Source organism: Bubalus bubalis, chromosome 11 (genome assembly GCF_019923935.1).
Source record: "Bubalus bubalis isolate 160015118507 breed Murrah chromosome 11, NDDB_SH_1, whole genome shotgun sequence".
NCBI classification, from domain to species: domain Eukaryota; kingdom Metazoa; phylum Chordata; class Mammalia; order Artiodactyla; family Bovidae; genus Bubalus; species Bubalus bubalis.
The window spans coordinates 54,424,250-54,496,338 of NC_059167.1; positions in this window are offsets into that span (position 1 = coordinate 54,424,250).

A 72,089-nucleotide genomic window follows, 5' to 3' on the forward strand; every position below is an offset into this window, starting at 1 on the left:
GAAACTGGGGAGACACAGGTGGAGATGCTGTCCTTACACTCAAGGAGGTCACAGGGAGACAGATGCCCAGTGAACAACGAGCTCCTCTTGTGGGCTAAATGAAAAATCAGAGGAATGTCCCCAAGTTAGCATGTTGCAGTGGACAAAAGACTGTACCTGCTCTGGGATGTCTGTTTAAGACTCTGAGGAGCAGCAATGTAATTGCAGGAGCTGGGAGTAGGTGGGAGCAGTAGGAGGTAGGTAGGGTTGCCAGATTTAGCAAATAAAAATAAAGAACACCAAGGTATATTTGAATTTCAAATAAACAACAAATACTTTTTTAGCATAAGTATGTCCCATGCAATATACTAAATTTGGGGGGTTATTTATCTGAAATTCAAATTTAACTGAGAACCTTGGATTTTAGCTGGCAACCTTAATGGCACAGGACTTGTCTTGAACTTTTAATTGCTTAGCATTTCACCAAAGACTGAGACAATGTCAAGGTAGAAAGGCTTCCTCAAGGGAGGTCTCATCCAAGGGCAGGGTTTTGAAGACTGAAAATTAGTACCTAGGTCTTAGTTATTTAAAATGTGGTCTATAGACCAGCAACAAAACATTACTTGGAAACTTTTGGAAATGCCAAATCCCAGGCATAATGCCAAATCCAGATTTTGGGAATCAGAATCTGCATTTTAACTAGATTCCTGGCAACACATTGACATCTGAGAATCTCTGGTCTAGGCAAGAAGGAGTAGAAGGTAAGAAAGTACGTAAAAAAATAAATGGCATGAGCAAATGCACAGACACTTAAAATAGCGTGGTGGTTTCCACATGGAAAATCAGCCATTTGTTTGATCCTCTACACGCAGCCTTAAGGCTATCTATCTATCTGGCTGTGATGGATCTTAGGTATATACTTGGAGTCTTTGTTACATCATGCAAGATCTTTCACTACAGCTTGTAGGCTCTGGAGTGCTGGGGCTCAGTAGTCATGACACCCAGGCTTAGTTGTTCAATGGCATGTGGGCTCCTAGTTCCCTGACGAGGGATCGAACCTGAATTCCTTTGCACTGGAAGGCAGATTCTTAACTACTGGATCACCAGAGAAGTCCTAGCCTTAATGCCATTTTGCACTTTATTTTTTGCAGAGATATTTTTCTTCCCCTCTCCATTATAGACAGCATGAGGGCCCATTATTCTTACTTAGCAGGTGATGAATAGTGAAATATTTATAGACATAAAACTTCATTACAACATTAAAATTAAGCTAAATTATTTTCACTCATGTTCAAAAAGTACATGAAAAGTTAGTATGCAGCGTGCACTGTCCTGTACCCTCTGCAGAGTGAATAATTTTACCGCCTATTAGGTGGTGTTTCTACATTTTACAAATGAGGAAGCTAAGATCTTAAGATGTTGAGTACTTATAAGTTTCAAAGGCAAGCTTTTAACTCAGGAACATCTGATTCCCCCAAACTATGCTTTTTCCCCATCACTTTCAGATAATTGTCAACAGGTGAATTAAAAAAAAAATTTTTTTTAATGGAAAATTAAGGTTAAACACATTCAGCTTTGGATATTTAGATATATCAGGAGGCAGGTTTTTCAGGCTTGGGTTTGGTATTTGGGAAGAGGGCAGCATTAACTTGTTCATTGCAACTATATATCCTGTGTGTATGTATATTGATGGCCTCATTACTAGCCTAACATTTTCCCTTCTGTTCATTTATCTTAATTTCACCTTTCCTTCAAGGCCCTCCTAAGACCCTTTCTCCCTCAAAAGGCCTTCCTCCACAATCGGAGTTCACAGGGAGCCCTAGCTCCAGCCCCTCCTCCCAGTTCTTTGTTCTTGATTGATTATGTCTGTGGATCTTAACTTTCCCCTCAGCAGTGGAATCTTTTTAAAAAATACAATAAATATTATGCACAAGCCCCATGTGAAAAAGGAAGTGGAGTTCTGAAATATCCTAGACCCTCCATATTCAGCTCCCCTCTCATCTCCCAAAGAATACTTGGGACACATGGGGAACATATTTTTGAAGGAAATGGATCTGTGTTACTTGCACTGTCTCCATTTGTTTTCCTTTCCACAACTATCTTCCTAAGTAAATAAAAGTCCCTTGAAGATAGAGGATACTGATTATTATGGGTACCACCTAACTCAAATCCCAAAATGCAGCTCATGTACTCCCGGGCAAAAGAGGGTAGAATATCTGAAGTCCAATCATGAAAAACCTAAATTATGATCATTTTATATTTTGTGTGTCCTCCCATAATTCATAGTATAGTTTCTTCCAAGTAAAATATGTTTAATCAATTCCATACATGCTGATTAATTGACTACTATATGGAGTTAAGTGTATCATTTTAATCTTGTTGGCTGAACTTATATTTATTTAAATTGTATAAATTGACTGTACTCTTTATAATAGCATGTTGTCAGTGAAAAATGTTTTTTAAAACTTAGAAATAGTAGGAATAAGAGCAACCTACATGCAGACAGCAAAATAGCTGCCATCCAATTTATAGGTTGTGGCGCTTCTGTAGAAATAAATATGTAGCTAGACATAGTGAATTATACACATCTAAATTCTGAGAGGGCCTTTTCATCTGAATATACTCCTTGCTTAAGGCTTTAAAAGTTTCTTCTGATACCTTGCTGCTGCTGCTAAGTTGCTTCAGTCGTGTCCGACTCTGTGCGACCCCATAGACGGCAGCCCACCAGGCTCCTCTGTCCCTGGGATTCTCCAGGCAAGAATACTGGAGTGGGTTGCCATTTCTGATACCTTAATGGTAAGTAATTAAATCCAATAAGATAGGTAATCACTGATCCCAGGGATGGGGGAGCCTGGTGGCTGCCGTCTATGGGGTCACACAGAATCGGACACGACTGAAGTGACTTAGCAGCAGCAGTAATGAAAACATTGCCGAAAATTCTGATGGACACATGAATTGTCATCTTAGTTTTAAATGGAAGGCTCTGTCACAAGGAAAATCGGAGTTTCTCCAAAGTTAGGTGGGACAACTAGAATGCTCATGCAGCCATTTGTCTATTTATTTATTCACCAAATATTTATTGATCAACTTAAGGCACCTTGCTAAACACAGGTGGTTATGCTGTAACGTAATACATGTATTCCTAAAAAACCCTCATATTCTGTTAAAAAAAAAGAACAGAACTTGGAAGTAAAATAAAGTTAGAACAGACTACTCGAGACCTAGGTAATTTGGGAACTTTCCTGGTGGTCCAGTGGTTAAGAATCTGCGTGCCAGTAAAGGGGACACGGGTTTGATCCCTGCTTCAGGAAGATCCCACATGTCACGGGGCAACTAATTTTGGGAGCAACTATGCCCGAGTGCCGCAACTAGTGAAGCCCACATGCCCTAGAGCCCATGTCCGCAGCAAGAGATGCCACTGCAATGAGAAGCCCGTGCACTGCAACTAGAGAATTGCCCCCACTCACTACAACCAGAGAAAGCCCGCAGGCAGCAATGAAGACCCAGCGCAGCCAAAAATGAACAAATAAACAACCTAAGCAATTTTGGAACCAGAGCATTAATAAACACAAGTAACAATAAATAAGGTGTTTTAAAAAATACAGCATAGTTAAAAAGACATGCTAGATTTATGAAAAACTAGAATAAATGCTTATTAAGTAAGTAGTTTTCTAAAGGCGATGTTATTAATACTTGGTAGAAGTGTGTGTGAGGTGTAAGGGAGGTGGGGCTGCTCAGTTATGGAGGTAGGGCCAAGGCTATGGAGGATCCTGCTACAGATACTCTCAATACAGTATGAAGACAGGGCCAAGAGGAAGAGTGAGGTGGGGTAGCCTAGCTTTCCCGCAAACAGACCTCGAGATAAGGATCTGTACGCAGGGAGTTTACTGAGAGGTGACCTCAGGAAGCACAACGTGGGAGGAGAGCAGTGAAACAGCGAAGGGAGGAAAATCACTTCCCTTTATTAAGTGGCCTCACTGAGGAGCCACTGCAGTGGGTAACTGGGCCTCAACCCCAAGTGAGACCCTGGTGGGTGGCAGATCACTCCTCGGGCACTAATTCCTTGGCACTTCTTGCCAAATACACAAGCCACACACTACCCTTCAGAGAGCAGAGACTACCCTCAGTGAGGGAGAGTCAGACCGTGACTGACCGGTCCTGCAATCTTTTGCAAGCGACCCTAGTAGATTTATGTAGGCTGGAAGGATCCTGGCAGGAAACCTACAGCGCCTCTAAGGGGACAAATGGGGATTCTACACCCTGAGGTGACTTGGCTTCGGGTTCAGCACGGTGTTCTTTTGTGGCTTGCTAGAGTCACTGTTTCAGTCTGCACTGGTGCTGTTTAACGGAACAAGACTAAAGAGTTAGACGAATTGCCTACAAACCAATGAGACTTCCACATGACACAGACACCATAACTGTGCATGAGCCCATGTGCATCACAGAGACCACGTGCTATACAAGAACAGATGGTACTGGATTACTGCCTTTGAGTAAGATTCTGAACAGTCCTTGATGGCAAGAAACTTTCAGTCTAGTGAGAGAGACAGGAGTTCACAGCTCAGTGAGATGCATACTGTGGCAGAAGATGTTTCAAAATGTTATGCATCTCCCGAGGGAGTCCCCCGTTCACTCCCGGGGGACCAGGGAAGAGACAGTTAAGTTCAGTCCTGATGGATAGCCAACAGGAAGATGGGAAGGACAGAGGAAGAGAAGCTTAGGTGAATTCACAAGTGAGGAGTCAGGGTGAACTTCCAATGTCTGTTGGGAAGCCTTGCCTCCCACTTCCATGAAGGTCACTAGAGATACCTGGATGTCCGGTTTCAGCTTAAGTAAATGGGAAACACTAGACTCAAGAAATTGAGATCCTCAGAGAAAAATGTTAAGCCCTAAGGTCAGTGCTCAGACCTATCCCCGTATCACACAGAACCTGCCTGGCTGCCTGGTGTTGGATAAATAATAAATACCAGTCCCTTCTGTCCCTGGGATCAGTGTCCTGCCTTGACCTTGCTTATCAGATCAGGTAAGAAAGCGAGGTACTCCTTACCACATGTGGTCATTACATTTCCCATGGCATTTTTGCAAGAGGCCGGGCTGCTCCCCTGGCTGCTGTCCAGGTAGGTAATTATCTTGCCTCCTGTTCTAACTCCCTGGTGGTTTCAGTTGTAGGAGAGAGCCTCCTTTACTCCCACGTGATTGGCTGCCAGTGCTGAAAGGTTTCATTCTGGAAATCTGTTACCTTCTGCCCCGGAGCTCGGCTGGCATTCAGGGGTGGGAGAGGGTGTTTGAGGACAACTTGGCCAGGTCTATACTTACTAAGAGAAGTGGAGAATTGAGACTGATTTCCTGGTAAAATGAGAACTAAATGTAATTTTTTTTCTTTTTTGCCATATGACTTCATTGTTTAAAAATATGAAAAACTGGATTGTGCTTGGAAAAGAACAAGTTCCCCATTCAAAACTACTGACATAAAACCTGTATTCTTTAACCTTACCACAAGAGCATGCTATTTTGGCAAACTGGCCAATAATTATGGTTGTCAATTCCTTTGAAGGTGACACACCTGCGGAATGGGTATTTGAGTAGAGATGTACAGGAAAATCTATTTATCAACTTACCTTTCTCTTTCTCCCTCTCTCTCATTATCTTTCTTTATCTATCATCTACCTATATTTATTTTTCTTCCTTCCTTTCTTTTTTGCTTTCTATCCATCCATCATCTGTCATCTGCCATCATTGCACACATAGCCTTTTATCTCCTTCTATATAGATCCTTCATAGATACCCATCAACCCACAGTTGATGGTGTTCGCAGTAGTTCAGTCAACAAACAGTTTCTGAGTACCCACAGTTGCACGGTCATATGACTCTAGAGATATGAAGAACTATAATGATAATACCTTCCCCTCTGCCCTCTGTACGCTTCCAAGCAATACAATATAATAAGACCAGCTCCAAAAAACATTATACCTGAGTTTAAATTCTGGCACTATTACCTCTGAGACTCTGAATAAGTCACACAATCTTTCTAAGCCATAATTTCTTCACCACTAAATGAGGGATAATAATATTGGGACCTAGCTTACAGGACAAATAACAGACTAAAATGAGATACTGAAATTAAAATGAGATACTGAAATTAAAATGCTCAGCATTGCATCTGGTACATAACAGGGTTCAATAAATGTTTGTAATAATTACTATAATAAAACCCACTAGGCATATCAGGAAGATCCCCTGGAGGAGGGCATAGCAACCCACTTCAGTATTCTTGTTTGGAGAATCCCATGGAAGAGGCAACTGGCAGGCTACAGTCTCTAGGGTCGCACAGAGTTGGACACAACTGAATGGACTTAGCATGCACACATGCACATATATACAAAAGCAAGACTGAATTGCCTGGTCCTGCCCTTTTGTTTTCCCCCAGCAGCTCTGAGATGAACTGATGGTCTGCAGCCATGATATGTTTGTTAAGAACATTGGCTTTGTGGTCAGATGAACCTGAATCTCAGGTTGGAATCCCAGCTTTGTTACTTATTAGCTCACTGACCCTGGATATGTTAAATAACCTCTCTGAGCCCTGGTTTCCTCATGGTAAAACAGGATAGTCATAGGATAAAATTCAGGAACTATTTATAGTCACAATTCATAGGTTGTATACCTACCACATTAAAAAAAAAGTGAAAGTGTTAAGTCACTCAGTCATGTCTGACTCTCTGCGACCCCATGGACTGTAATCCGCAAGGCTCCTCTGCCCATGGAATTCTCCAGGCAAGAATATTGGAATGGGTGGCCATTCCCTTCTCCGGGGGTTCTTCCCAACCCAGGGATTGAATCCAGGTTTCTTGCATTCCAGGCAGATTTTTTACCGTCTGAATCACAAGAGTATACCTACCAGATATAGAGCACCAAATAAACGGTAGTCCTTAGTATCAGAGATAAACAATTGAGAGCATTTGATGATTTGACCATAGGAGTCAAAATGCAGCTGCTTTTATTATCTTTATCAACCAAAAAATGATCTGTTATTGAATATTTGCCTAAAGCTCAGTTGAAAGAATACTGTCCCTGGAGGTCTCATGAAGGGTGGCCCTCCCTCCACATCTGGAAACCAGTCTGGGTCATCTTGTAGAAACAGGTTCCTACTGACTGTAACTTTCACGTTATGCTACTCACTTACATTGGAGAACAAGGCAGCTATCATTTCCATGAAACTCACAATTGAGTTTAAGCAAGAACATGGAAATCAAGGTCACTCTTTCAAACAGTATTCCTATTTGATGACTCACAGGAGGAAAATCCCTTATGTTTCAGTTCTTTGAAAAGTTGGAAGTTTTTATATTACCTTCAGTGACTTCATTGAAATGTAGAGTATGCCTAACTGATATTAACCTTGACTTTCTTACTAGAGTCTCTGTTTTCTCTGTATCTCTGTTTTCTCCTTCAGTTTATTATGTTTTTGCATTACACATATGCAAGCTGTTGCAAATGCTTTGCAGAACAAGGTGGAGAATAAATAAATAATGAAATGAAATATTCTTGCAATGCTAACATTATGTTCTGCAGCGTTTGGATTATTGTCCAAATGGAGTCAACCCATGACCATAAAGAATCTTAAATTTGCAATGCTTCTTCTCTGTACTGTAGGCTCTTAGCAGAGCATTTTGACGTAAAGAATCTTCCATTCAGTTCAGTTCAGTTGCTCAGTTGTGTCTGACTCTTTGGGACCCCATGAACTGCAGCTTGCCAGGCCTCCCTGTCTATCACCAACTCCTGGAGTCCACCCAAATCCATGTCCATTGAGTCGGTGATGCCATCCAACCATCTCATCCTCTGTCGTCCCCTTCTCCTCCTGCCCTCAATCTTTCCCAGTATCAGGGTCTTTTCAAATGAGTCAGCTCTTTGCATCAGGTGGCCAAGGTATTGGAGTTTCAGCTTTAAGATCAGTCCTTCCAATGAACACCCAGGACTGATCTCCTTTAGGATGGACTGGTTGGATCTCCTTACAGTCCAAGGGACTCTCAAGAGTATTCTCCAACACCACATTACCTAAGGACAGTTACTTAACTAAGACTCAGGTTTTTAAAATTATAAAATACAAACAGTTGTGTAAATCTAATGACGATAATAAAAGTTACTAACTTCTGAACAACCATGACATGTCAGACACTTGGCAGAAAACTTCACAAATGTCCTATAGTTAAATATTTTCCAGACATATTTGATCTCATAATAACTTTATGATACAGTCACTGACCCAATTTACACATGAGGACACTGACATGCAAAGAAATTATCTGCCCATGAGGACACAGCTAAGTGACAGATTATTAGTTGAACCCAGAGGAACTCGTACTATGGCACCCAGAACCACATTCATATTGTTGTTGCTGATTTAGTTTCAGCAATATGACATTTTCTGCTATAATTAATTCAGCAAAAAGACATACATGCTGTGAACCTGATTTTGGTTATGAAGTTTCACTTTACTTATAATTTTTTTTGAGGACTGGCCCCACGTCCAAGGAGCCGTGGCTGCGTGGGCGCAGGAGGGCCTAGAGGAGCTATCCCACATTGGAGGTCAGGAAGGGCGGTGGTGAGGAGATACCCCTCGTCCAAGGTAAGGAGCAATGGCTGCACTTTGCTGGAGCAGCCGTGAAGAGATACCCCATGACCAAGGTAAGAGAAACCCAAGTAAGACGGTAGGTGTTGCAAGAGGGCATCAGAGGGCAAACACACTGAAACCATACTCACAGAAAACTAGTCAATCTAATCACACTAGGACCATCGCCTTGTCTAACTCAATGAAACTAAGCCATGCCCGTGGGGCAACCCAAGATGGGCGGGTCATGGTGGAGAGATCTGACAGAATGTGATCCACTGGAAAAGGGAATGGCAAATCACTTCAGTATTCTTGCCTTGAGAACCCTATGAACAGTATGAAAAGGCAAAATGACAGGATACTTAAAGAGGAACTCCCCAGGTCAGTAGGTGCCCAATATGCTACTGGAGATCAGTGGTGAAATAACTCCAGAAAGAATGAAGGGATGGAGCCAAAGCAAAAACAATACCCAGCAGCGGATGTGACTGGTGATAAAAGCAAGGTCCGATGCTGTAAACAGCAATATTGCATAGGAACCTGGAATGTCAGGTCCATGAATCAAGGCAAATTGGAAGGGGTCAAACAAGAGATGGCAAGAGTGAATGTCGACATTCTAGGAATCAGTGAACTAAAATGGACTGGAACGGGTGAATTTAACTCGGATGACCATTATATCTACTATTGTGGGCAGGAATCCCTCAGAAGAAATGGAGTAGCCATCATGGTCAACAAAAGAGTCCGAAATGCAGTACTTGGATGCAATCTCAAAAACAAAAGAATGATCTCTGTTCGTCTCTAAGGCAAACCATTCAATATCACAGTAATCCAAGTCTATGCCCCAACCAGTAATGCTGAAGAAGCTGAAGTTGAATGGTTCTATGAAGACCTACAAAACCTTTTAGAACTAACACCCAAAAAAGATGTCCTTTTCATTATAGGGGACTGGCATGCAAAAGTAGGAAGTCAAGAAACACCTGGAGGAATAGGCAAATTTGGCCTTGGAATACAGAATAAGCAGGGCAAAGACTAATAGAGTTTTGCCAAGAAAATGCACTGGTCATAACAAACACCCTCTTCCAACAACACAAGAGAAGACTCTACACATGGACACCACCAGATGGTCAACACCAAAATCAGATTGATTATATTCTTTGCAGCCAAAGATGGAGAAGCTCTATACAGTCAGCAAAAACAAGACCAGGAGCTGACTGTGGCTCAGACCATGAACTCCTTATTGCCAAATTCAGACTTAAATTGAAGAAAGTAGGGAAAACCACTAGACCACTCAGGTATGACCTAAATCAAATCCCTTATGATTCTACAGTGGAAGTGAGAAATAGATTTAAGGGCCTAGATCTGATAGATAGAGTGCCTGATGAACTATGGAATGAGGTTCGTGACATTGTACAGGAGACAAGGATCAAGACCATCCTCATGGAAAAGAAATGCATAAAAGCAAAATGGCTGTCTGGGGAGGCTTTACAAATAGCTGTGAAAAGAAGAGAAGTGAAAAGCAAAGGAGAAAAGGAAAGATATAAACATCTGAATGCAGAGTTCCAAAGAATAGCAAGAAGAGATAAGAAAGCCTTCTTCAGCAATCAATGCAAAGAAATAGAGGAAAACAACAGAATGGGAAAGACTAGAGATCTCTTCAAGAAAATCAGAGATACCAAAGGGACATTTCATGCAAAGATGGGCTCGATAAAGGACAGAAATGGTATGGACCTAACAGAAGCAGAGCATATTAAGAAGAGATGGCAAGAATACACAGAAGAACTGTACAAAAAAGATCTTCATGACCAAGATAATCACGATGGTGTGATCACTGACCTAGAGCCAGACATCCTGGAATGTGAAGTCAAGTGGGCCTTAGAAAGCATCACTATGAACAAAGCTAGTGGAGGTGATAGAATTCCAGTTGAGCTATTCCAAGTCCTGAAAGATGATGCTGTGAAAGTGCTGCACTCAATGTGCCAGCAAATTGGGAAAACTCAGAAGTGGCCACAGGATGGAAAAGGTCAGATTTCATTCCAATCCCAAAGAAAGGCAATGCCAAAGAATGCTCAAACTACCGCACAATTGCACTCACCTCACACGCTAGTAAAGTAATGCTCAAAGTTCTCCAAGCCAGGCTTCAGCAATATGTGAACCGTGAACTTCCTGATGTTCAAGCTGGTTTTAGAAAAGGCAGAAGAACCAGAGATTAAATTACCAACATCTGCTGGATCATGGAAAAAGCAAGAGAGTTCCAGAAAAACATCTATTTCTGCTTTATTGACTATGCCAAAGCCTTTGACTGTGTGGATCACAACAAACTGTGGAAAATTCTGAAAGAGATGGGAATATCAGACCACCTGATCTGCCTCTTGAGAAACCTGTATGCAGGTCAGGAAGCAACAGTTAAACTGGACATGGAACAACAGACTGGTTCCAAAGAGGAAAAGGAGTACGTCAAGGCTGTATATTGTCACCCTGTTTATTTAACTTATATGCAGAGTACATCATGAGAAACGCTGGACTGGAAGAAGCACAAGCTAGAATCAAGATTGCTGGGAGAAATATCAATAACCTCAGATATGCAGATGACATCACCCTTATGGCAGAAAGTGAAGAGGAACTCAAAAGCCTCTTGATGAAAGTGAAAGTGGAGAGTGAAAAAGTTGGCCTAAAGCTCAACATTCAGAAAACGAAGATTATGGCATCCGGTCCCATCACTTCATGGGAAATGGATGGGGAAACAGTGGAAACAGTGTCAGACTTTATTTTTCTGGGCTCCAAAATCACTACAGATGATGACTGCAGCCATCAAATTAAAAGACTCTTACTCCTTGGAAGGAAAGTTATGACCAACCTAGATAGCATATTCAAAAGCGGAGACGTTACTTTGCCAACAAAGGTTCGTCTAGTCAAGGCTATGGTTTTTCCAGTGGTCATGTATGGATGTGAGAGTTGGACTGTGAAGAAGGCTGAGTGCCGAAGAATTGATGCTTTTGAACTGTGGTGTTGGAGAAGACTCTTGAGAGTCCCTTGGACTGCAAGGAGATCCAACCAGTCCATTCTGAAGGAGATCAGCCCTGGGATTTCTTTGGAAGGAATGATGCTAAAGCTGAAACTCCAGTACTTTGGTCACCTCATGCGAAGAGTTGACTCATTGGAAAAGACTCTAATGCTGGGAGGGATTGGGGACAGGAGGAGAAGGGGACGACAGAGGATGAGATGGCTGGATGGCATCATTGACTCGATGGACGTGAGTCTGAGTGAACTCCGGGAGTTGGTGATGGACGGGGAGGCCTGGCGTGCTGCGATTCATGGGGTTGCAAAGAGTCGAACACGACTGAGCGACTGATCTGATCTGATCTGATAATTTTTTTTATATAATATAAAATTAGAACGGACTTGTACCTCATTTTATGGTTGTATATTTTACATATTTTCATAAAACTAATTTAACAGTAAGGATATGAAAGACTTTTCTTTCCCACTGGAAGGGTTGATATATTTTTCGGGTTGGGGATATATTGATTCCCAATATGGAAGTTGTTTTAATCTTGTATCTGTTTAACTTAAATTGCCAAGATTTAAAAATCATTGAGAGGAAAAAGAGAACCCAGTGAGATGACCAAGAAAGATAAGATTTGGATTAGCTTTCAAAGAGAGGTGGAAGGCAAATGTTAGTGACAGCTGATAGAATACCACCACCATCATGCAGGTGATTCTAGATTGACTTGGCTCACCTGGAATAGCTAAAGGATGTCCTTCATTCCACACTGTTCCAAGTGGGGCCCATCAAAAGCTGAGGGCTTTGCAAGAGGAGCTCCAGGCACACAAGAGGGAATGAATAGAACACGTTGAAACTCTACATAAGCTAGGTTGTCAGAGCAAGGGTCTGCAGTGGGAGTAGATATGGGAGAGAGAAACCAGAATCAGAGCTGAGCCAGAACAACACAGTGGATAGCTCTGAATGCAGAGTTTAGACTTTAAGCAACGGGGAGGCATTGCTTATCACTGAGTAGGAGACTGGTATGAAATAGATGGTATTTTAATACCAAGTCATAGGATGACTAGAAGAAGGGAAAACTTGCTGGACTGAAAAGAGTATTGGCTAAGTTTACCAGGGTGGAGGTTAAACAGGTGGAGTTAAGGATGGAGGTGAGTAACCCTCCTTCACTCCCCAGGTAATGAGGATTCTGACATTTCCATCTAGAAGTAACTTATCGGCACTGGTAAACACAGATGAATTATGCCTAGAGCCTCAGCTTCCCTGATGGTTCCCCACACTTTGGTCAGACCCATAAATATTATGGAGAGATCGTAAGATTGCCCCCTTGTCTTGCTGGCAAAGCTTGTGCCTACAATATCCCACTGGGACCAAAAACCACATTGAGATTCCATAAGAATGTTTCTAACAATGCGGGCAGCGGCTCTTTCAGAAAGACTCTGCCCAGGGTAGCTGCTGCAATCAACTTTTTCACTTCGGGTTTCTGTCGTAAAGAACTTGTCTGAAGGCCTCATGCAGAGATCAATTTATATCATCTAAATAGGTGAAACGTAAAGAGCGCCTCACTTACTCCTGGAGTTGGTAGCGGTCACCACGTTTACCTTTCCTTTGTTTCTGGTTTCTGGGGGCAAATGAACTAAAATTCATATGTTACAATTAAAAACCATTAACAGCAAACACTAGAAAGAACAAGCAATTAGTTAATGTATTATTTAAGGCCTTATTACACTTCAGCTATCAAGGACAATCATTCATTCTGAGAAGGATTTTTTTTTTAATCCATTATTAAAAGCTTAAGTGTCTACCAATAACTGAAAATATGTTTGGATTTGCCTGAATTCAACTCTTGGGAGCAATACCCTGACAATATATCCTGACCTAATACCGCAAATGTATTAACTTTCAAACACAATTAAAAAACTAATCTATAAATTTCACTATGGATTCTTTGCTGTATATGGATCCATCCATAATTTCTAAGCATTTGTTCTTTTCAGGGCGTAATACTTGAAGCTGTAGGGGAGTTGAAATGGACATATTAACCGTCAGGAATCTCAACTCTTCTCCTCTGTGGCATATAACTAGAATTGATAATGGCAAAAATAGTAGTAATTACCTTTTGATAGATATTTCTAAAAACATTTAAGAACTTTCACTTATGTCATCAGTCTTTTAGTCTTCCATTTAATATTTCATGAAATTCTTGAAATAGGATGTTTTCTTGAAAGCACATTCTTTTCAAACATTTCTAGATTTTCTGTGAAAACTGACCAAGAATACTATCTAACAAAGCAAGGCCATAAAGCAAGCCCCAATAAATACCAAAGAAATGATACCACAGAGATCACAGTTCTGAACAAAGTGCAAATAACCTGGAAATCAATAGGAAAAAGAAAAATAAACAATCCCAAATATTTGGAAAATTAAAACTCCACTTCTAAAGAATTCATAGGTCAAGGAATAAGTCACAGTGGTTAATTAAACATATTTAGACCCAAATACTAATGGAGTGATACACACACACACACACACACACATATATACACACAAACTTGTGGGGGGTAGTGACAATGGTAATATATATGAGAACATCACACCTCAAATTCTCCTATTAGAAAATAGTAAAAAAAAAAAAAAAAATAGCTGAAAACGAATGAGCCAAGCACTTACTGAAAAAATTAGAAAATAGAGTGAAATAAAATTTTGTGTAAAGTGACTACTATTTGTGTCTATGATGGCAAAATTGTACAACAATAACTCTACTATCAGTAATAACTATTCAAGAATAATTATACTGGTAAAAACTAAAAACAACTCTCTGAATTCATCAGAGATCAGCCAAGATAGACATGATGTAAGAGTCTAAGATCTTAAAGAGAAGATAAGCTCACTGAGGGCATAATCACGTTATCTTCTATTTGTTTCCCTAAGGGAATTTGCTGCTTTGTGGAACAAGGAAGAGAAGTAAAAGGAAGCAGTATAAGATTTCTGATGGTTTCACTGAGCTGGACAGTTTGGATGACCTAAATGGCCAGGACTTAAGAAGTCCAGATCTCAAAGTGGGAACGACACAGAAGTCAGGTTAAAATTCTACTGGTACTTTTATTTAGGGTTGTTTTCAACTCCTAAGTCATATGTGCTTTGGGCAAGGTGCCAAGGGTCCAAGGAGAGAGCAGCAGCTTCTGTGAGACCAAAGAACTTGAGTTAAGGCTTTGTTTGGAAAGAAAGAGGTTGGAGCTATGACTTACAGAAGTGGAGAAGTCCTGGTTAACACGCTTGACTTGCCATTGAGACACCTGAAGGGAATGTTCTAGGAGTCAGAGCTGGGCTCTATGTGCAAAAGCAAATTGAAAAATAGAGACCCTTATCTCCAACAAAGCCTGAAGCCCAGCCTCAATTCGTTAAAGTGATCTGCCCAGCCTCAATTCGTTAAAGTGTACTCTGTCCACTTGCCAGAAAAAAATTAAATCCTCTATATAGAAAGAGAACATAGTCTAGAGCCTCTACATTTTTTGTTGTTATAGACAATGTCCAACATTCAATAAAAATTACCACAGAAGTCTAGAAAGAGGGTCAAATGACCAAAAACAAAGTCAAAAATATAACAGTAGAAATTTCCCCACAAGTGACCACAGTATGATTGTATGCTCAAAAAAAAAAGGGAAAATAGAGCATTTCATTAGAAAATGAATCGAAGAATCTGTTAAAAAAAAAAGGAATATAAACATTTTAGACATAAAAGGATAACAACTAATAAAAGGAATAGATTGGTTTAGTAGTGGATGAGACAGTAGAAGAAATGATTTGTGAATTTTCAGATAAGGCAGTAAAACAAAACTCACAGAAGTTTAATATATAAACATCAACTGTATTCCTACATCTGTACTATCCATAGAATATAGTTAGAGTATGTCATTGATGGTAAAACAAAGCATCTAGCAGTAAATCCAACAAAAGAGGTACGAGGCATTTATGGACAAATTTATAAAGATTTAAATAATTGGGGTGGGTTTCCACGTTTATGGATTACCACAGGGCTTCCCAAACTTTAATGTGCACAGGATCTTGTTCAAATGCAGATTTTGATTCAGCAGATCTGGAGTGAGGATCAAGATTCTAAACTTCTAACAGGTTCCTAGGTAGTATCCATGCTGCTTTTCTACAAACCACACTTTGAGTATCAACAATTTAGAAGATGCCGTATTGTAATTTATACTAATGTAGATACTTAAATAGTATGATTAGTGTAAAATGCACAATTTACACTAATATTTCAATGTGATTCCAATAAAAATGGATGATTCTTTGACAGAACTGGGTGAGCTGGCCCTAACATTTATATGGAAAGCAATGTGCCATAAATACCTAAGGCAACTCTGAAGAAGAAGGTTGAATGGGGTTTGTGAAAGTCACTCAGTCATGTCTGACTCTTTGCAACCCCATGGACTATACAGTCCATGGAATTCTCCAGGCTACAATACTGTAGTGGGCAGCCTTTCCCTTCTCCAGGGGATCTTTCCAACCCAGGAATCAAACCCTGGTCTCCCACATTGCAGGCTGGATTCTTTACCAACTGAGCCACAAGGGCAGAGCAAGATTCCGGTTCAGACCCAGGAATTGAACCTGGGTCTCCTGCATTGCAGTCAGATTCTTTACCAACTGACCTATCAGGCAAGCCCTGAATGGGGTTTACTCTATCAAAATAGCAAATATTTTTATAAGGCTATGATAAATAAAATGGTATAGAATTGTCACAGAGAAGACAGATACACCAATGGAAGAGAATAAAAGGCAAGAAGCAGACCCGTATATAAAGCAAATTTGATCTATGATAGAGGTAGAACTGGACAGTGGTTAGAAAAAATGAAAATTTAATTGAAGTTACTGGCACAATTATTTATTTGTATGCACAAATGAAATTGAGTCTTATCTAACACCATACTTGAAATAAATTCCAGGTGGGTTTAAATGCTGAATTTCATCGCAAAACTTTAAAATTAAACACAAAGTAGGAAAATATTTTATGATTCAAGTGTGGAAAGATTTTTAATTAGGCAAAATAAGTACAACTATATTAAATTGGGAACTAGGGGTGAAGGTGGAGAAGGTGATGGCACCCTACTCCAACACTCTTGCCTGGAAAATCCCATGGGCAGAGGAGCCTGGTAGGCTGCAGTCCCTGGGGTCGAGAAGAGTCGGACACGACTGAGCGACTTCGCTTTCACTTTTCACTTTCACGCATTGGAGAAGGAAATGGCAACCCACTCCAGTGTTCTTGCCTGGAGAATCCCAGGGATGGGGAAGCCTGGTGGGCTGCTGTCTATGGGGTCGCACAGAGTCGGACACGACTGAAGCAACTTAGCGGGAGCAGCAGGGGTGAAGGACCTGCCCACCAATAACGGAGATTTAAGAGACACAGGTTTGATCCCTGGGTCAGGAAGATAAGGTCCTCTGGAGTAGGTAATGGCAACCCACTCCTGTATTCTTGCCTGGAAAATTCCATGGACAGAGGAGCCTGGTGGGTTACAGTCCATGGAGTTGCAAAGAGTTGAATGCGACTTAACACACACAACATACATGTTTAACTAATAGATTGAGAGCTCTGACTATATTAAAATGAAAACTTCTGTAAATCAAAATTCACCATTAAAAAAGTGAGAGATAAGTGAGACTGGCAGGAGATATTTCCAGTGTATGCCACTGGAAATCTGCATCCTGCTAATTTGAAAGCATCCCAAATCTAGAAGAAAAAGAATTTGAAAGAACTGGAATAAGAGGGAGAAACTAAATGGCAGATGGACAAGTGTGAAAAGATGGGCTCTCTTGCTGGGGACTACAGAAATAAAACACAAGTTAAAATTACCAGGGGATATGGTTTCAAACACACAAGAGTAGGAAATATTCATATATTGATAATTCTAGGAATTGGTTAAGATGAAGAACCAGGTGAAATGACATTTATAAGTGTAGGAGGGTAAATTATGTGCAACTTCAGGCAGCAGTTTGACAAAATCTCTTAAGTGGACCATACAGATTCTCTACTACCCAGCAATCCCTTTCCTGAGGATGTTCTCTGGAAAAATTCTTGCATATGTGTACAAGTTGGTTTTCACAGGAAAGTTGATAGCAGCATTATTGGTAACTGCAAAATATAGGAAAAACCTAAATATGCAAGTAGAATGAATTTAATTAAATTATAGTCTACCCATGCCATGGAATATAAGACTGAACTGAAAATAAATAAACTAGAGAGTTATTTATCATTAAAACAATGAGATAAAAATTTTAATTGAAGGTGAAAGTAGCAAAAGGATACTGTGTGATACTATTTTATGAAGTTAAAAATATGTAAATCAACCCTATATATTATTTGGAGGAATATATAGTCAAGTAAGGGACTGAAAATCACCAAGTTCAGCACAGTGTTTATCTCTGGAGGTAGGCAGGGAGAGGAAATTGCCACTGAAAGAAAATACATGGAGGCCTCAGAAGTATTTGTAATATTTTATTTCTGAAGCTGAATAAAGGCTATATAACTACCGATTATAGTATTCTTTATACCTTTTTGTATGCCTGAAATATTTTACTATAAAACAGTTTTTAAGTGTTCCAGACTTGATAAATCAGGAAGGTATTGTTAAAGGCAAATGCTTAAGCGCTGGCTGAGATCACCTTGACAATCCAGGGCACTACTGAGAAGCTACTGTGGGAAACAACTGTTGAAAAGAAGCTAACCGTAAAAAGATATGAAGCACATCAGGAAGCCGTCTCTCATAAGAGACAGGCAACAGACACACTAAATGAGAGACTTTTCAGTTGAGATACTAAAGAAAGCAGAGCGGTTTCCAAAGAACTTCAAAATAATTAAGTTAAAAAATGATCAAAGAGATAAATGAGTCAACTGAACTCATGTTAGAAGAAGACATGAAAACAGAATAAGTAGACTTGAAAATAAGCATACATTCTAGAAATAAAAAAGTTGCCATCATAGATGTAAAACCCAATAGAACATGTCAGAGTAGACCAAAGCAAAAATTAATAAGTTGGAAGATGAATTTAAGAATGTGACTTGGAAACCTCAAAAGATGTATTATTTAAAAAAAAAAAAGGCAATGAGAGATTTGAAGAATAGAATAAGAAGCTCTATTATGTGTTGCTAGCAGTGAAAAACCTACCTGCCAATGCAGCAGACATAAGAGATATGGGTTTGATCCCTGGAGGAGGGCATGCAGTCCACCCCAATATTCTTTCCTGGGGGATCCTATGAACAGAGGAGTCTGGTGGGCTACAGTTCATAGGATCGCAAAGAGTCAGACATGACTGAAGCAACTTAGCACAGCACACACAGCAGCACACATTATGTGTCTAAGAGACCCAGATGGGGGGAAAAGGAAAGGAGTAAATGCAAATATATTGGTGGAGAATTTTTTAGTGAGACGTGAGTTTTCAGATTGAAAAGTCACACACAAAATTCCAAATGGAAGAAAACTGGGGTGGGGGGCGGGGTGGGTCAGGAAAAACAGAGAGGTAGAGACAAATTGCAGTGCATCAAATATAAAGAAGACAAATTTAAAAACCACCAGAGGAGATAAGACAGGTAATCTATTAGGAAAAACAATCAAATTGACATTGGACTTCTCATCAGTCAAAAAATAATCTGGAAGAAAAAAGAAAATGCCTCCCAAATGTCAAGGGAAAAATATAACAGCCAATCCAGAATCTTATACTTAATTATCACTCAAGAGTGAAGATGAAATAAAGATATTTTAGAAATACAAAGAGAGTTCATCACTTATTGAAAGAACTTTCTGATGAGGGAAATAGAATCTAGAAGGGAGAAATGGAACCTAACTGATGATGGTGAGAAAAATATTAGTAAGCAATTTCATAAAAAAAAAATGACACTGGGCAGTGAAAAGAAATAACAACTAATATGAGTTTAAAAGTAAGGCCTTATAAAACATGAAATCATTATTTTCTTAAGGATAAAGTAGTTGAAAAATAATTAGAATATTCTATTTTCCTCACTTTTGTTTGGGGAAATAAAGATGATTATGACTTGGTTAGAAAAGCACAAAGTCAGAGTACCCTTAAAAATTTAAAGGCAATCACATAAAGAATAAAACTTATAGCTTGTAAACTAGAAAATGGTGAAAAGTAATTGAGAAACTCACAGTTCAATAGAAGACAGGGAATTAGGAAAGAAGGAGGGGGGAAGAAGGGTAAGAGAAGCAGCAGCAGCAACCGAAAAAAACCTAGTAAAGAGAAAATCAAATAAGGCCATAGGAATTAATCTAAATATGTTAATGATGACAATATACTATTTGTGAAGACCTGTTTTATTTATCAACTTGACTAGGTTACAGTCCCCAGTTACTCAAACACTAATCAGATGATGCTATGATGGTATTTTGTAGATGTGATTAAAGTCCATAAGCAGTTGATTTTAAGTAAAGGGATTATCCTAGATCATCTAAATCAATCTGCTGAAAGGTCTTGAGAGCAGAGCTAAGGCTTCTCTAAAGAAAAGGAAATTCAGTCTGTGGACAGTAGCTTCAGTTCATGCCAGAAAATTCCAGCCTGTCCTTTCTGACAGCCTGCCCTACAATTTCAGACTTGCCTAAACAGCTCTAATAATCTAATATTGATCTAATTCCTTGTAATAAATTTCCTAATATAGATCTCTTACTGGTTCTGTCTTTCCACTTAAAGGCTGACTGATATGTTATGTAAGTGAATTAAACACATGTCCACATGCACAGATTCTCAAACTGTATTGATAACAAATACAAATGCTCTTTATGAGAAACATACCTAAAAACATACAGAAAGTTGAAAGTGAAGGGATCAAGAGAATGTATACAGCTGAAAAATGAGCACCAAAAGAAAGTAGTGACAGGGATAAAGAAGAGTATTGTGATAACAAGAGTATCTCTGATGGTCAGTAGGACCAACAGGAGAGTCTCCCATGAAGCATCTGGTGCTTCCAACAAGGTCCCAGCCCTATGGATCCCTAGTAAACTTGGTGATTCCTTTTAACTTCCCAGAAGAGCCAGACAACTTCCTAATTTAAACCAAGACAGCTTTTTAACTTTTAATTTTGAAATAATTACAGATTCAGAGCAAGTTGCAAAGACTGTATAGAGAGGAATAGCATATCCATTACCCAGTTTCCCCCAGGGGGTCACACCTTAATGTAACTATAGCACAACACTGAAGCCAGGAAACTGATAGTGGAATGTGTACGTACAGCTCTGTCATTTCATCACAGGTGTAGATTCTTGTATTCAACACCCCCAGTTAAGATACAGAACATCACCACAAAGATCTCCCTTGTACTTCCTTTTACAGTCAACCCCCTGCCCCTCACTGTCTCTAATGCCTGACAACCACTCATTTGTGCTCCGTCTCAATAATTCTGGCATGTTTCCAAAGAAGATATACAAATGGCCAACAGTCACATGAAAAGATGCTCAACATTACTAATAATAAGAGAAATGCAAATCAAAACCACAATGAGACAGCACTTCACACTTGTCAGAATGGCTATCATCAAAAAGTCTACAATAACAAATGTTGGTGAGGATGCAGAGAAAAGGGGACTTTTGTACACTGTTGGTGGGAATGTAAATCAGTATAGCCATCATGGAAAGTAGTATGGAGTTTCTTCATTAAAACTAAAAATAGAACTACCATATAACAGCAATTCCACTCCTGAGTATGTATTCAAATAAAATGAAAACACTAATTTGAAAAGATACCGGCACCCCAATGTTCATAGAAGCATTATTTACAATAGCCAAGATATGGAAATAGATGAAGCAGAAGTAGGTACTACTCTGGAATTCCCTTGCTTATTCTATGATCCAGAGAATGTTGGCAATTTGATCTTTGGTTCCTCTGCCTTTTACAAATCCAGCTTGTACATCTGGAATTCTTTGTTCACATACTGCTGAAGCCTAGCTTGAAGGATTTTGAGCATGGGAAATGAGTGCAATTGTATGATAGTTTGAACATTCTTTGCATACAACTACTTCTGTTTCATTGACAACACTAAAGCCTTTGTGTGGATCACAACAATCTGTGGGAAATTCTTTAGAGATGGGGATACCAGACCACCTTACCTGCCTCCTGATAAACCTGTATGCGCGTCAAGAGGCAATAGTTAGAACCGGAGGTGGAACAATGGACTGCTTCAAAACTGGAAAGGAGTATGTCAAGGCTATATATTGTCACTCTGCTTATTTAACTTCTATAAAGATTACATCATGTGAAATGCTGGGCTGGATGAATCACAAGTTGAATCAAGATTGCTGAAAAAATATCAACAACCTCAGCTATACAGATGATACCACAAAATGGTAGAAAGGGAAGAGGAACTAAAGAGCCTTTCAATGAGGGTGAAAGAGGAGAGTGAAAAGGCTGGCTTAAAAGTCAGCTTTCAAAAACAAAGATCATGGCATATGGTCCAATCACTTCATGGTAAATAGATGGTGATGAAGTGGAAACAGTGACAGATTTCATTTTCTTGGGCTCCAAAATCACTGTGGACAGTGACTGCAGCCATGAAACTTAAAAACACTTGCTTCTTGGAAGGAAAGCTCTGACAAACCTAGACAGTGTATTAGAAAGTAGAGATACTACTTTGCTGACAAAGGTCCATACAGTCAGAGTATGGTTTTTCCAGTAGTCATGTATGGACATAAGAAATGGACCATAAAGAAGGCTGAGTGTCAAAGAAATGATGCTTTTAAATTGTGGTGCTGGAAAAGACTCTTGAGAGTCCTTTGGACAGCAAGGAGATACAACCAGTCAATCCTAAAGGAAATGAATCCTGAATATTCATTGGAAGGACTGATGCTAAAGCTGAAGCTGCAATACTTTGGCCATCTGATATGAAGAGCTGACTCATCGGAAAAGACCCTGATGCTGGGAAAGATTGAGGGCAGGAGCAGAAGGGCAGTCAGAGAATGAGATGGTTGGATGGCACCATTGACACAATATAGGTGAATTTGAGCAAGCTCTGGGAGATGGTGGAGGACAGGGAAGCCTGTTGTTCTGGAGTACTTGAGGTCACAAAGAGTCGGAGACGACTGAGAGGCTGAACAACAACAACCAACCAGATATGAAATCAGTCTAAATGTCCATCAACAGATGAATGAAGAAAGAATATGTGTTTTGTGTGTGTGTGTGTGTGTGTGTACATACACAACAGAATATAAGCCATAAAAAAGAATGAAATTCTGTCATTTGCAACAACTTAGATGGACCTAGAGGGTATTATGCTTAGTGAAACAAGTCAGACAGAGAAAGACAAATATTGTATGCTATTACTTATTCATGGAATCTAGAAAATAAAACAAATAAATGAATATAACAAAAAAGAAACAACTCACAAATATAGAGAACAAACTAGTTTTTATCAATGGGAAGATGGAAAGGGGAGGAACAAGATAGGGTTAGAAGATTAAGAGGTATAAACTACTGTGTATAAAATAATAAATAAGCTACAAGGATATATTGTACAGTACAGGGAACATAGCCAATATTTTAAAATAACTTTAAATGAAGTACAATCGATACACATATAGTATCATTAACAAGATAATAATTTTGTCATTTTGAAAATGTTACATAACTGGAATAATACAAAATGTTACCTTTTGAGATCTGGCTTTTTTACTTAGCATAATGCCCTCAAGATCCATCCAGCAAGTTGCATGTAATATTAATTTGCTTCTTTTTACTGCTGAATAATACTCCATAAGCCTGTGCATACTTTTAAGTTCTAAAAAAAAAACAAAACTGGGAATTTTGTTAAATAAAATGATCAATTAAAAAAATATTTTTAAAAACGTAGCAGCTCTTAAGATTATAGGATTTTAAAGTTTTGTCTTAAAATAGGTTACCAGTTTCACTTCTGGGGCTTACACATTCTCACATGATTTGGGGGGAAGAGCTCATTTATGTTCTTACCAAATCATTAATTGAATGGGCATAATCATTCATTTATGACAGAAATATTTATTAAGTACCAGTTATGTCTTACTGTGCTCGCTGCTGGCAAGCATAAAAAGAGGAATGAGATATTGATCTTATCCTTAACACAGAACCCAGCACATAGCAGGCCCTCAAGTGCTATTAACCGAATGAATAAATCCTGCTTTTAAAAGGAATTTACAATTTGGTGGCAGAGATAATGTGTAGATACAAATAAATGTGAGTTAGAGAACGGCATATTCATCATCGAGAAGGTAGTGCACTGGGACCGTTGATAGGAGAAACATTATCTTCCGAGGACAAGAGAAGGCTCCAAGAGATTGGTAACATATGTTTGGCATTGAAAAATGATAGGAATTGGGATAAAAATAAATGGGGGGGAATAATAACAGTAGTTGACAATTATTTCTATCTTCCTGAGTACTAGGTACTCTGCTAAACATTCTATATACTTAAGTTATTCTCACAGTGTCTGTGATATTATATTATCCCCTTGTTACAAACAAGAGGCATAGAGAGGTGCCTTGCCCAGGGTAACAGCTTGTAATGGGCTGAACTTGAAAAACTAGGCAGTGAAACTCATGAACTCTTGTACTAATAGAGTGAAGAGTGGAGCAGAAAGAGGCATGGGCGCAGAAAACAGGGAAATGTGACTGGAGTCTAGAGGGAGCAGAAAACAGGGAAAATGTGGCTGGATTCTAGAGTGTGTAACTAGGAGCAGGAAGAGAAGCCCACAAATCAAGGCCCTGCAGAGCCTTGAATTCCATGTTTAATAATTTGGACATAGCTTAGAATGTTTTTGAAGGTTTTGAACACAGGAATGACTTGATTAGAGCTGTTTTGTTCATTTACTCAGTTTGGGTCTTTATTCAAAAACATAGCGTTAAGAAAGAGCACATAGATATCAGATGTGGGAAAATTAGTAACATCGGTCCAGGTTGGCGCTTAGAGAGCACCTGTGAGAATGGAGATGATGGGCAGTTGAGAGATGCTGTGCGGATGGACAGCTTAGGACCTGGCAACTGGCTGGAATGAACAGAATTGGATGGGGAACAGGGAGCATTCAAGGTATCTTAGGGACTTGTCATCTGTATATCTGGGCAGATATGTTGAGTTCAATAGGAACTGGAAGGTGAGGAATAAGTTTCAAGGGAAAAAATTATGTCAGCTTCAGATAATTTGAGTAAAGGTTTTCAAGGACGCCTCCAGGTGTCACGGAAAGGACTGAAAGCCTAGAAAGAGTCTGAAGAGGCTGCACATTAGCCATTAAAGTGGATGACCTAACTTTGGGCAAGATTTTTTAAATACCTAGTTTTTAAAGAATATCTACTCAGTAAAAAGATCTCACATTAAATGAACCAGCACATCTTTGATTATGAAGCTCAGAAGCACTGAACTAGGATTTTCCTCAGTGCTTTTCTAAAAATGAATTTACATTTAGATTATACATAAAATGGTATAGAAATGTTTGGACTCAAGGCTTAAAGGAATGGCTGTGAGAATTTTACACTGGGTTGTAGGAAAAAGAACACAACTGAAATTCATTCTAAGCTTGTCAAGATTTCAATTTACAAACAGGAGACTGAACTATTTTTATTAGCAGCTCTTGACCATTTAAACCACCAGCTGATGCTTTCTTGAGCAAAGTTTTGAAATTTTCAGTATTTTACATTTAATTTTCCTATCTAGCATTACTTGGCTAAAATTTTAGACTTGGAAAGCAAGAGTGGCTAAAATTGCAGAAGACGTAATAATTTTAAAAAGCAGAAATAGTAATAACAGAAGCCATTTCTAAAATTAATAACCTTTTGGGTTTACTTTGAAGCCTTTTAAAAATTGTGTGTGTATCTCTAACGTTTTGGCAATTCTTGGGACAGGCAGCTTGGATTGAAGTCTACTTTTTATTTTCCTGTTTTCCAAGCCAGTTCCTTTTAGAAATGTATGTGTTAGTTGAGGTATTATAAGTAGAGAAAACCAAAATGACTCCCTTCCCTATCCCTAAGCAGTCAGTAAATGTTTCACCTCTTTGCTCAGAACACGCCTCTAAGTACACTCTAGAAGAGGGACTCAACTCCATATTCAAGCAAGCCCTTGAATTTGTATGTTAGAATTGGAGTGAAGGGCATGCATTTTCCTGGAAGTTGGTTTTACAGATCTTCATCATGATCTCAAAGTGGTTCATGAAGATTCTAGAAGCTAAAGCTGTCTCTCAGGATTCTTCTCAGATCAGGGACTGTAGAACCAAAGCGTGCCCTCTCTTGCCCAATACTGCAGCATGGTGGGCTATATTGGAAATTCAAGGGTGGAATTCAGGAGATTTTTTTTTTTTTTTTGATGTTCCTGCTCCACTCTAGACTTTTACAGACTTCACACAAGTCACTTATCCTCTTTAGGTCTCAGTGTGTTCGTCACTCAAAAGGAACAGAATGTCCATCTGACCTGGAAAGAGTCAATCAACTCTCATGAGAATAAAACAGTGTGGGGAATACACTTTGAATAATGCAAAACACTGTAACAAGGTCAGATATTCCTCAGTGACCTTGTGCTGAACTACTGGTTCCTTCCTTTTTCTAGCTTCTCGGCCTCTTTCCTTTCCTAGAGGCCACTGGGTCCCTCAAGTCTGCATTCTCTGCTGTTTTCTCCATTATTCAGGTGCTGCTTCCTACAGCAGAGATGGAGAAGAGAAAGGATGTCGCAGAAGCCAGGGGTCACTTTAAGAAGTTGCTTCTAAGAGGGAGACATTAGTGCTTTGCTTTTGTAGAGTGCTTTACAGTTTTTCTGAGCTTTCCAAGTTAATTGCCATCCTGCTTCATGACCACAGGCCCAGGGGAAGTTTTTACCATGTCCACTTTATTTGATCTGGAAACTGAGGCACAGAGACGTCAGGAGTCCCAGGTCACTGGCATTGGCTAGAGTGGTGGCAAGGCCGGAACGGGGTCTTCCAACACTGGGTTCCAGAATTTTGCCAGAATTCTCTTGGGTCTCATTTCAGATGGGAGATAGAATTGACGAGAGTATTATTTAGTCATACAGTGAGAAGGTATTCACCAGCAAAGGAAGGAAATATTCCTTTTCCTTGTACAAGGATCCCAGAAAAACTGCCTGTCTTCTATCGTGCTTATTTTCAAATGAGGTCTGACCTTGTAGCTAAGACTTTCTTCCGCAGCTGACTCTGCTCACCCTCCTTCTACTTGATTCATTTGGGCCCCATTGGCCCTGTTTGGGGAAAGGCCCATCTGGGAGCACTCAATACATTCCCCTGTCAGGGAGAGGAAAAGAGCTACACTTGCAGAATAAGGAAACTTCCAGGAGGGCTCTGGCCAGAAGTCAACTTGCAGTCTGAGAGCAGCACTTGATCCAACACTGGCATACATGCCTGTTGCTCATTACTTCACAAATACTGCTGCATATCTTTTTACTCTTGCCCATTGCCATGAATCCTCTGAATCAGCACGCTGCTCAAATTTTCAACCATTCAACATGCAGGCACCTCACATACAATTATTGAGCACCTACCCTGTGCCAAGAGCTCTGGGAAATAAGAAAATGAAAGTTGACGGGCCTGCTCCAAAGCCTGTCAGCCTGCAGGAGACAACAATGATAAAGTGATGCACAGAGCTTCTGAAGAATGCTGTGCTCTGTAGAGAGGAGAGACTGAGTTGCTTGCCCTAAAATATTAGCTGCTATGAAAAGATGATACATCACTGGAGAAGTACCAATTAAAACAATAATGAAATACTCGTTTATTAGAATGAACAAAATCCAGAACATTGATAACACCAAATGCCAACAAGGATGTGGAGCAACAGGAACTCTCATTGCTGGTGGGAAGATGGAATGGTACAGCCCTGTGAAGGACAGTTTAACCGCTTCTTATAATGCTAAACATACTTTTACCAAATGTTCTAGCAATTGTGAGTGCTAAGTCATTTCATTTGTATCCGACTCTTTGTGATCCTATGGACTGTACCTGCCAGGCTCCTCTGTCCATGGGATTCTCCAGGCAAGAATACTAGAATGGGTTGCCATGCCCTTCTCCAGGGGATCTTTCCAACCCACAGATGGAACCCATGTCTCCTGCACTGGCACGCAGATTCTTTACCCCTAATGCCACCTGGGAAGCTCTTTAGCAATTGTGGTCTTTGGTATTTATCCAAAGGAGTTGAAAACTTCAGTTCAGTTCAGTTCAGCTCAGTCATTCAGTCGTGTCTGACTCTTTGCAACCCCATGAATTGCAGCATGCCAGGCCTCCCTGTCCATCACCAACTCTTGAAGTTCACTCAAACTCATGTTCATTGAGTCAGTGATGCCATCCAGCCATCTCATCCTCTGTCGTCCCCTTCTCCTCCTGCCCCCAATCCCTTCCACCATCAGGGTCTTTTTCAGTGAGTCAACTCTTCGCATCAAGTGGCCAAAGTGTAGGAGTTTCAGCCTCAGCATCAGTCCTTCCAATGAACACCCAGGACTGATCTCCTTTAGGATGGACTGGTTGGACCTCCTTGCAGGCCAAGGGACTCTCAAGAGTCTTCTCCAACACCACAGTTCAAAAGCATCAATTCTTCGGTGCTCGGCTTTCTTCACAGTCCAACTCTTACATCCATACATGACCACTGGAAAAACCATAGCCTCGACTAGATGGACCTTTGTTGGCAAAGTAATATCTCTGCTTTTTAATATGCTATCTAGGTTGGTCATAACTTTCCTTCCAAGGAATAAGCGTCTTTTAATTTCATGGCTACCATCACCATCTGCAGTGATTTTGGAGCCCAGAAAAATAAAGTCTGACACTGATTCCACTGTTTCCCCATCTATTTCCCATGAAGTGATGGGACCAGATGCCATAATCTTCGTTTTCTGAATGTTGAGCTTTAAGCCAACTTTTTCACTCTCCTCTTTCACTTTCATCAAGAGGCTTTTTAGTTCCTCTTCACTTTCTGCTATAAGACTGGTGTTGTCTGCATATCTGAGGTTACTGATATTTCTTCCGGCAATCTTGATTCTAGTTTGTGCTTCTTCCAGCCCAGTGTTTCTCATGATGTACTCTGCATATAAGTTAAATAAGCAGGGTGACAATATACAGTCTTGATATACTCCTTTTCTTATTTGGAACCAGTCTGTTGTTCCATGTCCAGTTCTAACTGTTGCTTCCTGATCTGCATATAGGTTTCTCACAAGGCAGGTCAGGTGGTCTGGTATGCCCATCTCTTTCAGAATTTTCCACAGTTTATTGTGATCCACACATTCAAAGGCTTTGGCATAGTCAATAAAGCAGAAATAGATGTTTTTCTGAAACTCTCTTGCTTTTTCTTTGATCCAGCAGATACTGGCAATTTGATCACTGGTTCCTCTGCCTTTTCTAAAACCAGCTTGAACATTTGGAAGTTCACGGTCCATGTATTGCTGAAGCCTGGCTTGGAGAATTTTGAGCATTACTTTACTAGCGTGTGAAATGAGTGCAATTGTGTGGTAGTTTGAGCACTCTTTGGCATTGCCTTTTTTTGGGATTGGAATGAAAACAGACCTTTTCCAGTTCTGTGGCCCTTTCTGAATTTTCCAAATTTGCTGGCATATTGAGCGCAGCACTTTCACAGCATCATCTTTCAGGCTTTGAAATAGTTTAACTGGAATTCCATCACCTCCACTAGCTTTGTTCTTAGTGGTGCTTTCTAAGGCCCACTTGACTTCACATTCCAGGATGTCTGGCTCTAGGTGAGTGATCACACCATTGTGATTATCTGGGTTGTGAAGCTCTCTTTTGTACAGTTCTCCTGTGTATTCTTGCCACCTCTTCTTAATATCTTCTGCTTATGTTAGGTCCATACCATTTCTATCCTTTATTGAGCCCATCTTTGCATGAAATATTCCTTTGGTATCTCTAATGTTCTTGAAGAGATTTCTAGTCTTTCCCATTCTGTTGTTTTCCTCTATTTCTTTGCATTGATTGCTGAGAAAGGCTTTCTTATCTCTCCTTACTATTCTTTGGAACTCTGCATTCAGATGCTTATATCTTTCCTTTTCTCCTTTGCTTTTCACTTCTCTTCTTTTCACAGCTATTTGTAAGGCCTCCTCAGACAGCCATTTTGCTTTTTTGCATTTCTTTTCCATGGGGATGGTCTTGATCCCTGTCTCCTGTACGATATCACGAACCTCTGTCCATAGTTCATCGGGCACTCTGTCTATCAGATCTAGTCCCTTAAATCTATTTCTCACTTCCACTGTATAATCATAAGGATTTGATTTAGGTCATACCTGAATGGTCTAGTGGTTTTCCCTACTTTCTTCAATTTAAGTCTGAATTTGGCAATAAGGAGTTCATGATCTGAGCCACAGTCAGCTCCCAGTCTTGTTTTTGCTGACTGTATAGAGCTTCTCCATCTTTGGCTGCAAAGAATATAATCAATCTGATTTCGGTGTTGACCATCTGCTGATGTCCATGTGTAAAATCTTCCCTTGGGTTGTTGGAAAAGGGTGTTTGCTATGACCAGTGCGTTCTCTTGGGAAAACTCTATTAGCCTTTGCCCTGCTTCATTCCGTCTTCCAAGGCCAAATTTGCCTGTTACTTCAGGTGTTTCTTGACTTCCTACTTTTGCATTTCAGTCCCCTATAATGAAAAGGACATCTTTTTTGGGTGTTAGTTCTAAAAGGTCTTGTAGGTCTTCATAGAATGGTTCAACTTCAGCTTCTTCAGTGTTACTGGTTGGGGCATAGGCTTGGATTACTGTGATATTGAATGGTTTGCCTTAGAGACGAACAGAGATCATTCTTTTGTTTTTGAGATTGCATCCAAGTACTGCATTTCGGACTCTTTTGTTGACCACAATGGCTACTCCATTTCTTCTAAGGGATTCCTGCCCACAGTAGTAGATATAATGGTCATGTGAGTTAAATTCACCCATTCCAGTCCATTTTAGTTCGCTGATTCCTAGAATGTCGATGTTCACTCTTGCCATCTCCTGTTTGACCACTTCCAATTTGTCCTGACTCATGGATCTGACATTCCAGGTTCCTATGCAATATTGCTCTTTACAGCATAGGACCTTGCTTCTATCACTAGTCACATCCACAACTGGGTATTGTTTTTGCTTTGGCTCCATCCCTTCATTCTTTCTGGAGTTATTTCTCCTCTGATCTCCAGTAGCATATTGGGCTCCTACTGACCTGGGGAGTTCCTCTGTTAGTATCCTGTCATTTTGCCTTTTCATACTGTTCATAGGGTTCTCAAGGCAAGAATACTGAAGTGGTTTGCCATTCCCTTTTCCAGTGGACCACATTCTGTCAGCCCTCTCCACCATGACCTGCCCGTCTTGGGTGGCCCCACGGGCATGGCTTAGTTTCATTGAGTTAGACAAGGCTGTGGCCCATGTGATGTGATTGGCTAGTTTTCTGAGTATGTTTCAGTGTGTCTGCCCTCTGATACCCTCTTGCAACACCTACCATCTTACCTGGGTTTCTCTTACCTTGGGCGTGGGGTATCTCTTCACGGCTGCTCCAGCAAAGCGCAGCCGCTGCTCCTTACCTTGGACGAGGGGTATCTCCTCAGGGCCGCCTCTCCTGACCTTGAACATGGAGTAGCTCCTCTCGGCCCTCCTGTGCCCGCACAGCCACCACTCCTTTGACATGGGGTTGCTCCTCTGGGCCGCTGCCCCTGACCTTGGGCGAGGGGCAGCTCCTCTCAGCCAGGGTTCTGCGTGGTCTGTCGTAGCTGGCGTGTTTCTTAAGTTGAAAACTTATGTCTGCACAAAAACATGCACATGGAAGGATGTTTATAGCAGTTTTATTTATAAATATCAAGGCTTAGAAGCAGTCAAGATGTCCTTCAGTTGGTGATAAATAAGTGTGGTATATCTAGACAATGGAATATTATTCCAAGCTAAAAAGAAATGAGCTATCAATTCACAGAAAGCCATAGAGGAAACAAATGCATATTACTAAGTGAAAGAAGCTGATCTAAAAAGGCTACATATATCAACTATAGGACATTCTGGAAACAGCAAAACTATGGAGATGGTAAAAAGATCCATGCTTTCCAAGGGTTAGTGAGATGAGGGATGAATAGGCTAACCACAGAGGATTTTTACGGCAGTGAAACCACTCTATGTGATGCCATAATCAGTTCAGTTCAGTTGCTCAGTTGTGTCCAACTCTTTGCGACCCCGTGGACCGCAGCATGCCAGGCCTCCCTGTCCATCACCAAATCTTGGAATTTACTCAGACTCATGCCCATTAAACCATCTCATCCTCTGTCATCACCTTTTCTTCCTGCCTTCAATCTTTCCCAGCATCAGGGTCTTTTCCAATGAGTCAGTTCTTTGCATCAAGTGGCCAAAGTTTTGGAGTTTTAGCTTCAGCATCAGTCCTTCCAATGAATATTCCTTTAGGATTGACTGGTTTGATCTCCTTGCAGTCTAAGGGACTCTCAAGAATCTTCTCCAACATCTCTGTTCAAAAGCATCAATTCTTTGGTGCTCAGCTTTCTTTATAGGTCAACTCTCACATCCATACACGACTACCAGAAAAACCATAGCTTTGACTAGATGGACCTTTGTCGGCAAAGTAATTTCTCTGCTTTTAATAGATACATATCATTATACATTTGTCAAAACCTATAGAATGTGCAACAAGAATGAACCCAGGTGCAAAATATAGACTTTGGGTGATATTGATGTATTAATATAGGTTCATTGATTGTAGCAAATGTACCAGTCTAGTGGGGGATGTTGAAAATAGGAGAGGCTACATATGTGTGGGGGTAGGGCGTATATGGGAAATCTCTGTGTCATCCTCTCAATTTTTCTGTGAACCTAAAACTGCACTAAAAAAATAAAGCCTAATTAAAAAAAAAATCTCCATGAGAACTGGGGTCTTGTCTACCTTGTTCACTGCTGAATTCTCAGCTCCTATCCTCGCGTGATGTTCAGTGACTAATTCTTGATGAATGACTGGAGGAAGGAGAATGTTTACCAGAGAATATGAGAATTGAATAAGCCTGGCCATAAGCTGGGATCTCCACCTTGGGTCTCTGAGGTGATGGCTCTTTCCCACTATGCCAGACCGCCTTCTACACCCAAGTCATGTGTACAGTGCGTCTCGGTCTGCATTTCACCACTGGCACAAGCTCCAGAGGGCTATATGAAACGCTGTACAACTTTTGTTAGGCTGTTGACCCACCAGACATGTAACATATGTTTAGCACAAATTCAATGAGTGTCTCTTGTGAGTACAGAGCCTTCCCAAGTCTGGGGGAGCAGGGACTGTTCTGGAGCAATAGCAGGAGGTTGGTATTTAGAGGAGGGTCAAAATTGACACAAGTAGGTCCAAATCATTGGTCTGAACGGCTGACAGAGGTATTAACAGCTAACAGAGCTAACAGCTATTTTAACACCCTAAAATAGTTAGTTTTAGCCTGATGAGGGCTGAGGCCTTGAGCAAGCGAGAGTTGATGGGTAAGGAGACAGGCCAATGCCAGAGCACTGAACCAGAGCCCGTGGGCAGGAATGGAAGAGGCAGACAGGTGAATAGAGGGGCACTTGTGTGACATAGGGAGGCATCTGCATAGGTGGGAAGTAGCAAGAGAGCCTATTCTTACCTGGTTGTGAAAACGGGTTGGATGGTAGATTCGTTTCCCTTGGTTGCAGTAACAAATGACCACAAATTGGTGCTTAAAACAAGGAATCCCTTAGCCCTTGAACAGCATCTTTCCTTGCTGCTCCCTAGTTTCTGGTGGCTCCTAGCAATCCTTGGAATTCCTTGGTTTGTAGCTGGATTACTCCACTCTGTCATCTCCTGATCTTCCCTGTGTATCTTCACGTGAACTTCTTTGTATAACGACACCAGCTACTGACTGGATTTAGCACCTACTCTGGGTGGCTCAGAGGTTAAAGCATCTGCCCGCAATGCGGGAGACCTGGGTTTAATCCCTGGGTCAGAAAGATCCCCTGGAGAAGGCAATGGCACCCCACTCAAGTATTTTTGCCTGGAGAATCCCATGGATGGAGGAGCCTTGTGGGCTATAGTCCACAGGGTCACTGAGAGTTGGACACGACTGAGTGACTTCACTTTTCACTTTTCTAATCCAGTATGACCTCATTGTAACTGATTACATATGCAAAGACCCATTTCCAAATAAGATCACATCCTGAGGCTCCAGGTGTGCATGAAATATTAAGGGACACTATCAATCCAGTACGCTCTTTCTATTGTTGTTGTTTTTCAGTCACTCAGTTGTATCTGAGACTCCATGGATTGCAGCACACCAGGCTTCCCTGTCCTTCACCATCTCCTGGAGTTTGCTCAAACTCATGTCCATTGAGAAGGGTGAAACCATCCAACCATCTCACTATAGATGGTGTAATTTAAAAAGCACCATCTTCTGCACACAGGGACAGATTCTCCTGACTCAAGGACAAGCTGACCACCTCAAGGTGATGGGAGCTCTTTCTTGACCACTGAAAGTTTCCCAAGTGATGTCTAGCTAGCCTACTTCCTCTGATATCACTCTGAGATGCCCAACAGGGATCTTTATCATCTCCTGCTTATTTGTTACCTTCTTATCGTGGGCAATGGGAACATTGCTAACCTCCCTCAAACAGTTTGCTTCTGCAGACAATGCACCGCTTTCCCGTTTCTATTTTAAAGCTGCGCACGCATCTGTAAGAAGACGGGGGTGTTATGTAATACCTACCATTTTTGTCAGAACCTCATCTCACCCCATTGCCTGATACAGGAAGAAGTTACTGGTGTGAAATTTGCTGTTTTTTTTTTTTTTTTTAGGTGAAGAGTATATTCAGATGGATTTCATACCTCACATTCATAAGCAGGTCCATTTTTAAAAGAGTATAGGTACTGTGCTAATGAAAGATGAAACCCACATCTGTCTCCTGTAGAGCACATTGGCAATGACTGTACAAATAGAGCTGAATCCTCTGCCTTTGCTTCTATGTAAGTATTTTACAGAGGGGCCCCATAGGGAAGCATGCAGATTGACTGACAGAAAACATCTGAAAGAAAGCAAGATGACCAAGAACATTTTCCCCTTTCACTGGTTATGATGTTAAAGTGTTAGTACATTTGGAACTTGTCATCTGGACTATTTCAGTTTATAAATGAGATCTGTAACAGTCATGGGCAATATTGGGAAGGAAAAAATTACTTCAGGGAAAATATATTTGTTTGTTAGAAATCAGGGCTTTTGTGAGAGGTGAGGTGAGCCAGCCTGGAGAATGCCAGCACTGGGGAATCCATCAGAGCTGCAAACTAGGCAAGGTCAAGTGTCAGGGTGTGCAAGCCTGGGAAGGGCTTGGGAGCACATCCAGGGAGATATATCCATGTGGCTCTGAATATGGGGGCCAGTCTGGGAGGATGAAAAGTAACATTAGGCAAACGTTTAGGGTGAGGCCACTATAGTTCAGAGTCTCACCCAAATAAAATGAATAGGAAGTTGACTGGAGTCCAGAAAAAGGAGGGGTTGATATTCAGAATATCTGGCGTGATTTACTGGGATCCTGGTTATAGGAAAACTGGGGATCAAAGGAAAGACATCCAGTCCAGCTAAGCTTGGCAGACATTCCAACCTGGACTTGGGAAGGGGCTAGAGAAGGGTCTTGGTGACCACTTTATAAACAGAACCATCTGTAGAAAGTTGAATGATGCCCCCACAAAATTCACGCCCACCAGAACCTCAAAACATGAGATAGTACATGACTCTACTTAGAAATGAGGTCTTTGCAGATGTAATTAGTTAAGATGAGTCATTCAGGATCAAGATAGACCCCACATGCAATGACCAGTATCCTTACAAGAAGGTCATGTGAGGAACATCAGACAGACCATGTGATCATAGAAGCAGAGGTTGGTATGACACAGCCACAAACCAGGGATGGCTTTGTGTCAGGGATGGCTGGACACCTCCAGAAGCTAGGGACTGGCAAAGAGGGAATCTTCCCTGGAGCTCCTGAGGAAAATGGTGTACAAGGAATCCCTTAGCCCTTGAACATCACCCTTTACTGCCATTTCTTTCCAGTCCAGGGTCTGTACGTCCCATGCCTGTCGGGTCTGTTAGCATCTTCAGTATGAGGCGTGGGCACAGGTGGTGGTACTTGCTGTCTTTTGTTACTTAAATTTTGTCACATTAAAAAGAGAATTGGACTTAACATTTAAAAGCCTTGGACTATGTTTTATTACTCATTCACATATGCATTTATCCATCCAACAAATATTTACTGGGAACATAACGTGGATCAGGCCCTGAGTGAGGCCTGGGGCAGCAAAGATGATCCCAGAATCTCTCATGTTGAGGGACATGTTCAGGCAATCACACACCCATGAAATAATGCTTTGAGGGCCATAACAAAGGATTATGAAAGCCCTGAGGAGGCACAACAAAATCCACCCAGGGAGATGGGGGAGGGCAGAGAAGGGTCTTGGAGGTGGTACCCAGGGAAAGCAGGAGGGAGCTAGACAAAGGGGGGAGGAGGGGAGAGAAGAGACACAGAAACAATCCTTGAGGTGACATATGTAGCATTCACAGAGACCTACAGTCAGACTGTGTGGCTGGGAATGAAACATGCAAAGCAGGGAGGAGTGAAAATAAGGGTAGAGGCAGATGTACATGGGGAACAGATGGTAGAGTCTTGAATACATGTGACAGAGTTTGGACTTTATCTGTGGGTAATGAGAAGCCACTTAGGGTTTTGAGCAGCGAGCTGAGAGGTCAGAGTTGTGATGTATGGACTGGAATGAAGCTGGAGGCAGAGACTGGCAAAGGAGGTGCTGTGATAGTTGCAGTGAGAGATGCTGCTGCTGTGAATCAGGGCAGTGGGAGGAGGGGGCCATAGTGTGCTTCAAGAAATAGGTAGGAAGCCAACCCAGAATTCCAACCTCGTGAGCTTGGATACATGCCTTCAGTTTTCAGAGCCTTAATCTCCTCATCAGTAGAATGGGGATAATGATATTCCAGTCCACAGAGCTGCCCAAGGATTAATTTAAGCCACCAGTTTGCAAAGGCTTGGCAGCTTTTCTTACAGTCTTCAGGGTGCGGCCATTAGTAGATTTCCCGTAACTTTTGTGGGATGACGCACCAGGTGTCTCAGTGGTGACGGAGTCAGGGAAATAGGTAAACGCTGAATAGTTTCCTACACTGATTTAGAAATTTAAAATATGGTTTTTAAAACCCAGGTTTATAAGTACTTCTGTGTTCTTTCTAAAATATATAATTATGTTCTCTGCTCACATAATTTTATCCATTATAAAAACCGAACATATCACTGTCACTTTCATTGCAGATACTGGCAGAACTTGCTTTACCTAGCAGATGTGTTCCTGAAAATTTTACTTGTAAATTGATTTTAAAACAAGTCAAATCATACTTTACTCACACTAGGGAGACAAGGCATTTCAAAGAACCCTCTGGTTGGGACTTCTTTGGTAAATTAGCAATTATATATTTCTTATTTTTTGAAGAAGGATTGCATGTGAACTTCCAAAAATCTAAAGTGGGTGGCAGTGGCCAATCTATAAGGATATTTATGTATATAAACATATATTCTAATAAACAAGAAATGCAGAGTATTGTCTGTTCAAATATGCCTAGCTGTCTCTCAGCCTGTTGCTGTGTGGTTGTACTTTTTAGCACCCACCCATTGCAATTTAAGACATTCTACCACCAAACATATCAAGCTAACATCTACATTCATCTTCTCCATGCTTGACATAGATTTAGTCTCAACACGTCCATGACTGACACGAGATCAATCCACTTGCACAATGTAATCTTCGATGAGACAATAAATTACAAACTTTCTATTTAGCATCCCGTCAGCATCTAATTGCATTTTGATTTGTTTCTTGATGTGCGGGTGGAGTGCTGAGAGTTGGACATGGCAAGTCGAATGAGTCATATTTCCCTAATTATAACTTGTAATTGTAAAACATAACAGCATTAATATGATAAGTGATGCAAATCGATACCGAAAATGTTCGAGCAGGGAAGATTTACGGCAATGCGGGTTTATAATAATAATCCATTTTGAAGGAAGGATTATTAATAATAAATCATTATGAAGCATCTACTATGTTCTTGGAACTGAATTTGTTTATATATATATATAAACAAATAACACACACACATATATATATATATATATATGTTATGTGTGTGTGCTAAGTCACTTTAGTCATATCCAACTCTCTGAGACCCTATGGTCTGGGACCTACCCAGCTCCTCTGTCCATGGGATTCTCCAGGCAAGAATACTGGAGTGGGTTGCCATGACCTTCTCCAATAAATTTTAATTTCTCCCCTGACTCTGGCAGATTGACTTATTTATAATTTTGAAGATGACAATATGGAGTGCCACCAATATTAAGGAACTTGTTCTGAGTTACCCATTTAGGGCCTAGTAGATGGAGAGAAATGTGAACCCCAAACAAACATGATGCCTCAGGTCCTCTCAGTCTAGGAAACCTGGTTTCAAGCTCTGTGTGGACCACTAACTCATCTTTGTAGCCAGGTCTGCCATCTATCACAACGGGGTTCAGCTTCTTTACCTCTGAGGCCCCTTCTGCTTCCTGTTATTTTTAGTGAAGTTTTAAGAAGGCCTTGGGCTACTTTTAAACAGCCTGGCATTCCACCTCACCTCCCCATAGTCAATGAAATCCAACTTGAAATCCAAGAATAGCTAAACCTCTACTTCGTCCCAAGAGCCATTTCATTTACTGAAATCCTTACCACACTACCATCCAATTACTATGTAAAACACCTTGGGATACCATTAATACAAAAGGTTATATATTCTAAAACCCAAATGTCATTTTGTATTAGACATTTTCTTAAGGGCTACTTATCTCAGGATGAATTCCAAGAATGAGTGCTTAATAATTATTTTGCATTTAAACAACCTACTTATGAATTCCAGGGATACATTGTGTCACAGTACGGCTTCTGCAGGATACAGCAATTATTATAAACGCTGGTGGATTATCTGCCACAGTATTGCAGCCTGACAAAGTGACACATCTGTATTAGATCACTGGTAGGTCATCAGGCGAAATCCTTCCTCTCCCTGCTTATCCTCACCCCCCAGCAAAGAGGGTGGTATGTCAAGTTTCTCAATCTAGTGAGAAATAGTATAAAAACCACAAGGACCTATATGTATATATATATATAGAACCCACTGGTAACAGACATTTTATCGTTTGGTAAATTGCAATGCAAACACATCCTTCTTCAAAGGTGCTGGGAAGGTAATTTTTAGAAATCAAGGTATTTTTACAAAGACTCCTTGAATTTGACTTAAAAGCCACTCAGTCACAGACATTTTAAGTTTAGGTATATTTAGTTTATAAAGTTTGTCCTCAAAAGAATGGGTCATAATTTGGGAAAATAGAGATCAAAATGTGTGGATTTGTTCCTGCATGCACATGTGTGAGTGTGCCTGTGTATGTGTGTGTATGAGTGAGAAGATATGTGTGTGTATGTGTGTGTGTGTAGGGCTGGGGTAGGGAGAAAAGTTCAGTTAACCTCTTCTGAACTCAAATAGCCAAGCTCCATGCAGCTTTTGTAAGTAACCACTTGGTGAACATTTAACAGGCTCATTAAATCATAATTTAAAAGATTGTTTTTTGTCCCAAACAAATAAAACTCTGTTAAACTCTAATAAGACTCTTTGGAACAGCTGTTTTGTGCTACAGAATGTGTAACGACCTTATAATTGTATTAGACATGGCATGGAAATGTTTATGTTTCTTTCCTAGTCTGAAATGTGCTAATAACAGAAGCCAAAGAAAAGGGATTCATTATGAATTCCAAGGGCTCAAGGGCCGTGTTTCCGGAGATGGGAGGGTCCTTAATCAAACTGCAGTGTGGATGCCATGCTGCGTTGGACCAGACTGAGGCAGGCAAATTGGTTTCCATTCAGCTGGAGTTCCTTCTTTGCCTTCCATGGCACCCTGCCCTTCATCTCAAACATTTCAGCACCTGCCTGAACCCTCGGACCTTGGGAAAACCTGCCCTGTTATGATAGATTCTTGGGTTGCAAGTGGCTGAAAATTCCAGGTCCACGCCACTATCTCCACTCTCAACACAGTGCTTGAATTTCCTCTATCAGGGGACTTGCATAATTTCTGTTTTTTGCTCCAGATCTGCTCACCAATGCTCACCCTCCAAATGCAGTCTCCTCTGAAGGCACCTGGTCTGTATGAATTCAAGACACTGGCTTACCGGCCTTCTGATTCTCATTGGGTTTGGCTAATGGGAACCGTGCAGTAAGGAGGGCCTAATTTGGTAAGTATATCCCTGGTTCCTTCCCTTGGGGGTAACCATGGGTTACGTCATCTGTCTCTCTACCAAAGAGCTCAGCTCCTGTCCAGAGGCCTTGCCTTCAGAGCTCTCTGCCTGCAGGCTCTGATATTTGCTACCTTCCCTGTTGGGCTGCTGTCTATGGGGTCGCACAGAGTTGGACACGACTGACACGACTTAGCAGCAGTAGCAGCAGTAGTTGGAGAAGGCAGTGGCAACCCACTCCAGTACTCTTGCCTGGAGAATCCCATGGACAGAGGAGCCTGGTGGGCTGCAGTCCATGGGGTCGCTAAGAGTTAGACACTACTGAGCGACTTCACTTTCACTTTTCACTTTCATGCACTGGAGAAGGCAATGGCAACCCACTCCAGTACTCTTGCCTGGAGAATCCCAGGGACGGAGGAGCCTGGTGGGCTGCTGTCTATGGGGTCGCACAGAGTAGGACACGACTGACGCGACTTAGCAGCAGCTCATTCTTTTGGGGCTTCCTAGGTGGTGCTAGTGGTAAAGAACCTGCTGGCCAATGTGGGAGACAAAAGAGATGCAGGTTCGATCACTGGCTTGAGAAAATCCCCTGGAGCAGGACATGGAAACCCACTCCAGTATCCTTGCCTGGAGAATCCCATGAACAGAGGAACCTGGCAGGCTACAGTCCACAGGGTAGCAAATGGACACAGCTGAAGCAATTAGTGCATGCGCACACACACACGCACACACACACACACACACACTCATTCTCTTAAGCCTAGAACTGGTAACACATTTTAGCTGTTAATAGCCCTGGGATGCTTCTTACACTGATGTGCTGCTCAACCAGCTCTCCAAAAACTAAAATAAATATATAGTGATGTGACTGTTCCATCATCGCAGATGTCAAACTACCAACAGGAAGCTGGTCAATGTGGACAGAGCTGGGAAGTAACATGCACTGTCCGCAGCTGCTCTGAGCTGCCGGCCACTACCACCTGCCCGCACCTTGTAAATAACCTCTGTGTTCAACTCTGCGCTGATTACCCACTTTGTGTCATCTGCTTGCTCCCAGGAGTCCGACCGACACCAAAATAGTGGGTCTTCTAGTGGTGAGGAACCATTTCCACAAATGCAGAGTTTCTCTTGGGTCAACTCCAATAGTTAGAAATTCTTCCACAAGTGGCAGGAGTATCCTCTTTCCTGGGTCCCCAACTTGCACCCAGTCTGTTTCCAAAACACAGATATTGGAGCTCATCTATGTCCCATTAGGGTTCCTTAAAGTAACCTAGGGTGTTGTGGGGAGGAGTCACACTGTCATTGAACCAGTGGTGGGAGAAGCCCATCCTAGAACACAAGGGCAGCTGCCCAGGGTGCCCTCCCCCTACCCGGGTCTCGGATGGTCCCTCTCAGCCAGTCACTGCTCCAGGGGGCTCCTTCCCAACAGCTTTCCCCCATCCTCTGGCTCCAGCACTTACTTCCTTTAGGATAAACTCTCTCCCTCAGTTTTTCAGCTAATCTGCTTCAACCATTGAACCCAATGGTTCGCCAGGCAGAGCTTCATGTCCTGGGATGACTCGGACAATAAGGATAAGAAAAAACTGTATTTCCCCTGGGCCTGGACTGTTGTTGCTCATAATAACTGCCAACATTTATTGAGCACTTACTGTGTTAGGCACTAACTTTCCTACAACCTTGTATCAAGCAAGTCCCTGCCAGAAAACAGGTGGCCTATTCAAAGGGTGAAGAGAGTTAAGTAAAAGAGCTATTTACTCTTGCAGATATGTCATCTGGATTAAGGGAACCACCTAAGCACGGCACAGAACCCACAGGCTACAGAAAATGGGCATCACTGCTGCCCATCACAACAGTCGCAAAGGGCCAGGGAGGTAATGGTGTGTTTAGAATCTAGGCGTGAGGGCTGTGGCTGTCAGCTTCTGTAACCACTTCCCCAATTAGGATCTCATTAAGTGCGGGCAGAGTGGAAGCATCAGAAGGCAGTACACACCCCTGACCCTTCTCTTCCCACTTTCTGTTGGCTGGACTCCAGTGGAATTCAGAGGGGCCCTGAGCTGGGTGATAGAGTCCATAAACTTCAGCCTCCTGGATACCGAGCACAGCAGAGAAGGATGGAAATGGATCTGAGGTGGGAGCTAAACAACCAGTTCAACCCCGAGTATTACTATTGCTCCTAGTTAACAGGAGAAGCATCCAGGACTTTAGCGGCAGAATCCATACCTTCAATACCATGCTATGCTAATTTCCAAAAAGTCACAGTAGAGGGAGAAAGCAAAAAAAAAAAGCTTTTATTTCCTCCAGTTTAGCTTCCTTTTACTCATACAGTCCCCCAGAGATACCATAGCCATGAAAATCAGAATAAAAGTTAACTTCTCAGAAGGAAAGCCACCCAAGAGTTCTAAGGCAAAATAGCTCTTCCTGCTGCTGCTGCTGCTAAGTAGCTTCAGTCGTGTCTGACTCTGTGCGACCCCATTGACAGAAGCCCACCAAGCTCCCCCGTCCCTGGGATTCTCCAGGCAAGAACACCAGAGTGGGTTGCCATTTCCTTCTCCAATGCATGAAAGTGAAAAGTGAAAGTGAAGTCGCTCAGTTGTGTCCGACTCTTAGCGACCCCATGGACTACAGCCTACCAGGCTCCTCCATCCATGGGATTTTCCAGGCAAGAGTACTGGAGTGGGGTGCCATTGGTTGTGATAAAATCAATGGGTCTATAGGCAGTTTCCACTTGTTCATTTTATCTTGCTCTTTGTGGCTACAGAAACCAAGCCTAGGCCCTCTTCCACCTGGCAGCTTCCTGGGTGCACAAGGGCAGCCACCTTGTCTCTTCCTGGTCTCATCTGTCACTGCTCTCACCTCCCTGTGCTGAAACTTGGACTGCCTTCACTGGATGGACCTTTCTCCTCTGCATGAGGTCCCACAAGCACCTCTCTTTCACTGAAACATAGTTGACTTACACTGTTTTTTAATTTCTGCTGTGCAGCAAGGTGATTCAGCTATACACATATATTCTTTTTTCATATTTTTTCCATTATGGTTTATGACAGGATATTGAACAGAGTCCTTTGCCCTATGCACCTCTCTTAATAAGGCTAACAGCAATTGTCTAGAAGAAGTCCTCCATTTGTATATTCAGAGGTAGAAGATGGAATAGTTTTAGAGAAATTTTGGAGCCATGTCCCAATAAAAGGCTCTATATTGAAAATCCTTCTAATGTTACTGAGATCAAATCATAAACTCTTCTTTAGATAGATTCTGTTTCTCTATGAAGGGAGAAAAAAGCTACACATGCATTGGCTGTATTATTTTAACGTATTGAAACACCTTCCTAGAATGATAATTAAGCCCTCTGCTTTTATAAGGTCATTCAAAAATTTTTCCTGAAATTTCTGTAGAGTCATCACAAGCAGTCTTTCCTGGGTTGTTTAGTATCCTTTATAGAGTAATAAGAGGAGAAATTAGAATGTAGTGTAAGAAGTTGGTCTTTCCTGGTGCATTCCTTTGTGATAAGCTAGTGAGCACTATGGAGAAGGCAATGGCAAGCCACTCCATTACTGTTGCCTAGAAAATCCCATGGATGGAGGAGCCTGGTAGGCTGTAGTCCATGGGGTCACTACAAGTCGGATGTGACTGAGCGACTTTACTTTCACTTTTTACTTTCACACAATGGAGAAGGCAATGGCAACCCACTCCAGTGTTCTTGCCTGGAGAATCCCAGGGACGGCAGAGCCTGGTGGGCTGCCGTCTATGGGGTCGCACAGAGTCGGACACAACTGAAGCGACTTAGCAGCAGCAGCAGTGAGCTCTATGAAAGGTCTTGTTTTCCCTTTTCGCCAAGCTATTTTGTTCATGGCTCCATTGTGGTAACCCAACTTACCCTAGGCTTTTGGTACTACTCTTGTTCCTTTACTCCCATTTTTGCTACCCTGCAGTAAATGTGTCCTTTATTCTTTTTGTAAGTAAGCTAGCAATAATAGCAATTAATTTTGTGTGTGGTAGGTCAACAAAGTGATTTTTCTTTTCTTATTTTGATTCTTACAACAACCCTGTGGGGTTGCTGGATTACTACTATTGGAATGTTTTCAGATGAGGTGGACTAATCTGGCCCAAGTCACCACCTTGGAAGCAGTGGCCCTTTCAGAAAGCATAGCAGCACGATTTAAAGCTCTGGAGTCTGACTGTTTGGTTGACAGCGAGCTCACTTGATCCCAGGCAAATCACTTACCTAAGCATTCCCTACCTACCTAAGCTCCAGTTCTCATCTTCAAAGTGGAGGTACTACTCCGACTCAATGGACATGATTTGAGAGAACTCCAGGAGATGGTGAAGGACAGGAAAGCCTGGTGTGCTGCCATTCGTGGGGGTCACAAAGAGTCGGACACGACTGAGTGACTGAACAACAACTCATACCTAATCCACTGGACTCATTGAAGGATGAAATGAGATCAACCATACAAAGTATGTGGCATCATACTTGACACTAGATAAGAACCCAATAAATGTTAATGATGACAATGACAATGATGAAGAAGAATATTTAAATTTATACTCTTTGTTTTCCCAAGGCTAGCATGCTTTCTATCCCCATGCTGCTTTTCACAGATTATAAGTATCATTCTACCCTCACTGCATTCAAAAATTCCTTTTCTTTTCCCAGCCCCCACATTGACTTGTGATCTAGCAGACACTTAGTTACACAATGTAACTAGAAAAAGCCCTGGCCAGGAGTGGGTTTTTGTCACCTGCAAATGCACCAGAGCAATGGCCTGTGTTGGCACCTGGGGGAGGGGCCTGCCCCATGTCACTGCCTGAGACGGGTGCTTTCACCCTTCCAGGGACCATCCTCTCAAATGCAGGCTACAAAGAAACAGATTATTTGGGCAGGTCACTTCCCTTTCTGGGCTGTTTCTTCATCTATAAAGAAAGGGGGTGGTGATGGTGAGAATGGATTCCATGATTTCCAAGTGCCCCTCTGTGGCCTAAAAACCAAAGGGTCTCCTCTGCAGGAAACTCCCAGGATTGAAACACGCTTCTACCTCTGGCTTGCCCTGGCACTCCCTGGGGTGTTCTACATGGGGCATTGTTATCCTGGAGGGATCAGAGAACATAAGGATTCACTTAGCAAATGAATACCAATTGTCTATCACTGACTCCAGAGACAGGGGAATTTTGAAGGAATGAGGCATGTATCTGTGAAGGCTGGGGTAGGAGAGTGGATGACACACTCTCTCTCTAAACAAAGATAACAACATACAATGTTACATTTTACAAAACATTGCCTTGTGCAATGCCTCTCATTCTCAGGACAAACTATTAGAAGTAGACGTTACTATAATCCTCACTTTTCAAAGAGGTTACGTGAATTGCCAGAGAACACAGAGAGAATGGTCTGCCAAGGTAAGTCTTGAATTTAGAGCTCAGAAGCCAGGAGGTACTGCCATTTCACCACACTTTCTGCTTCTCTGTGGCTCAGTCTGGAGTTGTGTTTTCCCGAGTCATATGTACCTATTATATATACAATTCTGAAAGATGCACAGACCCTATTTTTCCAGACAGTCTATAGACACAGCAAAACAAAGCACAGACAGTTCTGCCCAAAGATAGATAACTGCTGCGGTGGCCTGGAGGCAAGGTGATGATGGCAAGGTGGTTACATTTATTTTTAACATTGTTGCCTTGACTTTCAAACTGTAATTACACCCGCACATTTCCCACCCATGGGATCCCATCAGTTCCTCTGAGATTTGGGGTTGGTTGTATCTCATTTTACAGCCGAGGGACTGGATTTTGTGTTTCTGCAGGTTTTGCTCACTTCGGCACCTGGAGCTGTCAAGGGGGCTGTCACATCCCCAGCCGTGAGTCAAAGACCCATCAGACCTGAAGGGCTGTGTGGGCTCTCTGAGAGGCACTGCAGTGCAGATCAATGGTCCTCAACCCCGAGTGAGCAACAGAATCATCTGGAAGGACTATTAAAGTACAGATGCTGGGCCCCATCCCCAGAGTGTCTGCTTCAGTAGGTCTGGAGCGGGACCTGCGGGTTTTCATTTCTAACAAGTTCCAGAGTGAGGCTGATGCTGCTGGCGCAGAGGACCACACGTGACAACAATTCACACAGAAATGAAGCAAGTGAGCTTCAGCATCACAAAGATTTAGGTACAGCTTTGCTTCAGCTTCTTGGGCAAATGTTCAGACCTCCTGCAGGTTCAACTTTCTCACTTCCAAATGGTGATCATAATATCCATTCCACAGAGTTGTGAAAATGTTAAAGGAGATGGTGCCTGTAGAAGCCAGAGGGCTGTTACCCTAAGCATTGGCTTCTATATTCCTTCAACTGGCAGAGCTCAGCTCATTTTCTACATGATCTTGACCCCCAGTAATAACTCACTTGTGGAAAAGCAACAATTAAGCATCTTGTGTCATTGTAGAGGACACTGAAAAGAAGTTACGTCACAACACTCAACCAACACCTCAAACTCCCTCTGAACACAGCTGTTCTCCCAACACCTTTCTTTGGCCTCTTGGCCATGTCTTTACATCCCTGACATGGGAATCAGGGAGCTCCCAAGTGTCACTGGATGTCTTCTCGCAATTGTTCTCAACTTGAACTTCTCTCAAGGGTAAGAGTTAGGCCAAATTAACTCTCTCTAGTTTTTGCCCTCCCACGTGGATGCCCAGAATCATCATGATATTTGTAAACCAAGGGCTTCCAGTTTGGAGCACATTCCTTACTGAAGGCAGGCCCTAGCCATCTTCTGTCACTTGGTCCTGCTTTTCCCTCTTGGCCCCCATCACAAGCAGGTTATTAGGGCATCCCCCTCCTTCACATCTCATTCACTGGCTGCCTTCCGACAAAGAGAATGTCTTTCCTGTCTCTGTAAGCCATTATATGACTATCCTCTCAAGGCAGCAGTGGTTGATGGAAGAGGCAAAAAAATCAGGTGGTACTCAGACCTCCTCAGACTCAGGCAGAGCCTCCTTCATCTCTCTAAGGAGTCTGATAGCACTTGCTTCTGACAGAATTCTTCCCGATCTGATAGCTCACCGGTGAGGAGTGGTCTCCTTGATGACCTCCTCTCAGCAGGAGGTCTGAGAGTGAGTGCAGAGAGTGGCTTTAGGGGGAGTCGTTGGCCATGGCTTCCCCATACTTCCTCACCCGCAGAGCCACTGCCCACCCTGGGCTTCTTACTCCTGAGTCAGGGTGACACCTGGCTTCTTTATCTAGAGCCTCTCCTCTATCAGGAACACTCGATTTCCTGTCTGCCAAGATTTTTTTCTCCCCTTAATATACCTCACATTTCCATCCCCTCCCCAACTTCTGACATGAAGCCCTGGTTCCAATACACTTGACCTTATCCTCAAGGGCTGTAATTATCACCTCCATTTTTCCTCTGTAACTTAAAATTAGCTTTGTTAGAAACAAGACCTTGGGAATTCCCAGTCCCCATCCTATTGGCAAGTGAGATAAGAAGACTCTCTCCCATTATGTTTGTCACAAACAGCTCTCCTTCTCACTTTTCCACCATGCCTCGTTTTCCACACCACATTTAAAATCTTCATGTCTCTTAGTTTGCTGCCACTGTTCCTCGAATCTCAAGGTGCAGGCAAAAGCCTTTTTTCCCTCTGTGGGTTCATTAGCAGCCAAGGTTAGGAGAGTCTCCACACATGTGAGTACCCATATGATCGACAGCCATAGCAACTGAGGTCGTGTTGAGTTTTGAGGCCATGGTTAATGCCTAAGGTTGGATCTAATAAGCTTTTCATTAATCTCTTTTGATTGTACACTCATGCATTGCTTTGCCTCCCCTGCAGCCCCAGTTAATTATATTATTCTTGTTGTTAGAGGAACTTAGGATCTAAGTTTGGAAAACTCGCGAGTTTGCATCTGACCTGCTGCTACCCAGTTTGTTCGAAAAGGCTGTTTAACCACTCAGAGTCTGTGTTCTTGTCAAAAAGGGATAAAACAGGGCTCACGTTAACATCTGCTTCATAATGGATTGAGTGCATTAATGGATATGTGAGGTCTTTTGCAAATATTTGGTACTTCCAACACATGTTTTTCTTTTTTTAAAAAAATTTTATTGGAGTATAGTTACTTTACAATGTCCAAAATATACAAACACCTCATGCAGCTCAATATAAAAAAACAACCTAATCAAAAAATGGGCAGAATGAAAAGATGCTCAACATATGCTTCTCATATTTCAAAGTATACCCAGCTATTCCTTCCATCCTAGATTTCCTCTCCAGCTGATACTAACTGAGAGTTTGGTTGTGATGGATAGAGGACGATGCTCTTTTGTCCATTTTTATTCCAAGTGACTGGGCATTCGTGCTTCCATGGAGGGAATCACATCCAAGTTGTTGTCACGTTAATCACAGGCCAACTGGGAGTAGGCTATTTACACTTGTGTCACTTCCTCCAAGATTCGATTACTGTAATTGCCTATTGACTATGTGTTCTGCCGGCTTCCATACTAGCACCAGCTGTCAGGGTAGGGAGTTGTGGGCAGTGTGGGTCATGGTAAAAGGGGACACTCCCAACGTGTACACAACCCAGCCTCTGTGCCTGTCCATTCATCCTCCCTAAGCCTTTGTTCAGTGTGTGTGCATGCATGCAAGCTTAGTTGCTCAATCATGTTTGACTCTTTGCAACTCCACTGGAGCCCACCAGGCTCCTCTGTCCATGGAATTTCCCAGGCAAGAATACTGGAGTGGGTTGCCATTTCCTATTCCAAGGGATCTTTCCGACCCAGGGATAGAATCTGCATCTCCTGTGTCTCCTGCATTGCCAGGCAGATTTTTTACCTCTGCGCCACCTGGGAAGCCCTTTGTTCACTGTATTGATGCTCAGATCTTCCTTTTACCTCTTCTGGGTCTGTTATAATGTGTCTCCAGCCAAGGAGATCTCTCTGGATTTTAACCATGGATTTTGTGGTCAAAATCAGCCCAATGCAATTACCCAAGGCTACACAGAATCTTGTTTAAGGATATTTATATTTCATTTGGAATTGTTTGATGCATTTTTAAAAATTTAAGCTTTCTGTTTATCTCATGTTGCTTAAATTGATTTTTATAAATCATTTGGCTTCTCTACTGATTTTTCCATTTTCTTTCATTAGTATTTTGGGGAGAGGGTGATAGCAGCGTGTGATTGTTTGCTTTTTCAGTCAACCAAGTCATGAGCCATCTGACTTCACCCTCAAATGAGAGGTCAGGCGCAAACTTCCATTTTATTCAATATAGAAATTGGTTTGAAAGAGGATGGTGAATGCACTGAATTCCTGCTATTTCGGGTTTGAGTGCACTGTTCAACATTCCTGCTGACACCTCAGCCTAAACTTTACACAGGTTGTCCCAGAGCTCAGCTGTCTCCCAGAACTGAATTTAGCTTAAATCACTGCCATCTACTGCGATTGCCCCAGACAAATCTTTTCAGTCTTCTAACTCTTAAATGAAAAGTGCTTCCTCACTACTCATTTGATGGAGGGTAATGAGGTGCTGTTTCTACAAGATTACTTACCTGATGAGACAGGAGGACTCGATTGAAAAGACACAGGCAGGACCCCAGAAGGCTCTAGCTGAGCACTCCTGGAGGATTGGACTAGCATTTTTGTAGAGCAGCCAACACTTTCTTCCTTCCTTTTTGCCCCAGTAAATGAGTATGGTTCTTTGTCTTTGTAAAATCATCTTCCAACTTTTTTCTCTCTCCTCAGTGTCTAGAAGAGTGGTCCTCTAACTTTGGCATCCATCAGAGTCACCTGAGGTTCTTATTAAGAAACAGATTCCTGGGTCCTGCCCTTTGAATTCCTGACTCAAAGGTCTGGGTTGAAGCCTGATGATTTGCATTTCTAACAATTTCCCAGGCAATGGTGATGCTGCTGGTCCAGACATCACACTTGAAGAACCACTGACCTGGAGTGTATAAAGCCGATGAACCATTGTGGCCTATAGTATCCTCAGTCATTTGGCACTTTTCTGCCATTCCAACCTTGCCCAGCACTGCTGCTGCTCACTGCCATCCACTCAGCCTTCCATTTTAATAGATGCCTGATTCTGAAATCCCATATAACTGTTGAAAGCAGCCAAGCCTTCCCTACCTCCCTGCCTTTGCTGTTGTTGTTGACTTTCCCAACACGATGTCCTTTACCCCCTGCCTTTCCTACCTGGCTCACCTCCAACTCATGCAAGTTCTACATCAAGCACCATCTTCTCTGTAAATCAAGCCCTTTCCCGGTAAGAGTCTGCACTATTTGTCTGTTACTGTCCTTGAATAGGAGAAGGCAGTGGCACCCCTCTCCAGTACTCTTGCCTGGAAAATCCCATGGACAGAGGAGCCTGGTGGGCTGCAGTTCATGGGGTTGCTAAGAGTCGGACACGACTGAGCGACTTCACTTTCCCTTTTCACTTTCATGCACTGGAGAAGGAAATGGCAACCCACTCCAGTGTTCTTGCCTGGAGAATCCCAGGGACGGGGGAGCCTGGTGGGCTGCCATCTATGGGGTCGCACAGAGTCGGACACGACTGAAGCGACTTAGCAGCAGCAGCAGCAGTCCTTGAATAATTCTCCATCAGAGCACTTATTTCACTGTATTTGGATTGTTTCTGTACAAGTTTTGGCCTCAGCTAGACTGTGACCTCCTGAGGGCCTGGGTGGTACTTCATTTCGCAACTGCAGAGCCTCGTACAACATGTGGCTCATGTTTGTTGATCAGCACATGTTTGTGCTTGATTATTTCACGGCAGACACAATCACTTGACTTAATTATCTAGGAGCTTTGGTTTAAACATGATTTCCCTTCAATAGAAGCAAATGATGTTCATTTGGTTGCTTGGAGTCCAGTGTAAATGAAAAGGATGGAAGAGTGTTACGTCTTGCAGAAGTCTGGTGGCTTCACTTAATTTCATGATCCTAATCACCATCTATAATCATCATAGGAACAAAGCCAGAAAGTATAAACCTTTTGCATTATTGCTACCTTTGAATAGCACTCTTCTACATTTTCACATCCTTCCTCTTAGTAAATCCTTAACAATAGTTCCATAACATACTAAGATGCTCCAGTGGCTATAACATCATTTCATTTGAAAAATGACTCCATGCAGAGAGTCCCCCACCCCTGACCAGGATATGAATGGCAGGACAGGACTGGGATGGAGAACACAGGAGCCGGGTAGGGCCTGTTTTGAGTGAGGAAAGAGCCTAGCACTGGCCTTAGGAGGCATGAGTTCTCTGGTCATGATCCAGCCTGACCATGCAACTGTTTCTTCATCTGCCAAATGAACTAAAAGATCTCTCAGGACCTCTCAGCCTTGATATCCTGTGGTAAGATCTTTAGAATAAAATAACAGATTCACGAATAATTCCCCAATGAACTCTTTATAGACAATGCTGCTTTTCGATCGACATCCTCAGGACTGTCATGGCTTATGCTCCATGGTCCCCGAATGCTTCTCAGACCCATTTCTGAGAGAAGGAGTAGAGGTCACCTCCTGGGCAGGGTGCTCACTGAGTGTTTTTTTCAACAGACAGAAGTCAGCTTAGATCCATCCCAGACTTAGTCACACACATTGCTGGGGTTGGACTTTTTTCCCAAAGGCCAAGAGCTTTGCCATGTTTTCCTTCTTGGGACTTCATAAGTGAAAGTGAAAGAAAGTGAAGTCACTCAGTCATGTCTGACTCTTTGCTACCCCATGGACTATAGCCTATCAGGCTCCTCCGTCCATGGGATTTTCCAGGCAAGAATGCTGGAGTGGATTGCCATTTCCTTCTCCAGGGGATCTTCCCAACCCAGGAATCGAACCCGGGTCTCCTACATTGCAGGCAGACACTCTACCATCTGCGCCACCAGATGGACACAAAGCCCAGATTCCCTCTGGAAGTTTCTCCTAGTTCATGGCTTCAGTGAGTAGCTTGGTGCTGATGATGGCCTAAATGGGATCTCCATCCCTGACCCTTTCTTTCAGCTGCTCAGCATTCATACTTAATTCTCTTTCTAGTACTGCATGGGTACCTCCACAAACTAAACCAGTCTCCTCTTCCAGATATGCCCTTCTTTCCAGGGTTCTCCATATCTTTTAACAAATCCTGTTATGTAGGATTGGATTATAGGCTCTTATTTGACTTCTACTTCTCCTACCCAGGTACCTAAGAGTCTAGTCTGTTTGTTTCTGGAATATTTCTCCTTTCCTTTTCTTACCTTTATCACATGGCCACTGTCCTAGCACAGGTCTCTGTGATCTCTTGCCTAGAGTTTCACAGTAGCTTCCTACCTGGCCTGACCTTATCACTCCTCCTATTTCAACCTGTTTGTCCATTAGAAGCAGACCATGAGATGAGAGGAGGACTCATAAGCAAATAATTCATCAAGGAAGTGCTTCTTGGAGAAATTGGTAAAGGGAGCACAGGAATCAAGACAGGGAGGGGAAGACTCTAAGCAAAGATGAGCTTTCACATACAGTCCAGCTCCCACCTGATCCCACAGGGAACTGGCAATATACATGACGCCTCAGATTTCCTGCCAAGTGGAAGCAAGGGAGTCACACTTTCATATCTCTACACTGTCAATCATTGGCTCAGGGCTGCCCCAAGGGATGTCAATTCACCAGGACTTTCAGCACTCAGCTTGTTTTGTCAAAGTTCCTGTAGCCCAAAGACAGGTCTCTGAATAAATTTACAGGTGTGAGCTATTAGAAGCAAGGTCTATAGAAGCTAGGAAAAGGGGCCCAGAGATATATAGTAAAAGGGTTTTAAGGGACCCAGGCACTTGACAGAACCTTGACAGTGTCCACTACCCAAATTTTTGCAATACTGCCAGCAAAACACTGCCACACTATGGCTTAATCATCGCTTTGCTCTACTTAGCAACTATTAGTGACTCCCTAAATGCTCTAAGTACTTTGCCTCAAAGTCCCAATAATTTTGCATTCAGTTCAGTTCAGTTGCTCAGTCGTGTCTGACTCTTTGTGACCCCATGAATTACAGCATGCCAGGCGTTCCTGGCCATCACCAACTCCCAGAGTTCACTCAGACTCACGTCCATCAAGTCAGTGATGCCATCCAGCCATCTCATCCTCTGTCGTCCCCTTCTCCTCCTGCCTTCAATATTTGCCAGCATCAGGGTCTTTTCCAATGAGTCAACTCTTCGCATGAGGTGGCCAAAGTACTGGAGTTTCAGCTTCAGCATCATTCCCTCCGAAGAAATCCCAGGGCTGATCTCCTTCAGAATGGACTGGTTGGATCTCCTTGCAGTCCAAGGGACTCTCAAGAGTCTTCTCCAACACCACAGTTCAAAAGCATCAATTCTTCAGCTCTCAGCCGTCTTCACAGTCCAACTCTCACATCCATACATGACCACAGGAAAACCCATAGCCTTGACTAGACAGACCTTTGTTGGCAAAGTAATGTCATTAGGTGCAAACATTTACCTCTTCTTGCCTTTTTTTCCCCCTTCATTAATCTTACACTTATGACAGGATGATTTAGCATTTCAAACACAGTTCAGAGCTTTCCAACACTGTGCCTTAGCCAACTCAGTCGCCTCTGCCTTGAACAGTCTTGAAACTACATCTGCAAATCCTACACATCTTTCAAAAACCAGGCAGACTTTCTGATGGCCTCCTAGGAGATGGGATCTTTCCCTCTCTGGAGCTTCCCAGCGCTTTATCTGGCCCTCAATGCCTGTTCTGTGTATGGAAGCAGCTGTCTTCTCTCTCTTCTGGATTCATCAGCTTTGGTACCCCTCTCCTCTTTACATCCTTCTAGCACCATCCACAGTGCCCAGTGCTTGGGATATGAACAATGCCATCCATGCTTGTTGAATACGTGATTGAAGCTCCTCCATGTGTCTGTGTCAATCATGAGAGTGAATTGGGAAGTGAGCCGCTCCCCCAAGTGAGTTCCTAAAGTTTCACTTCTTTCAACGGGGGCTTTAGCCTTTTGGAGGCAGTGAATCAACTGTGTGCCTTTCTCACATCCTTTCATGTCAGTCTCTGCTGTGGAGGAGAAGGTGGTACAATGGTGAAGCAGGAGGTGAAAGGCAAAGTTCCAGTTCACCATGTCCTGAAACAACCCTTTCTTTCAAGAAGTTCCAGAAATAGCTTGAGAAACCACTTAAATATGTGAGTCTATCTAACCCTCAAGAGTATTATTATAGATATAAATGTGAAGTGCTTCTCTATCAGGAATAGCACTGAAATGGCATTTAAAGAACTGGGCTCTGTCTAGTCCTGTCATAGTGTGAGATATTGAGGGTGTCAGTTAGTCTTTTGGGGGTTTGCTTTCCTCATGAGTTAGTGGTGCAATTGGATGACAGAATTAATATTTCTAGTATCTTAAGATTTCACTCAGACCTTTCATGTAGCAGCTGCTGCGCTGAGTACTAGAGGCAAGAAGACAGACATCATGGGTTCCCTTGACCACAAAACCCTTGAAAACTTGACTTTCTCAAACCCCCTTGAAATCATTAATCTGCACTGGAAGGAAACTTGTTCCAGTGTTGAAATCTCCTTCCTATGTCTTTTGCCCTTCAGTTCTAATCAGATCCCTTATTAGATCTGATGCCTCCTTCCTCTGCTAATAAGATGAGACTTTAATCACAGGAACCATCAGGAACTTTAAACTTGAAAGTTGTCCACAGAATTTTTTCCCATAAAACGCATACATAGATATGTGACACATATATAGAGAATAAATATCTGTGTCAAATGTAGACTCCAGCACTCTGCTAGGCTTACTCAGGAGCCATTTGATGGAATCACACACATTAACCCATAAGCACATGCAATTCAAACCAAGGCCAGAGTAAAATGAAGATTCCCCATGTCATGGGCCACTGAATTCCCTCCTGCATGGACGAGACTGACCTGTGAAAACAAGTGCTGCACATCTTGTCTCAGATGAACGAAACAGAATGATCATAGCCCTACCACCCCCCTGATTCTCCAGTCTCTCACTCTTCTCATTGACTTCAGATGTTCTGAGACATTAACGTATAAGCTCTCAGTTCAGTTCACTTCAGTCACTCAGTCATGTCTGATTCTTTGCGACCCCATGAATCACAGCACGCCAGGCCTCCCTGTCCATCACCAACTCCCAGAGTTCAGTCAGACTCACGTCCATCGAGTCAGTGATGCCATCCAGCCATCTCATCCTCTGTTGTCCCCTTCTCCTCCTGCCCCCAATCCCTCCCAGCATCAGAGTCTTTGCCAATGAATCAACTCTTCGCATGAGGTGGCCAAAGTACTGGAGTTTCAGCTTTAGCATCATTCCTTCCAAAGAAATCCCAGGGCTGATCTCCTTCAGAATGGACTGGTTGGATCTCCTTGCAGTCCAAGGGACTCTCAAGAGTCTTCTCCAACACCACAATTCAAAAGCATCAATTCTTCGGCACTCAGCCTTCTTCACAGTCCAACTCTCACATCCATACATGACCACTGGAAAAACCATAGCCTTGACTAGACAGACCTTTGTTGGCAAAGTAATGTCTCTGCTTTTGAATATGCTATCTAGGTTGGTCATAACTTTTCTTCCAAGGAGTAAGCGTCTTAATTTCATGGCTGCAGTCACCATCTGCAGTGATTTTGGAGCCCCCCAAAATAAAGTCTGACACTGTTTCCATTGTTTCCCCATCTATTTCCCATGAAGTGATGGGACCAGATGCTATGATCTTCATTTTCTGAATGTTGAGTTTTAAGCCAACTTTTTCATTTCTCCTCTTTCACCTTCATCAAGAGGCATTTTAGCTCCTCTTCACTTTCTGCCATAAAGGTGGTGTCATCTGCATATCTGAGGTTATTGATATTTCTCCCTGCAATCTTGGTTCCAGCTTGTGCTTCTTCCAGCCCAGCATTTCTCATGATGTACTCTGCATATAAGTGAAATAAGCAGGGTGACAATATACAGCCTTGACGTACTCCTTCTCCTATTTGGAACCAGTCTGTTGTTCCATGTCCAGTTCTAACTGTTGCTTCCTGACCTGCATACAAATTTCTCAAGAGGCAGATCAGGTGGTCTGGTATTCCCATCTCCTTCAGAATTTTCCACAGTTTATTGTGATCCACACAGTCAAAGGCTTTGGCATAGTCAATAAAGCAGAAACAGATGTTTTTCTGGAACATTCTGGTAACTTATCAAATACTCAACTGCACCAGGCACTGCAGAAGTCCCTGTAGATAGTAAGATACTGACAAGCAGTCTGCAGACTAGAGGAGACTCTACCTAGTCCTTCTGAGGTCTGCGGATCAGTTCAGAATTATGTGCAAGGCCTGGTCCCTTGACCCGCATATTTGCCTTAAGGCCAGGTTTGTGGTTTGCTTCACCTTGACTATAAAATTCTTTGGCTTATAACATATAAAGGCAAGAGTGCCTTCCCTTTTATTGCTGCCTGGACTTGTTTCTTCTCTAGGCTGGTTACTGGTACATCATAGGCCACTAGATTTCCAAGGAGTGAACCAGTGGTTGCCACACATTTGTACAGAATTATTCTGTTCTGATTCAAAGGCCTCTGGCCAGGTACTGACAACCCAGTGGGGAAAGGAGCACTGTTTAAAAGATTCCCTCTTCAGCAGGAATAGAGACACAGACACGGGGAAGAGTCGTGTGGACATGCGGAGGTGGGGGTGGGATGAACTGGGAGATTAGGACTGATGTATGTGCACTGCCATGTGTAAAACAGAAGCTAGTAAGAACCTACTACTGTACATTGCTCAGCTCAGTGCTCTTGATGACCCAGAGGGGTGGGATGGCGAGGGAGGTCCAAGAGGGAGGGGATAGACATATACATATGGCTGACTCACTTCATTGTACAGCAGAAACTAACACATTATAAAGCAACTATAATCCAAAAAAAAAAAACAAAAAAAAAACCTCTTTCCCTTGTCAAGAGGTAAGAAGAGCCTAGGCTTCAGATGGGAAATCTTCCCACTGGGAGTGCTTCCTCTCTCCCCATTACCCCTTCCTATAAAGCACAGCCCTGGAGCTTGGAAACTATGGCTCAGCCTGCAAGAAACAGGCTGCAGGATGAGCACGTTCTTGAATACAATCTACCTTGCCCAGTGGAGACCAGGAGCAATGTCCTTATCACTCAGGGGCCTTACTACTGGTGCCGGTGACAAAGGCTCAAGATTTGGAAATCCTGACAGATGATGACGTGAGGCAGATTCCGAGGAGCCCCACTTGGAGATGAAGAATCTGTGTTGAGTTTTCCAGGTTTCCTAATTGCCAGCTCATTTTTTAGGACATCTCTGAGAGAAATCATCCTCGCCTCTGTGATACCGTCTCTTCTGTTCGCCTGTATCTAGTTGTTTTTGTTGTTGGTATTGTTTGTTTTCACTCAAGATACATATTAAACATGAAAATTTCAATTAAAGGGAATTGGGGGAAAGAAAACTTTGAAGGAAGCTCAGGCTAGTTCAGATATTCATTTTGGGGGAAAAAAAGTTCTCTTCTAGATAATTTATCTTTTACTTGGGGATTTGGTGAGGAGATTATTAAACAATATCTAATAAAAGCAATCCTGTAGGATTTCCCTGGTGGTCCAGTGGTTAAGAGTCCTCCTGCTGATGTAGAGGACATGGGTTCAATCCCCGGTCCAGGAAGATCTCACATGCTGCAGAGCACAGAAGTCCGTGTGCCACAACTACCGAGCCTGTGCTCTAGAGCCCGGGAGCCACAGCCACTGAACCCACATGCTACAGCTTCTGAGGGCCCACATGACTGGCGCCCCTGTTCCACAACAAGAGGAGCCACTGCAATGAGAAACCCGAGCACCTCAACTAGAGATAGCCCCCGCTCGCCACCACTGGAGAAAGCTGGCCTGCAGCAATGAAGACCTAATACAGCCAAAAGTAACTAAAGCAATCCCATAAAAGAATTTGAGACTGATGTTAAGCAATAACTTGGCCATACTACTAACAAAAACTTTAGATAGGTTTCCTACTAAAATGTGCCTTCATGAAGCACCTGACAATGAATATCACTGACGAGTGTGTCTGTTTCCTGTAAGTTCTATTCTGACAAGAGTACCATTTTGGGGGATGGATACCAGGGACAACGTTGAGGCGAGAGAGATTTTGACAAGAAGGTCTAGAGGCTGTTCAGCTAGTGAAAGATTCCAGCTGTAGTCATGAGCTGGAGGCATCTCATCTATCAGGTAAAGAAAGGAGGAAAAGGGGGAAAGAGACAGTGTGAAAAGAAACAGGGACATCTGGTTGGAAAAGCAATGAACAAAGTCATTGCAGGTGTACAGTTCAGAACTGGGGCTGCAAAGAGTGATGGGGGCCTGAATCTCATTCTGGAGGTTGCCTCATCGTCTCCTCCCATGCCAGATTTACTCCATCTGTCTCTTCTCTCACACGGTTCTTCCTTCTAAAGTGGCTTTGCCAGATCCCTTTTCCATCCATGTGTATTTTGCTAAAACTTCAAGTCCCAGGTCAAGTTCTGTCTCCTCTGTGAGGCTTGCTTCAGGTATTCATCACTCCCAGATCTCATTTCTGTTAACTCTTTAAGAACCACGTGGAGGAAATGGCAGAGCAGATGCAATCTTCTTTCCAAACAGCTTGCATCACTCTGCTGTGGAGTTACCTTAGCATATGCTGCTGACAAAGAAAATGCTTTGTGCACTAATTATCTCATATGAATAGTACTTGTCTGTTTCAATTAAATACCTTTGAGGGAAGCAGCAGTGCTCTATAATTTCTTTTAGCCCCAAATGTATAACATAACGCTAGGCTTTCGCAGTAGCCAGCATTTATTGAACAGCTGCGATGTGCTTGACACGGTTTTCAGCTCTTTGCATGTGTTAACTCGTTTAATCCTCACAACCCTGTAAGGTAGCTACTAGTACTATTTTCATTTTGCAGATGAGAAAACTGAGGCTTATAGAAATTCAGTTAATCGTCCAAGACCACACCAAATAGAAAATAAGAGAGGCAGGGTTCAGAAGTAGGCTGTCCATACTCTTTTCCATTTATTGTAAATGGCCTGTGCTAGGTAATCTATAAAAGCCTTAGTACTTGTTAATGGATCTATTGACTTTATCTGAAAGAGAATAAAAATTAATTCTAAAGTAAAGCATCCTTTGTACAAAGAAGCAGCTCATGCTTAACAGCATTACTGATTTCCTGTTACTTGGATTTGATCTGAAAATTGAACAGAAACATTTCATCCTTCTCAGGCAGCCCTTGGGCTTTTAGAAAAACTGCAGGAAGCACAAAGTCTGATCAGGGTTTTCAACTGGGTTCCTCCTCATCTGAAGGTGAAGTGGAAACTGGGCAAGAGTCCAAATGCTTTACCAAACCAGCTAATGCTACTGGCAGCTCCCTAGAAACCATTTAGGGGCTCACAAAGCCCACAGCACACAGGGAAAACCTGGGCTGCTCATTAAAAGAGGAAACAGGAAATAAGCATCAAAGAACAAGTGCTCTGGACGATGTGTTCATGTTACATGTATGAATCATCTCTGAATAGGAGGGACAAAGACTGTTGTTTTTTTGTTTTTTCTCTTTGCAGGCTTGTTATGTCCATAATGCATCCAAAGTGGTAATGTGGTATTTGTTAAGGCTGCCTGTTGAAAAGCTCTCCAGGTCTCCCCAGAAATGCAAGCCAGTAGTGGAGCTGATGGGGTGCATAACGAACAGTCTCTTGTGAAGCTCAAGGATGATTATCCCCCATCATCTGTTTGTATGTTTATAAATGAGTAATGAGGTCAATTTGGGACAGGCAGGTTTTGTGCCATAATTTGGACAGATGTTCAGTACTCTGCAAAGCACAGCTGCCTGGTCTAAGTGGTGCCTCTTGCCAAAAGTATTGAGCATTCAAAGGAGAATGTGTCACCAGGGACTGTTCAGAGGAGCCCACTGATCCTCAGGGAATTGGCTTGTATCGATCCTTTGCAATCACATTTGCACTTGTAGAACCTGTGGTGCTAAGAGCAAATGCACAAAATTAAAAGACTTTTGCATTTGGCAAATAAATATTTGATTGACATAGTTGTCAGTCTTCACTTGTTAATATCCAAAAATATTCATTTGTCTTCTGTTAAATTAGCAAAACTAAGCTTTGAACCTATAATGACTGAGGTGTCTGAGCTCTGTTCTAAATGATGATATGGCTTTGTCCCTTTGATATTAGGCTTCCCTGGTGACTCAGATGGTAAAGAATCTGCCTGCAATGTGGAAGACCTGGGTTCAATCCCTGGGCCAGGAAGATCCCCTGGAGAAGGAACTGGCAACCCACTCCAGTATTCTTGCCTGGAGAATCCCATGGACAGAGGAGCATGGTGGGCTATAGTCCATGGGGTCATAAAGAGTCAGACATGACTGAGCAAGTAACACACACATCAAATTGGCAACACAGTGGTAAAGAATCCTCCTGCCAATGCAGGAGATGCAGGTTCAATCCCTGGGTTGAGACAATTCCCTGGAGGAGGAAATGGCAACCTACTTCAGTATTCTTGCCTGGAGAACCCCATGGACAGAGGAGTCTGGAGGGTTATAGTCCACAGAATTGCAAAGAATCAGACACGACTGAATACACAGCCATATCACCAAACTGCAACGTGAAACAGCAATGCTTTGCTTTTAGAGTATGTGTAGCTCACATGACATAGGATGGACCTGAAATAGCTGACCATAAAACTCCTGAGCTACTGTACTGAAGTTATTTAATGCAGCCGCATAAGATACATCATGGCATTAAAGTTTCTGTCCAAAGGGTAACAGCCATTGTTAGCTTAGATCATATCTCAGTTTCTGGCTATCACAAACCGTGCTTGGATGCACACTGTTTTCTGCATGGCTCATTATGCACATTTGTTGCTGTTTCTCAAGGGTACATAGTAAAAGTGAGAAAGCTAGAATGTATGTAAGGCACATACATATTCAGCTTTTCTAGATATTTTCAAGGCACCCTCGGAAGAGGCAGCATTAATTTGCATTATTACCAGCAGTTCTTGAAAGCCTCCTTTTCCCCACATGTTGCTAACATTTGATGTCAAAAAGCTCTTTAATATTTGCAGGTCTGGTTGGCATAAACTGGCCTTTAATTGTCTTATTTGGCATTTCCTCAGATTGTTATTAGGTATAAGTGTTACTACGTTCGTTTGTTTTTCATTTGAGGTGCTTCTTTTCTGAACTTTTACTCTTTTTTTTTTTGCCATTTTCCTCATTCTTTTGCTTGACATTATTTCTAGAGTTCTTTATTGGTTTTGGATATCAATCCTTTGTAAGTTATGTGCATTGCAAATACTGTCACCTAGCTTGGGCTTTTTTTCCTTCATTTTTCTTGTCTACCATCAAACAGAATTTAAAATTCCTTATATAATTGTATTTTATGTCTTGTTTACATAATCCTTGCTTATCCCAAGTCATAATATGTTCTACATTTTTACAAAGAGTATTTTATGAACCTCTCCCCCAATAATTAAGTCTTTAGTCCACCTAGAACATATTTATGTATGGTGTGAGAGAGGGTTCCAATCTTCCAATTTTATCTTTTTCCACATAGATAGCCAATTGTCCCCACTTCCTATTGGTGTTTTTTCCTTTTTATAACTTTTCTGGGGCTGAGTCTTAGCCGTCAGTAGTGAAAGCTGGGAGTCCCAACCACTGGACCACCAGGGGATTCCTTCCCGCTTTAATAGTCCATTTCTGCCCCTTTATTTTATTTTATTTTTTTAATTTTATTTTATTTTTAAACTTTACATAATTGTATTAGCTTTGCCAAATATCAAAATGAATCCGCCACAGGTATACATGTGTTCCCCATCCTGAACCCTCCTCCCTCCCTCCCCATTCCATCCCTCTGGGTCGTCCCAGTGCACCAGCCCCAAGCATCCAGTATCGTGCATTGAACCTGGACTGGCAACTCGTTTCATACATGATATTTTACATGTTTCAATGCCGTTCTCCCAAATCTTCCCACCCTCTCCCTCTCTCTCAGAGTCCATAAGACTGTTCTATACATCAGTGTCTCTTTTGCTGTCTCGTACACAGGGTTATTGTTACCATCTTTCTAAATTCCATATATATGCGTTAGTATACTGTATTGGTGTTTTTCTCTCTGGCTTACTTCACTCTGTATAACAGGCTCCAGTTTCATCCACCTCATTAGAACTGATTCAAATGTATTCTTTTTAATGGCTGAGTAATACTCCATTGTGTATATGTACCACAGCTTTCTTATCCATTCATCTGCTGATGGACATCTAGGTTGCTTCCATGTCCTGGCTATTATAAACAGTGCTGCGATGAACATTGGGGTACACGTGTCTCTTTCCCTTCTGGTTTCCTCAGTGTGTATGCCCAGCAGTGGGATTGCTGGGTCATAAGGCAGTTCTATTTCCAGTTTTTTAAGGAATCTCCACACTGTTCTCCAGAGTGGCTGTACTAGTTTGCATTCCCACCAACAGTGTAAGAGGGTTCCCTTTTCTCCACACCCTCTCCAGCATTTATTACTTGTAGACTTTTGGATCGCAGCCATTCTGACTGGCGTGAAATGGTACCTCATAGTGGTTTTGATTTGCATTTCTCTGATAATGAGTGATGTTGAGCATCTTTTCATGTGTTTGTGAGCCATCTGTATGTCTTCTTTGGAGAAATGCCTATTTAGTTCTTTGGCCCATTTTTTGATTGGGTCATTTATTTTTCTGGAGTTGAGCTGTAGGAGTTGCTTGTATATTCTCAAGATTAGTTGTTTGTCAGTTGCTTCATTTGCTATTATCTTCTCCCATTCTGAAGGCTGTCTTTTCACCTTGCTAATAGTTTCCTTTGATGTGCAGAAGTTTTTAAGGTTAATTAGGTCCCATTTGTTTATTTTTGCTTTTATTTCCAATATTCTGGGAGGTGGGTCATAGAGGATCCTGCTGTGATGTATGTCAGAGAGTGTTTTGCCTATGTTCTCCTCTAGGAGTTTTATAGTTTCTGGTCTTACGTTTAGATCTTTAATCCATTTTGAGTTTATTTTTGTGTATGGTGTTAGAAAGTGTTCTAGTTTCATTCTTTTACAAGTGGTTGACCAGATTTCCCAGCACCACTTGTTAAAGAGATTGTCTTTAATCCATTGTATATTCTTCCCTCCTTTGTCAAAGATAAGGTGTCCATATGTGCGTGGATTTATCTCTGGGCTTTCTATTTTGTTCCATTGATCTATATTTCTGTCTTTGTGCCAGTATCATACTGTCTTGATAACTGTGGCTTTGTAGTAGAGCCTGAAGTTAGGTAGGTTGATTCCTCCAGTTCCATTCTTCTTTCTCAAGATCGCTTTGGCTATTCGAGGTTTTTTGTATTTCCATACAAATTGTGAAATTATTTGTTCTAGCTCTGTGAAGTATGCTGTTGGTAGCTTGATAGGGATTGCATTGAATCTATAGATTGCTTTGGGTAGTATACTCATTTTCAGTATATTGATTCTTCCAATCCATGAACATGGCATATTTCTCCATCTGTTAGTGTCCTCTTTGATTTCTTTCACCAGTGTTTTATAGTTTTCTATATATAGGTCTTTAGTTTCTTTAGGTAGATATATTCCTAAGTATTTTATTCTTTCCGTTGCAATGGTGAATGGAATTGTTTCCTTAATTTCTCTTTCTGTTTTCTCATTATTAGTGTATAGGAATGCAAGGGATTTCTGTGTGTTGATTTTATATCCTGCAACTTTACTATAGTCATTGATTAGTTCTAGTAATTTTCTGGTGGAGTCTTTAGGGTTTTCTATGTAGAGGATCATGTCATCTGCAAATAGTGAGAGTTTTACTTCTTCTTTTCCAATTTGGATTCCTTTTATTTCTTTTTCTGCTCTGATTGCTGTGGCCAAAACTTCCAAAACTATGTTGAATAGTAATGGTGAAAGTGGGCACCCTTGTCTTGCTCCTGACTTTAGAGGAAATGCTTTCAATTTTTCACCATTGAAGATAATGTTTGCTGTGGGTTTGTCATATATAGCTTTTATTATGTTGAGGCATGTTCCTTCTATTCCTGCTTTCTGGAGAGTTTTTATCATAAATGGATGTTGAATTTTGTCAAAGGCTTTCTCTGCATCTATTGAGATAATCATATGGTTTTTATTTTTCAATTTGTTAATGTGGTGTATTACATTGATTGATTTGCGGATATTGAAGAATCCTTGCATCCCTGGGATAAAGCCCACTTGGTCATGGTGTATGATCTTTTTAATGTGTTGTTGGATTCTGATTGCTAGAATTTTGTTAAGGATTTTTGCATCTATGTTCATCAGTGATATTGGCCTGTAGTTTTCTTTTTTTGTGGGATCTTTGTCAGGTTTTGGTATTAGGGTGATGGTGGCCTCATAGAATGAGTTTGGAAGTTTACCATCCTCTGCAATTTTCTGGAAGAGTTTGAGCAGGATAGGTGTTAGCTCTTCTCTAAATTTTTGGTAGAATTCAGCTGTGAAACCGTCTGGACCTGGGCTTTTGTTTGCTGGAAGATTTTTGATTACAGTTTCAATTTCTGTGCTTGTGATGGGTCTGTTAAGATTTTCTATTTCTTCCTGGTCGAGTTTTGGAAAGTTGTACTTTTCTAAGAATTTGTCCATTTCTTCCACGTTGTCCATTTTATTGGCATATAATTGTTGACAGTACTCTCTTATGATCCTTTGTATTTCTGTGTTGTCTGTTGTGATCTCTCCATTTTCATTTCTAATTTTATTGATTTGATTTTTCTCCCTTTGTTTCTTGATGAGTCTGGCTAATGGTTTGTCAATTTTATTTATCCTTTCAAAAAACCAGCTTTTGGTTTTGTTGATTTTTGCTATGATCTCTTTTGTTTCTTTTGCATTTATTTCTGCTCTAAGTTTTAAGATTTCTTTCCTTCTATTAACCCTGGGGTTCTTCATTTCTTCCTTTTCTAGTTGCTTTAGGTGTAGAGTTAGGTTATTTATTTGACTTTTTTCTTGTTTCTTGAGGTGTGCCTGTATTGCTATGAACTTTCCCCTTAGGACTGCTTTTACCGTGTCCCACAGGTTTTGGTTTGTTGTGTTTTCATTTTCATTCGTTTCTATGCAAATTTTGATTTCTTTTTTGATTTCTTCTGTGATTTGTTGGTTATTCAGCAGTGTGTTGTTCAGCCTCCATATGTTGGAATTTTTAATAGTTTTTCTCCTGTAATTGAGATCTAATCTTACTGCATTGTGGTCAGAAAAGATGCTTGGAATGATTTCTATTTTTTTGAATTTACCAAGGCTAGCTTTATGGCCCAGGATGTGATCTATCCTGGAGAAGGTTCCATGTGCGCTTGAGAAAAAGGTGAAATTCATTGTTTTGGGATGAAATGTCCTATAGATATCAATTAGGTCTAACTGGTCTATTGTATCATTTAAAGTTTGTGTTTCCTTGTTAATTTTCTGTTTAGTTGATCTATCCATAGGTGTGAGTGGGGTATTAAAGTCTCCCACTATTATTGTGTTATTGTTAATTTCTCCTTTCATACTTGTTAGCATTTGTCTTACATACTGCGGTGCTCCTGTGTTGGGTGCATATATATTTATAATTGTTATATCTTCTTCTTGGATTGATCCTTTGATCATTATGTAGTGACCATCTTTGTCTCTTTTCACAGTCTTTGTTTTAAAGTCTATTTTATCTGATATGAGTATTGCTACTCCTGCTTTCTTTTGGTCCCTATTTGCATGGAAAATCTTTTTCCAGCCCTTCACTTTCAGTCTGTATGTGTCCCCTGTTTTGAGGTGGGTCTCTTGTAGACAACATATGTAGGGGTCTTGTTTTTGTATCCATTCAGCCAGTCTTTGTCTTTTGGTTGGGGCATTCAACCCATTTACGTTTAAGGTAATTACTGATAAGTATGACCCCGTTGCCATTTACTTTATTGTTTTGGGTTTGAATTTATACACCATTTTTGTGTTTCCTGTCTAGAGAATATCCTTTAGTATTTGTTGGAGAGCTGGTTTGGTGGTGCAGAATTCTCTCAGCTTTTGCTTGTCTGAAAAGCTTTTGATTTCTCCTTCATACTTGAATGAGATCCTTGCTGGGTACAATAATCTGGGCTGTAGGTTATTTTCTTTCATCATTTTAAGTATGTCTTGCCATTCCCTCCTGGCTTGAAGAGTTTCTATTGAAAGATCAGCTGTTATCCTTATGGGTATTCCCTTGTGTGTTATTTGTTGTTTTTCCCTTGCTGCTTTTAATATTTGTTCTTTGTGTTTGATCTTTGTTAATTTGATTAATATGTGTCTTGGGGTGTTTCGCCTTGGGTTTATCCTGTTTGGGACTCTCTGGGTTTCTTGGACTTGGGTGATTATTTCCTTCCCCATTTTAGGGAAGTTTTCAACTATTATCTCCTCAAGTATTTTCTCATGGTCTTTCTTTTTGTCTTCTTCTTCTGGGACCCCTATGATTCGAATGTTGTAGCGTTTAATATTGTCCTGGAGGTCTCTGAGATTGTCCTCATTTCTTTTAATTCGTTTTTCTTTTATCCTCTCTGATTCATTTATTTCTACCATTCTATCTTCTAATTCACTAATCCTATCTTCTGCCTCTGTTATTCTACTATTTGTTGCCTCCAGAGTGTTTTTAATTTCACTTATTGCATTATTCATTATACATTGACTCTTTTTTATTTCTTCTAAGTCCTTGTTAAACCTTTCTTGCATCTTCTCAATCCTTGCCTCCAGGCTATTTATCTGTGATTCCATTTTAATTTCAAGATTTTGGATCAATTTCACTATCATTATTCAGAATTCTTTATCAGGTAGATTCCCTATCTCTTCCTCTCTGGTTTGGTTTGGTGGGCATTTATCCTGTTCCTTTATCTGCTGGGTATTCCTCTGTCTCTTCATCTTGTTTAAATTGCTGAGTTTGGGGTGTCCTTTCTGTATTCTGGCAGTTTGTGGAGTTCTCTTTATTGTGGCATTTCCTCACTGTGTGTGGGTTTGTACTGGTGGCTTGTCAAGGTTTCCTGGTTAGGGAAGCTTGTGTCGATGTTCTGGTGGATGGAGCTGTATTTCTTCTCTCTGGAGTGTAATGAAATGTCCAGTAATGAGTTATGAGATGTCTATGGTTCTGGGGTGACTTTGGACAGCCTGTATCTTGAAGCTCAGGGCTGTGTTCCTTTGTTGCTGGAGAATTTGCTTGGTATGTCTTGCCCTGGAACTTGTGGGCCCTTGTGTGGTGCTTGGTTTCAGTGTCGGTATGGAGGCATTTGATGAGCTCCTGTCAATTAATGTTCCTTGGAGTCAGGAGTTCCGTGGAGTCAGGGTTTGGACTTAAGCCTCCTACTTCCAGTTAACGGTCTTATTTTTACAGTAGTTTCAAAACTTCTCCTTCTATACAGCACCATTGATAAAACATCTACGTTAAAGATGAAAAGTTTCTCTACTGTGAGGGTCACTCAGAGAGGTTCACAGCGTTACATGGAGAAGAGAAGTGGGAGGAGGGAGTTAGAGGAGACCCAAATGAGATGAGGTGGAATCAATAGTGGAGAGAGTGGGCTAGCCAGTAGTCACTTCCTTATGTGCACTCCACAACTGGACCGCTCAGAGATGTTCACGGAGTTACACAGAGAAGAGAAGAAGGAGGCAGGAGACAGAGGTGGCCCGAAGGATAAAAGGGGGAAATGAAAAGGAGGGAGACAGATCCAGCCAGTAATCAGTTCCCTAAGTGTTCTCCACCGTCTGGAACACACAGAAAATTCACAGAGTTGGGTAGAGTAGAGAGCGGTTAGGGAGGAGATACAGGCGACCTGGTGGAGAAAACGGAGAGTCCAAAGGGAGAGAGAGCAGTCAAGCCAGTAATCTCGTTCCCTAGTGAAAAATGGGTCCTGAGGATTGGGTTTTTTAAAGGTACAAAATTGGTAACAAATACATAAAAGCAAAAATTAAAAAAAATCTAGAGTAGAGTTTGGAATTTCAAAAATGCGATGTTAATGAAAAGAAGAAGGAAAAGAAAGAGAGCAAAAACGAACAAAGAAAAACAAACAAGGTTGCGAAAATTATAAAGAAACTACAGGTACAAAATTGATAACTAATACCAAAAAGCAAAAATTAAAAATCTAGAGTAGAGTTTGGAATTTCAAAAATACAATGTTAAAAAAAAAAAAAGAAGAAGAAGAAGAAGAAGAAGAAAAATAAAGAGAGAAAACAAACAAACCAACAAAAACAATGTCGCAAAAATTATAAAGAAAATACAGGTACAAAATTGAAATCAAATACCAAAAAGCATAAATTAAAAATCTTGAGTAGAGTTTGGAATTGCAGATATACGATGTTATATAAAAGAAGAAGAGAAAGAAACAGAGGGAAAAAAAAGAAAAAAAAAGTCACAGAAATTATACAAAAAAAACTATATGTACAAAATTGATAACATATACCAAAAGGCTAAAATTAAAAATCTAGAGTAGAGTTTGGAATTTCAAAAATACAATGTTAAAGAAAAGAAGAAGGAAAAGAAAGAGAGAAAAAACGAACAAAGAAAAACGAACAAGGTCACGAAAATTATAAAGAAACTACAGGTACAAAATTGATAACTAATACCAAAAAGCAAAAGTTAAAAATCTAGAGTAGAGTTTGGAATTTCAAAAATACAATGTTAAAAAAAAAGAAGAAAAATAAAGAGAGAAAACAAACAAACCAACAAAAACAATGTCGCAAAAATTTATAAAGAAAATACAGGTACAAAATTGATATCAAATACCAAAAAGCATATATTAAAAATCTTGAGTAGAGTTTGGAATTGCAGGTATATGATGTTATACAAAAGAAGAAGAGAAAGAAACAGAGGGAAAAAAAAAGTCACAGAAATTATGAAAAAAACTATAGGTATAAAATTGATAACATATACCAAAAGGCTAAAATTAAAAATCTAGAGTAGAGTTTGGAATTTCAAAAATACAATGTTAAAGAAAAGAAGAAAAAGAAAAAAAAACAAAACAAAACATGGTCAAAAAATTATAAAATATATATATGAAGTTTGCTGAAGAAGAAAAAAAAATAGGGTCTTTTTTTTTTTTTTTTACAAAGTAATAGTTATAAAAGTGAAAATTAAAGGACAATAGAGGACTTAAAAATTTAAAAAAAAAAGAAAGAAAGATTGATCGTAAAAATAGTAAAAATATATCTAGGTCTTTCTCTGGTTTTGTTGTGAGTATTGTGGGTTCAGTTCATTTTTGGCTAGTTCCTTGGTCTGACTTATATTTCTCTAGATCTATAGGCCCCTTCCTATGTTATCCGTAGTAACCACAGGGCTATGGCCTGTAGCTTCCAAGGCGTTTCCCTCTGTTATAGCTTCTTCTGTTTGCTGGTCTCTTCAGTGTCTGGTTCCCGCCCTGACACAAAACGGACGGTGGCGAACACTATTTTTTTTATTTTATTTAGGCTCACTTGTTCAGCCGCGCTGTGGGGAGGGAGGGAAGGATGCTGCAAACAGATAACACTGGCATGCGCTCGCAGTGCCTCAGCCACACTGGGTCTGCCCCCGCTCACAGCGCGTGTAGCCTCCCTGCCCACACTGCTTGGGCTCTAGGTTGTTCCGCCGGGAACAATCAGAGGCCGGCCCTGGGCTGAGCTCCCAGGTCCAAGCTGCTCAGGTTCAGGCACTCGGGTAGTCCTCAGAGGCGCAGACTCGGTTGGGCCTGCGTTTTGTGCTCTTCCCAGATCCGAGCAGCTCAGGTGATGTGTTTGGCGGGCGCCAATACTGCGACTTATTGCCTCCCCGCCACTCGGTTATCTGGGTGTAAAACCGGCTCACCTTCTCAGGCAGATGTTGACCGTCCAGGCCCCCAAGAAGTTTTAGTTAGCAAAGAAGCCTGCTTACAGTTTTATAGATAGTGTCTCTCTGGGGCTGCGATTGCCCCCTTACGGCTCTGGCTGCCTGTCACCGGAGGGGGAAGGTCTGCAGCCGGCTATCTCTGTTCAGTCCTTTGTTCTGTGCGCGGGCCTGGCGGTGTCTTAGGTTAGGGCTGGCTTTTCGCGTGGTAGATATCCCACAGTCTGGTTTGCTAGCCCAAATTATTTCGCTCAGATAGCGCTCAGGACATTCAAGCCGATTCTTACTCTTAAGGGACACAGCCCGCGCCGCGCTTCCCTGCCCAGCCCCCGCTTGCTAATGCCATGTGCAGGCGTCTGCGCTGCTTCTCCGCTGGGGGAGTTACCGTAGGGCTCACAATCTGCGATTTTTAATTTTTTTTTTTTCCTCCCTTTTATGTTGCCCTCTGTGCTTCCAAAGCTCGGCACAGATTCGGCAGTGAGAAGGTTTCCTGGTGTTTGGAAACTTCTCTCTTTTTAAGACTCCCTTCCCTGGACGGAACTCCGTCCCTCCCTCTTTTGTCTCTTTTTTTGTCTTTTATATTTTTTCCTACCTCCTTTCGAAGAGTTGGGCTGCTTTTTTGGGTGCCTGATGTCCTCTGCCGGCATTCAGAAGTTGTTTTGTGGAATTTACTCGACGTTTAAATGCTTTTTTGATGAATTTGTGGGGGAGAAAGTGTTCTCCCCGTCCTACTCCTCTGCCATCTTGGCTCCTCCCCCCTGCCCCTTGATTTTAATGCCATCTCTGCTATATATCAATTTTTCATGGCTTTTGATGGCTTTGTTTCTATTTGCTTTACTTGTCTGTTTGTCTGTCTTTATTTCTGTAATGTGTTATATCACTTGGTATGCTGTTATAAGGCATCTTGGTATCTGATAGGGCACAGACCACCATCAGCCCCAGCCTTGTTATTTTTCCCAAAATTGTATTGGCTACTTTAGGCATTTTTCTTTTCTTTATGAACTTAAGGATCAAATTGCCAAGTTAAAAAAAACTTTCTTGGGATCTTAATTGACATTCTTGTATTTATAAATTGTATGAGAACTGACATATATATATATGATACTGAGTTTCCCAAGTGATAGAGATGATACAATTTCAATTATATTAGAAAATCTCTTATTGAAATGTTCTCCAGAACTATAATACACGTATTTGTTGATTTAGTACTAATTGCCTCAGGCATTTGTCACTGTTGTGAATAAAAATTTAGTTTCCATTTCAAGAGTTTATTTTTGGTATATATATAAATAATGATTTGAATAGTAAAATCATATCCAGATATCATGCTGAGTTTTATATTAATTATGAAAGTTTTTGGTAAATTTTGGTGGACTTCCTATTAAAACAATCACTATATATAAAGACATTTTTTCTTTTCCCCCGATCCTTATGATTTTTTCTTTTCTTAAAGCAATGGTTAGAATCTTAGAAGTAGTGATAGTGAATATTCCTGCAATGTTTCTCAATTTAATGGAATTGCTTCTAAATTTTTCATTAAATATAATGTATGATATAGATTTTAGATACCTATTATCATATGAAGGAAATTGCATTCACAATTTAATTTGCTAAGGATCCATGTCTTGAATAAAGATTAAATTTTATTAAGTGATTTTTCTAAATCTATTTAAATGGTCACATGTCTTCCCCTTTCATTTGTTAACTCAGTGTGTTATATTGATCAATTTTTAATGTGTTTTTGCTTTTTGATTTCTGGGATTAAATATATTTAGATTTGGCATATTATTTTTTAAATGCTGCTAAATTAAATGTGTTAATATTTTATATGAGCTTTCTGTATCTATGCTTGTATGAGATTGGTCTATAAATTCATTTTCATATGTATCAAGGCAATAATAACCTTATAAAATGACCTGTAAAACCTTTCCACATTTTTTTCTTACAGTATGTTATAAATGTACATGCGTTTACGAGTAAAATGATTTCTCTAGGATTTACTACCAAAAAAAACTTCCCTGCCCCCTAGCACCTCTTCCCACAACTACCATTTTTCTCTCTCCAGTGGCAAAAATTTTCAGCTGATCATTTTGACATTTACCTCAAGATTTCTGGAAAATATGCTTGCATTGCTACCTCATGACTTTTCAGGGTTAGTAGGAAGTATTTATTTCTCAATATAAGGGAAGAGGATTTATCTTTCTTTCCTTCCTCTGCTCCTACACACACACACACGTACTTTTCCCATCTCTCCACCTTCAATAGTTTTGGTTAAATATGACTACACTAGTGTTTCATTATAAAGACAAGGGAAGGGCTGTTCCAAACTGAGACAGTTTTTCCTTGCCTGCATCATGTGGGTTTTGCTTAAACAATGTTGATACTTTTATTTATTTCTTTGCTTAGTTTCTATGTTTTATCACCAATTCAAATCCCAAACTAAACTACTCGGCAGTTGTCTAAATCTCTTTTCAGGGCATTCAGGTGCAATAGGTATTCTAACAAG